This window comes from Melozone crissalis, unplaced genomic scaffold (assembly GCF_028551555.1).
Source record: "Melozone crissalis strain CALT ecotype California unplaced genomic scaffold, PUWL_Pcris_2 ptg000061l_1, whole genome shotgun sequence".
NCBI lineage: Eukaryota > Metazoa > Chordata > Aves > Passeriformes > Passerellidae > Melozone > Melozone crissalis.
In genome coordinates, this window is record NW_026535839.1 from 8,811,036 (window position 1) to 8,862,362 (window position 51,327).

General features: G+C 46.8%; 1 protein-coding gene across 1 annotated transcript; it reads right to left on the bottom strand.

Moving 5' to 3' along the window:
- Positions 1-13,886: 13,886 nt before the first annotated feature.
- Positions 13,887-35,116, bottom strand: TGFBI (transforming growth factor beta induced). The gene is made up of 17 exons (XM_054288179.1): positions 35,007-35,116; positions 30,758-30,856; positions 24,427-24,491; positions 23,278-23,435; positions 22,165-22,329; positions 21,313-21,459; positions 20,474-20,615; positions 19,699-19,911; positions 19,424-19,561; positions 19,039-19,184; positions 18,746-18,882; positions 18,105-18,235; positions 16,093-16,217; positions 15,083-15,185; positions 14,805-14,884; positions 14,125-14,149; positions 13,887-13,959 (listed from the first exon to the last, which is right to left on the bottom strand). The coding sequence occupies exons 1-17, from the start codon at positions 35,114-35,116 to the stop codon at positions 13,904-13,906; spliced, it is 2,040 nt and encodes a 679-aa protein (XP_054144154.1). The 3' UTR covers positions 13,887-13,903.
- Positions 35,117-51,327: the final 16,211 nt, after the last annotated feature.

The following is a 51,327-nucleotide window of genomic DNA, read 5'->3' on the forward strand; positions in this document are numbered from 1 at the left end:
CTCATTAAAATCCAGCAGATGAAACACAGAACAAATTCCAGAGTCTTTGCCAGATTGAGCTAGCAGCAATTGCAGCCACTGGAGAACAAGCTCTAGAGATGTCTGCATCCCATCAGCACATGGATGCAGAAGGATGGGGAATCATTGCCAAAGAGCTCTTGTGCCATGCTTTGAAAGGTCACACTGATGTGAACATGCCCTGTGTACATGGAGGGAACTACCAGAGGCAGCAGTGGCATTACAGTACTGAATTATATACAGGTTGTGTGTCTATTATCTGGACACAGATTCTGTGTCTGTTTATTCAAAGTTTATTTGAGTGGAGAAGCAGATTGCCCAGGGAAGCTGTGGATGCCCCATCCCTGGAGGCATTCGAGGGCAGGTTGGACAGGCTGCGAGCAGCCTGCTATAGTGGAAGATGCCCAGGGGAGTTGCATCCTGGTGATCTTTAGGATCTCTTCCAGCCCCAACCATTCTGTGATTTGCTGGTCTGACAGCAGCAGCCAAAGCACTTCCAGGGCTGAGCTGCAGCAGCACAGGGCTTGCACTAGGTGATGTTCAAAGGTCCCTTCCAACCCAGGATCTTCTGTGATCCTCCCAGCACCATGGGAGCAGGGAGAGGCCAAACCAGGAGCTGTCCCACAGCCACATAAGGCAGGCAGGTGTTGGGCCACCACAGAAAGGGCTGGGAGCTGGTGCTGCACCATCACACATTTAAATCCTGGACATGGTAGAAAATAACAAGGGTAACAGAAGGTTTCCAGAAAGGTGTGGGCTGAAGGAGATAACTCAAGGGTACATCTATGAATAGATTCCTGGTGGGTGAAGCTGTTTCAGAGCACTAACACAACTCTTTGCTTTTGGATCAGTGTGTGGCACACACCAGTCACCAAAGGGTGGGACTGTAAGGGGCAAGCCAGCCCAACAAGAGACATGTGCTCCAGTCCGTGGGGTGAACAAGCCCAGAGTTGCTCAGAGGTGGCTGCCCAGGCTGCTGGGCACTGTGCTCTTGTCTCTGAGCCTGGCACAGTGCTACAGCCTGAGCTCTGTGTTGTTGCATTCATGTGAGTAGGTTCAACCACAGCTTCCAATACAGCAGAGCCTCAGAGCCTCAGTACTCCTAAGAGATCCAGTTTTAAGGGATTTAATGGAAATTTTGAAGTTATAGTCATTGTTTTTGTGATGAAGAACCAGAAGCAGGCTATAAACAGGCAAGGTGAATTTTAGTCCATGGGAGGATTTAATCAAGCTGTTCCACTATTGCAGCCAGGAAAAGTCAAAACCTGATTAAACCTGACAAGTTAATTCTCTACATTGTGGAGCCAAGAATAGATGTGAGCTGCCTCCTAAATCCCCAGCAAGTTCTGTGTGCTCAAGGGATGCCTCATGAACGGCCCATGGAGCGCTGGGTGGCAGCTTAGGGTACATCCTCTCCTCCAGAAACCTCCTGGAGCTTTGTGAGAAGCCAGCTCAGCTCAGCTCACCCTCTCCTCCAGACTCCAGAAACCTCCTGGAGCTTTGTGAGGAGCCAGCCAGCTCAGGAACTGCCCAACATGAGTTCACTGCCCTGCCTGAGTCTCTCCAGAGCCTTGTGTGATCTCCTGGATGTCTCAGGTGGGGAAAAGCACCAAGCTGCACCTGAGGGATGGGAGAGTTTCCCCTTGCCTAAATCCAGCCCAAAATACCAGCCTCAGTTCCTCCAGTCCGAGTGTGAGCTTGGTGTGATTGTCTCTTTCTCTTACCAAAGGTCCCACCCAGGTTAGAACAAGAAAGATTTATTTCATTGTGCCGAAGTTTTACATTCAGTGAATCAACAATTCCCAGCAAAGAAGGATTTCACTGGAAAACTCCTAAACCAGAACAAATTTGCTCCTAAATGCAATAAAAATTCCAGACCAGATCCTCAAGTGATGCAGCTCCAGTGCCCCGGGCAAGGAGGAATGATGCCACCTCAGCAGTGACCTGGCACACTTTGTGCTTTGGCCAGCAGTTTTCCTTTTGCTCTTCAGGGACTTCCCAGTTTACCTTAAATAACCCAGTTTGCAGTGGGCAGCTGCAGTTAGATCTGTAACTTGCTCCTTTTCCCCTGTCCTGCTGTTCCAGCTGTTAGTGCTCCCTGGCTCTGAGCTCTCTGGAATGCTGGTTTTGGTTGTGGCTGGTGCAGACCAATGTGCTCATGATTCAGTGCTTGCCTTGGTCTGCAGTGAGTCAGCCCTGCCTTGCAGGACATGGCATTCTGCTCCCACGTGGTGCTCTCCACAAAACCCCACCAAACCCCACCTTGGCATTGCTCTGGTCCTGCCATTCCCTATGGATCCATGGAGTCTGGGAGAGGAATGGCAGAATAGAAGCTTTGTTCTTATTTATGTTAAAATAGAATTACAAAAAATGGGTAGGAGTCGGGTAATCAGGAATCAGGTAATGCCCATCCAAGCTAATGGGCACAGACTGAGAAGTAACTACAGCCCAAAGTCCCAGAGCACCCTGTTCTGGGAAAAGTAAAGTCCTTTCTAAATCAGGTTCTTATTTAGAGCTTAGTGGTAGGTAGCCAGAGTTTTCTCATCAGTTATGAGAATTAAATGAGAATGTTATATATTAAAATATGAGAATTAAATGAGAATGTTAAAATTGAATTACAAAAAGTAGGTAGGAATCATGTAATGCCCATCCAAGCTAATGGGCACAGATTGAGAAGTAACTACAGCCCAAAGCCACTGAGCTTACCCTGTCCTGGGAAGAGTAAAGTTCTTTCTGAGCCAGGTTCTTATTTAGAGCTTAGTGGTAGGTAGCCAGAGTTATCTCATCAATTATGCAGAAAATTCATTTAATTGCTGACCTTTCCAAACTGGAATTGCAAATTGAGTTCCTTGTCACAGCCATAGCATTTAAGCACAGTTCAGTTACTTTGTCCTGTATCTGTGTGTTTGGGATGTGCTGAATCCCTGTGGCCACAGGAAGGCACTGACCATGGAGAACCTGAGCAGGAGTCACAGGGCAGCAGACAGGAGCTGCTGTCAGAGCACGAGTCACAGGTCACAGGCAGGGGCTGGGGCTGTTCCAGCAGTGCTGATGCCCAACAGCTCAGAGCCAAGCTCAGGGCTGAGTTTGGAGCTTCCTTGTTTTTGTATGCAAGCTCCACATCAAGGCTTTGACCAGCCCTTGAGTAAAGCCATTGGGCAGGATGATGAAAAGCCAGACCTGGAGGGAAGGTGGCTGTGAAAGAGCAGCAGATGAGTGCCCAGACTGACACTGTGAGATCTGTAGCAGTGCATCAAAGGGCTCAGGGATTTACAACTGACCCAAGGGCAGGGAAATGCCTTAACTGCTTTTCCAAGCCTCACTTGGTGACACTTGGGGCTCCTGGTTTCTTTGGGGGCTCCTAATGCTTAACTCCCAGTTAATTCCTGGTTAAGTATTAACTAGGAAAGAGACAAAACATTTCCCTTTGCTAAGAGATGCCCCTCCTGACTGCCTACACATCTGCAGAGGCTCAAAGCCACATTTCTTTTGCACTGTCTGGTTTGAATTAGACTCAGGAACTTGTTCCCAAAGGCAAAACATGGAGAACTCGTGACTCATGCTCCACCATGCCTGTCCTGGCCCTGGGGAGCCTGGTCCCTCCTGTTGAGGAGGGAAAGGAAGACCCAGTGACACTTTAAAGGGTGCTGCACATACAGGGAGCTGCTGAGGAATCTGTGCATGGTGTGAGCACTCAGGCAGGATTTGAGAGCAGAAGTCAAGCCCCTGCTGCCAGTGATTCAAGGTCTGAGATGGATCCATTCCACAGCAGGACCAACAATTCCTGAGGGAAAAGTCTCTCAGGCATGACAGACTATAGCTTGGCAAGCCTGTGCACTGAGAGAGATGCAGCATTCAAGGGAGCTTGAGGGTGGACTCTGTGGTGACAAAGAACTAGCAAGGTGTCCTGTTAAAAAACCTTATATCTGAGAACATTTATGGAGATAAAATCCGAAAGTCCCTACTTCTCCTGCTGGTGAAAAATTCCACTTTGTTTTCTACATAGTATCTGGAGTGACAGTGTTTAAAAGTAATGGCAATGTGAAGTTTTCTGTCATGCATGGGGTGAGAACAGACAGGATTTCTGCCAGTATCCCCTCTCTGGAAGGACGGAGACCGAGCCCTTCCTTTGGCCCCATGTGCATCTCCCAGGGTGTTTGGGTGCCAAGTGAGATACACCAAACCTAAAAGCTGAAAATGGGATTTTAGAGATGAAATCCTTCAGTTTTCCCACCCCATGAATTTCTGGATAGTGAGCTGGCAGTGTAGCACACCACATTGCCAAGGGAGCTGGCAGGGACCTCTGAGCCCCTGCAGTGCCTCTGAGTGCCCACCAGCATCACTCCATCCCTCATCCCTCACCAGGCTGAGACCCTGTGTCAGGGACTTTCAGTATCTGAGTGCCCACCAGCATCACTCCCTTCATCCCACATCAGGCTGAGACCCTCCTTTATCAGTTTCACAATAAACTCAGCTACTCACAGGGCTGCCCCCTGGGTGCTTTATTTCCCACCCAGAATTAAAACAGATCCATTCAAGTAGAAAAGCTATGAATAAATTTCCTGCTGAACTCCACACTTTAAACTGCAATAAAAGCTTCCTGAGATCTTGCTACCATTAGTCTCTAAAATTTAAAAGATTTCTCAAAACTTCATTTCCTTGGACAATCTTTTTGCCTCTTAAGATGGATTCTGCTCATCAAAACCCACCCAGAGGGTGCAATGCAATTCAGTCTATGCACTCTACAGCTCACCGTGCACCATTGACCTGCTTCAAAGAAAATTAACTCACAAAGAGAAAGTGGATAAGGATTTGCTACCAACAGCCACAAGTTAATACCAAACAAGCAAATTCTCACCATCAGGGAATTCTTCTCTTCCCAATAAGGTACTGTAGAGAGCAGAGTTTAATTGTAAAAAAGAGATGAAAAATATCTGTATATGGAGGCAATTGTGGGAATGGTATCAACTGAGTTATTTTGATAATTTATTCTTCAAAAGACTCAAAGTTTTTGATCTGCACCTCATTTTGAAGACACTCAAAGAATACAATTTCAGATTTTATAAGTGTACTGAGGATCTTTGCTTTCTTCCATCTCTATTTCAATATCATTGACTAAGAAATGACATGAATCATTTTTTAAAAGCCCAATAATGCTTTTTAGCCTGAAGTTGTGTTTAATGAATTCATGAATGGCAGAAGTTGTTTAAAATAGCTAATTCCAGGAAGATTTAGTGTTACATTTTTTCCATGTTTTAGTGCTCAAAAATATTGTTCCAATACCAAGTACTGAATGAGCAGGAATAAGAAAGTCCTAGAAAAGAATTTGAGAGGGGGGGAAAGAGGGGAAAGCACAAAACATGAAGTGCAAAATAAAACAGGGCTCCATTCCCTCAGGTGGCCACTGCCCCACCAGCCTGATCCCTGCTCCATTGGTTTCCTTTTAAATTGTGTATTCATTTTTTTCCCCTTGAAATTACATTAACCATGTCTGTGTTGAGATATAACCTAATTTTCTTCTTTAAAGCCACCTCCTATATCACTGTGCAGACGCACACTGCTTATATGCAGATACAAAATGGTCTGGCTGAAAGAACCAAGACTTCAAGAAACCATGAACGTCCCTCAGGATATGGAACACTGGAAGCCTGTTGCTATTTAGACTTTTTTTTTGGTTTTTTGTTTTGTTTTTTTTTTAATACTGATCTTAGCTACAGTTTACTTTCCCCACTTAGAAACGTGGAAAAGTTTGTTCAGCTTAAAATTTCCTGTTTGGCATCAGCAGCTGCTGGCTATAATATTTATAAATATTTCAGCAGACATTTCTAGGGAGATCTGGTTGCAATTAAGCAGTGAGCGATGGGGCTGTGCAGCCCCCCAGCCACAGCAGCACCGAGGTGACCCTGGGGGAGAGGGGCTGCTGCTGGGTGAGCTGTGAGCTCTGCAAGGAGGGTGTTGGCAGCCAGCAGCCCCACTTCAGGGGGGCTGTTTTCCAACAGCAGAGTGAAATCACTCGCCTGTGCTGTCCAAATATAGTAGCTCAGGAGGAACATTTGGTCAGCAGGCCTGGGACCACCTACTCTGAGCACTGCTCACTGTGCTTCCCTCCCCCAGTGCCCTCAGGTTTCCCCAGCTTGGGCAGCGCAGAAACTTCTCCGAGCAAAGCAGCCCTCCCAGCCTGGCAGCTCCTGACATCCCAGAGTGTCATCCTGTCCCTGGTATGTCAACCTGGTGTCATCCTCCTCTGGTACAGCAACTTGGTACCATCCTCTCCCTTTACACCACCCTGGTACCATCCTCTCCCTGGCACACCACCCTGGTACCATCCTCTCCCTTGCAAACCACCCTGGTGTCATCCTCTCCCTGCTACACCAGCCTGGTGTCATCCTCTCCCTTTACATCACCCTGGTGTCATCCTCTCCTGGTACACCACCCTGGTGCCATCCTCTCCCTGCTACACCAACCTGGTGTCATCCTCTCCCTTTACACCAGCTTGGTGCCATCCTCTCCTGGTACACCACCCTGGTGCCATCCTCTCCCTTTACACCAGCTTGGTGCCATCCTCTCCTGGTACACCACCCTGGTGCCATGCTCTCCTGGTACACCACCCTGGTGCCATCCTCTCCTGGTACACCAACCTGGTGTCACCCTCTCCCTTTACACCAGCTTGGTGCCATTCTCTGCCTGCTACTAGCCTGGTGTCCTCTTCTGCCTGGTGTATCAACCTGGTGTCATCCTTTCCCTGGCACAGCAACCTGGTGTCATCCTCTGCCTGCTACACCAGCCTGGTGTCATCCTCTCCCTGTTATATCAACCTGCTGTCATCCTCTCCCTGCGATGCCTTTTGCCTGTCTTTTTTACCATTTTCTCTGAACCCTCTAATTTTATAGATCCCAAGAGACACCAACCTCAGTTTCCCCCAGTTTTCATTAATATGAGCTAAAGCTCAGCAAGTCAGGGTGAAGGGCAGAAGGAAGAGCCTAGATGAAGACAAGCCTTTGATTTCCCTGGCAGGTCTGTCCACAGCTTTGTGAAGCATTCAGCTCTGCAGAACCAAAGGCAGGTTACTGCCCCTCAGGTAGCCAGCACCTCCCTTCAGGGCTTCCCAGGGCAAATTTAATAGCATCTTTTTTAAATAGCCTCCAATATGATCTGATCTGGTCCTTAACAAAATAAAGCCTCCAAACACCTCAACATATCCTTGGACTCAGAAAGAATTTTTTTGTGCAATTGATGCACATCCTCCTGCATGGACACTTTTAACCCTGCTACCCCAGTGCTCTGTGCTGGGCAGAGGGAGAACGTGGCTCCCCCGTGAGCCAGCTCACCCTGAGGAGTCAGCAAACCCAAAAAACAGTCAGTGGTGTTCCCTCAGAAACCACTAACCCGAAAGAGCAGCTCCCTTTTTACTGCAAAGGGGCTGAGCACGGGGGAGATTGCTCAGAGGAGAGGACACACGTGCCAGTGAGTTCTTTCCCCTGTGCTCTGGTTGTTGCCTCCCTGCTGCTACACACACAGCAGGGTGTACAGGCCAGCCCAGAGCCTCTGCACTGTGTCCCAGTGACACCAGTCACACAGCCAGGGCCAGCTGGGGACTCGTGGCAGCAGAGTTTCCCGTGGCCAAGCCCAGGCAGTCAGGTGTGAATGAGCATCATTCCTGCCCTGTCTGCACTCCTGGAGGAGGGCATCTCCCAGCTCTGCCCCAGGAGCTGTGCAGCACAGGAGGTGCTCCAGGCCATCCCAGTGTGGCTCACAGCTCAGTGCTGATCCTGCTCACTGTCCCACCTTTTGGGTCCTTAACTCAAAGCCTCTGTAGCTTCAGAAAACTTTAGAGCACATTTCATTTTATTACAGTTTATCCAGCTTATTTCAGGAATGTAAGGTAGAGGCAGCCCTGAAGAAGAAACTCCATAAAATAATTCTGCAGTAAAAAAACTTTTATGGGAGAAGTGATTTTAAGTTCCTCATTTGCTGGTGTTACGTAAAAAGAGGCAAAATGTGCTGAGCAAATAAAAGCAGAGTGGCACAGCCTCACCCCCAGCCTGTTTCCTGTCCTACACAGCAGCACCAGAGCTCCCTGAAGAGCAGCATTTCCTGAGCCTCAAGTGCTCCAGATGCTCTGTCCTGGAGCCCTTTCTGCTGATGCTCCTCAGTTCCCCTTGCCTTGCGTGACTGCCCTGCGGCTTGGCTTTGTTTATTGCACTTTTCCTGCTCTTCAGTTACGAGCTGCAGAAAGGAACCAGCCACTTTTGCTGCCTCACTGCCTCCGTGGTGCCAGGGCACGTCCGCGGGCAGCGGCGGGTGTGTCCCTGCCATCCACATGAGCCACATTGCAAAATCAGCTCCCCTCAGCTTCCAGGGCAGCAATCTCACAGTCACACACACAATGGGTTGGGTTGGAAAGGACCTGAAAGATCGTGTGGTTCCAAACCCCCTGCCATGGGCAAGGAGACCTCCCAGCAGACCATGATGGATCTAGCATCACCAGGGACAAGCCTGTCAATATTTCTGTCAATATTTCTATCTGAAAATTTGTGTTCTGGGTGATAAGAAGGGTGAGGGTCTGTTGCCTGGCTATGAGGAGGACCAGGTGTAGCCAGGCTTGGTCCAGCCACACATCCTGAACTTTGAGATGCCAGCTCCAAGCTGGAAGCCACATCACCTGAGCCAAACACATTGGCAGAGGAACACACACTTGTGCTGAGCATGGGATTAGGATGCCAGAGTTTACAGCAAATGGATGTATCTTCAGGCCATTGTTATAAAACCAGCCTTAATTATAAATTCATGACCAGCCTTAATTATAAATTCATGGTCATCATGATACTTGACCTTCCTTCAGAGCAATCCTTTGGCTCTTCCCTTGTGGAGGTTGGTAACTTCCCAACTGCTACATGTACAAAGATAGTATTTTAATACTTGGGGATTATCTGGGATCTCCACCTAAAGGTTCCTAAATATCCCAATTGCAAACTCTGAAACAAAGGTAGAAAGCTAGAAGACTACACAGCAGCACTGGTAGAAATCCTGAAATCCAGGAATTTATCCTCCTGCCTCTGCAAAATTTAACAAATGCCCTGAGACAGCCTTCAGCTTCTGCACAATTATTTTCCAAACAGGAGAATTTGATTCTCCTCCCCAAAGGAGCAATTAAAATAGAATGAGTTTTGCATTTGCCGGCTAATAGGGCTTGATACACAAGCTGCATCCTGTGAAAGAAATGTGTGACTTCCAAATTCAGATGGAAATGCTGAACAGAGAAAGAACAGACAGGTTAAAAGCCAGAGGCAGCCAAACCCTCTGAAAAGCTGCAGAAAAGTCAAGGGTAAGTGTAGCAGGACAGATGTGCATGGGTCAGCCCATGGCAATTCTGTAAAGTGCTTTTCAGTACCATGAATGGCATCATCCAGCAAACCAACCCTTCCTGCCACCTTCCTTTCCAGGAGGTGAAAACAAATCCTTAGAATATTCTGCCTTAGCAGGAGATGCCTCCACGTGGCACAGTGTGTGGCTCACCAGGCACTGCTACCCTCTGACTTCTGCTAGGAGAAGTGCTGAGCTTTTGCAAAGTGATCATAAAAATCTTACAAAACAGTAAGGGATCATTCACTGTTGGAAAGAAAGTCCCCCTAAATATTTTTCTGAAAGGTTTCTGAAAAATCTCTCAAATGTGTCTCCAAAAAAGACTCCAAAGAAAAACAAAATAAAGCAAGAGTTGCCTGAATGCCTCTGATCCCAACTGCTCCTTTGAGCTTGTCTTTCAGCGTTGTTTTTTCTCTTTGCTCCTCCTGGGACACCAGCTAACTTTCCAATAAATCACATGTAGAAGCAACAATTTATTTCCCCACAGCACAAAAGCAGGAGTAGAGTTTTCCAGTGACAGCCTATGGGTGGCTTCCCCTGTCTCCAGGTGACCCTTTCCAGGGGTCAGCACATCTGGCTGAGCTGCCTTGGCTTCACTCAGGCCTCTGCCTGGCCTTTGACACAGGCAAAGGCTTTTCCTTTCCAGGGCTCCCCCAGTGAGGCACAGAGCTGCCTTTGCCCACCCTGCAGCCCTCCCAGCCCGGCTCCCCCACAGCTCTCAGGGCAGGTCAGCTCCAAGCTCCCTCATCAGCCCGGCACACACAGCTCCCAGATCCCCTGACACTGCAGCAACACGTGTTTTCCACTGCAGCCCTGCGTGTGAGATCCCCCTGGAACAAAGCTCGGCGATGCTTTTCCTCTTGCCTTAAACATCTTTGCAGAAGGCTGCCAGACAGCAAAAAAGTTTTCTAGAAGAAAAACACCTCTGGTTCATATCTCAAGATGAAAATGAGCAAAACCACATCATGGAGCTTCTCAAAACACAGCATTTTGCAGTCAACATTGCTTTTCCAGCCCTTCAAAGGCACCACTTTCTGTTCACTGCCCCAACCCTGGAGGGCACTGGGGCTCCTCTGGCACAGGAGTGACCCACGAGCAGCAGCCTGGCCATACTGGCATCATTCTGGGACATAGAACACATTTAAAAGCTGTACTTTCCCTAAATGGATTTCTGCATGCATTTAATTACTTTGCTTAACTGGAACTGCTGCAAATGAAGGAATCGTTATTGTAAAAAATAAACAAGGGCAGCTGCACATCCCTGCAAATTTTCATTTGAAAAACACTCTTGACTCTTAAGGAGGGGAAATCAAAAATCCCCTCCAAAACACTCTTACTTGGTCTCAGTTTACTGGTTTTGCCCCGGTCCTGAAGGGAGTTCCCATGGAGCACAGACGTGGCTCCAGGTCACGGTGACGTTCACACAGGCTGGGTTTCATGAGGAAATGCTCTGACAACACTGAGAATCCAAACCCCTGGTGCAGAATGGCTCTGTGCTGGAGACCCAGTGCTGTTTGTCACTGAAGGCCAATCCCAAATGCTGCTCATCCCAAGGCCACCCTGAGCAGCTTCTGAATGGGGCTTTGCTTCTCCCCTTCCTGAGTGCTGTTATCTGAATATTCCTGCAGCTCTGGGAGGGGATGGGTACCCAGGGGAGTTCCAGCTCCTCCATCACACCACAGCCCTTGGCTGGGACATCCCTCAGCTTCCCACACCCAGCTGTGCCCATGGGAGCTCTCTGCCCCTTGGCCAGCACTTCCCCAGGGAGGTTTTGTTCTGCCTCAGCACCAGCAACTTCCTTCTTCCTTTCACTTCCACCTTTCATCATACTTAAAAAATATTAAAAAGATTTCTCTAGAAAATGACAGATAAGTTTTTATTCCCATCATTTCAGCACTCCTCATTTCCCCATCTTTCAGCTGCTGTCCTCTTGCTTCATCCCTGGGCACCCCTTGAAGGCTGAGGCATTAACATCTCGCTCCCCTTGGTGGAATCATTGGCAGCACTCACCCTCACATCACTGGGTAAGGCACAGTGACAAATCCATGGGGAAAACATCCCCAAAGTGTCACTGAATCAAAGCAAGGGTTACAGTCCCTACTGATCAACTGAGACAGCTCAGCCACTGATCAAATCCATCTGTGTATCCCTCCCTGAACACAGAGGGGTGAGAAATGAATTTGGAGCAGAGTGAGCATTAAGAACTCACAAGAGTTTCCACCATGAGCTGTAATCTGGAGACACCAAAGTCCTGGGGAGCTGCCCAGCAGCCTGTGGGAAGGCACCCTGAGATGGCTCCCCAGGTTGTAGGATCCAGGGAAATGATAGATCCAACACAACAGGGAGAGCAGCTCCCACCCACAGCGCTTGGGGGCTGCTGCTGGCACCCACAGCAGCTCAGAGCATGGAACAGGCAGCAGGAGGGAGGCAGGGAGTGCTGCCAAAGCACCAGGGAGAATAAGCAACAGGAGAGGGCAAGAAGGGAATTGGATTGAAAGGAGAATGCACCTCTATCTACTGGAAACTGCTGGGACTCATAAACCTCCAAAAGCAAGCCTAGCAAAGCCAGGCCACACAAAAAGCACAAAGGAGACCATCCCCCCATCACCACACATCCCAACACCTGCCCAGGAGCCATGGAGTGAAAAGCCAGGGCTGTATTTCCAGGAGATGAAAACTGTTGTCTCAGCAGATGGGGCTGCTCGTGGTTGTTAAGCTCATCTAAGCAGTTTTCCCTATTCCTGTCTACTCAAGTGACTTCATTTTGCAATGAAACAATTAGTCACCAAGCCAGATGCCAAAAGCTGTAAACCAGGGGCACTCACCTAGATGAGGAGCAGACCTACTTTCCACCCTTCCAAGTTGTGAGGACTTTGTATCTCTCAATTATGAAGCATCAAGGAAGAGAAAATAAACCAGAGCAGGTTTGACATGGCTTTCGCTCTTTCTCAGGCTTTGGAAGGAACATTCATTAGTTTAACAGGAAGAAGCTGAGCCTCCCCCAAAATCCAATGTCTTGATACAACTGTTCTGCCTTGGGCTGCTGGGATTAGGAGGCTGGAAGTGTTCCTCCTCAGCCTGAAATACCAGGGCTGCATCATGCCAGAAAATAACAAAGAAAAATGAGGGGACGTGGGGCAAGGGGTGGTGAGGAAGAGAAATAAAAGAAGAGCTAAAAGAGGAGCTGGGTATTTTTCACACATTTGAGTTATGCAGATGACTCTGAGCAGGTGAGATTTCAGTTTGGGCTTTTAATAGAAGGAGAACTGTCAGGGTATTTCTCTGCCAGAGCAAGCAAAACAATCTTGAGTGGTTTGTGTTCTGCGCTTGACACCCTCTTTCTCTTTTCTCTTTTTTGGGTTTCATGTGGATTTCACCAAGGTACCAATGACCAGGGAGTGAATATGAAGCCAGATGGGGAGTGAATGTGGCACTGAGCTCCAGCTGCCAGCAAAGGTGGCTGGGAGGATGTGCATGGCTAAGGAAAACTATAACAACTATAACTATAACTATAACTATAACTATAACTATAACTATAATTATAACTATAACTATAACTATAACCATAACTAACTATAACTATAACTATAACTATAACTATAACTATAACTATAACTGTCCCTGTGCTCCTTGGAGAGTGACAGTGAGTGCTTATGAGAACACCAGCAAAAAATGATGCCAGGCCAGGATCAGAGAGGAGAAATGCAGAAATGCTCTGCCATTCCACTCAAGTAACTATTAGGCCTATCAATATTGATCCAGCCAAATGTGATTCCCCTCCTCCCCAGTGCCCAGGTTTGATCACCTGCTGCCATCAGGCAATTCAAACCAAGCAAAAACCCAACCAAGCACTGTCATCACTTTTTATATTTATATTTTTGATTTTATTTTTAATTTTTATTAAAAAACAACCATTATTAAAAATGAATCCTTTACTGGAAGGCTTCAGCCAGGGAGAACTCTCATTTCAAATCTCATGAACAAAATGCAGCACAGTTATAACCATAGGCACAAAAAAGACTCCAGTTAAAAAAAAAAAAAAAAGAGAATACTTCAAACCATAGCTTATAACTATGCAATTGTCTCAATGTCAATAGAGAGAATTTTGTTAAAAGCCTGCAGATCAGAATTTCATGGAAGACTTTTAAAATCCAAGGGAAGAAGGAAGGACATGCTTGTTTAAAAAAATAAAAGGTCCTTGGATGTACCTATCAAGCCCAAAAAATTGAAAGTTGGTGAATAATTTTATTTTAAAAAGAAACAAAACAAAAATGAAACAAAACAAACAAAAACCCTTAAAACATTTCCTTGTTCTGGGAACTTCAAAGTCAAAACCAAATAAAAATGGTCTTAAAATATATACATATATATGGCTTTTCGTTTTTCCTATCTGTTTCTTTGCAAACAAAAATAAATTTAAGGGTGGTATTTGGTTTTTAAAAACGGTTCTGTGTCCTTCTCCTCAGCTGTCAGCTGGAGTGGATGGGATGGAGGCACTGACTGGTGGCTGCTCACGACGGGCTCAGAATGCCCCTGAGTTCTCCTTCATCCTGGCCAGTATCCGGGAGTACACAGGGGCTGCAGGGAGAAAAGCAGGCTGGGTGGGTGGCACAGAGCATCCCCCTGCCCCTCTCCCCCCAGCCATGCCACATCTTGCTCAGAGCAAGAGAAGAGGAGAAACCTCTCTCTAAGGGATGGGGGGACACAATGGAAATTAGAGAGGAGCTGGAGGAGTTGGTTTACCTAGTCGAGGATTCCTCTGAGAAACCTGCATGGAGAGAAAATAGAGGGTTTGCATAAATTCAACACATCTCCAACAGCCATAAGAACAGTTTGTGTGTCAATATAGTTATCCTTGGTCCCCAACACCTATGGATGGATGGCTCTTCATTATTGGAAACTGATATATAATAGTATCATGCCAAAGTTACATTCTCAATGTGCTGCAAACTGAAGCTTTGTGTTGCAAAATTATTATTATTTTTATAATTATTTATATATAATATAATTAAAATTATACACAATATTATATGTATTATATAATTATATAATATATAATGTATAATATATAATATATAATATATAATATATAATATATAATATATACTATATACTATATAATATATAATATATAATATATAATATATAATATATATTATATAATATATAATATATAGTATATAGTATATAATATATAGTGTAGAATATATAATATATAATTAGCATTATATTAAAATTAATTTTTTTTTATTATATCTTATAATTTCTTACTAAATCATGCAAGAAGAGAGGATGGATCATTCCATGGAACATATACACTCACTTTCCTTGGAAGTCAGCATATGAATGTGACATGATCTTCCAATAATTATTACCAAAATGCAATTTCAGCAGTTTCACAGTGAGAGGTTTTTCCCTTTTACCTTGGATAATGCAGATGCCTGTTTGAAGATTTCTAGTGCAGGATCTGCAGGCTCGTCACCTCTTTCTTGTGGCCTTGAAGCTAAGGGTGGGACATTGAAAGCATTGAAATACTTGTCAGAGCATGCAGGCTGCTTCCTTCCACTATCTTCTGCTGAAAATCCCACTACAGACTAATCTCTCCTCACCAAACTGAAGCAATTGCCCCATGTCCCCAGTCCCTCCCAAAGCAGTTTTGCTCCAACAAGGTTTCTCTGGACATTTGTCACCATGGACCTACCCTGTGGCTGTAAGACAGAATTCACAGCATAAATGACACCATTTGTGGCCATGATATCACTTTCAGCAACAGGTTCCTTGTTGATATGTATTACGTTGTTCTTCTATTCAGTAAAAGAAAGAAATAAAAATGTAGAAGATGAGAATATGCTGTCATTTCCAATGTTATTTTAAAAAATCACTTTACTTTGCATTCATTCATTTACTGGATGGTTGAAGGCATTTTCATTCCTCTTGCCAATTAAGGAGAATATAAGGACAAATTATAGCCTGAGCACTTTGTCCTGGAATGGCTGGCAGACTTTGGACTTCCTCAGTGCAGCTGGCGGGGAATGCTGTCCCGTGGCAGCAGAGCACATCCACCAGCACCCTGCCAGGGGATGGCTGTGGGGATGGGATCAGGACAGGGCAGAGCAGGACTGGACATGGGAGAAGCCCAGGGTGCACGTTGGCCAGTTCAATGCACCTGGAAACACAGTCCCTTCCATTTTATTTTTTTTTCCTTTGTGGTGTTTTCTTATGCATAGAGTGAGCCATGATTGCATATTTTCTGAAATTATTTTTTTCCTCAATAGAGAATTCAACATTCCCTAATGTAGTGTAGAGTTTTTGAAATGAAATTATATATCTAAATAAACTCTGCTGCGCTAAGGGAGCCCATGCAGAGATCATTTTCATTACACAAAAAGATATGTTAGCTGAACAAGCTATTCATCTCTTTTATTTATGTTTTCCCCCCATGACTCAGGGTTAAATTTACACAGCTCCTGGAAATCATTTACAACTGGTCTTCGGGGGAGAAAGCTGAAGCAAACCACATTTCATTCTTCCAGCTTGTGGAATTGAACAATGGCAACAGTCCCTCCAGTACAGCCCAGAAAACATTGGTGGGACCATGGAGATGCTCCCACAGAATCCAAGTGAGCACAGACATGAGCTGTGGTCCATGACATGGATAACCAAACCCTGGACAGCCCTGCTGAGCACAGAATGCCATCTGGGGTGACTCACCATGCTGACTTCCAGCTTGTCTCCCTGCATGGATTTCAGCCTCACCAGGGCAGTGACCGCGCCGCTCACCAGGATCTCGTCAGCCACGTGGAACTTGAGGATGTTGGCAAGCTCCTTGGCATTACCTGGGGGAAGAAAACCTTTACAGCTGCAAACCAGCATCACTACTTGCTTCCCATGTTTCACGTGCTGGAATGGAATTACTTGGAAAACACCATAATTTCCTGGAAGTGTGAAGAAACAATGTAAAGTTGTTTCTTCAAACAATTCACACCAAACCCAAAAAGCAGGCAGAAGGACCTGATTAGAGCACTGAGGCCATTCCTGCCTGGGCAGGTCAGGTTCCCAAATCCAGAAGGACACTCTCCCAATGTCCTTGGTACCTACCAAGCCTGCCCTACACATGAATTCTCTCTCTCTTGGGTTTTCATCCCTCATTCTCTCACTGTGCCAAGTGAGAACCTGCTTCTCGGAATGAACCTGCTTCTCTTGCTGCTTTCACTTCCCAAGGAAGTCTGGGATGGGGTGGGGAAAGACCCATGTGAAATAAGGAAGCAGATAGGGCATTCTGGTATTTTCAAATGTCACCAAGACCAAGTGTCACTTGGCAACAATCCTCACAGCTGGGTAGGAAGGGGAAAAGTGCAGGAGAAGTGACATTAATGTCTCATGGACTGATACCACCCCACTGAGTCTCATAGAGCTGTGCTTGGAAACAGATTTGGGGAAGATGAGGTGCTTTCCCAGCACCATCTATTTTCCAGAAGAGGTGGTGACATGCTCAGCTTGGGCCAGTGGCAATTCTTCATCTTCTCATTCAGAGGACACAGGGTCACTGGCAAGCCCCACAGACAGACAGACAGACAGACAGAGTCATGGTCAGCTAGTCACTGTCAGCTACAGACAACTAGTGCAAAGGTGGCCTCCAGTCACAGCTTCCTCAGCAAGGGGGATTTTTTTTCTTTCAATTCTTTCAAAGATTGTATGCAAGCTTTTTTCCATTATGGTTTTCCTTAGGGTGGCCACAGTTCACTCTGCACACCCTCACCAGCACCATCCACCTCTTCATCAGAGGCATAAGCTAAACATTTGTGTGAGAAAAGAACATCTCAAGTGTCTGCATCTGGGAATCTTCATTCCTGCAGCCATTTACAATGGCTGCAAAACACCTCTGAAATATTTATATGTTAAGCATAAGGCTAGACTGATATTACAGGTTCCTCATCCCTGCACTTAAAAGGATAACCAGCTACCATGGGTAGATGCTTCCCAAATTATGATGTCAATGTTTGGCTGGGTTTTAATGACAAGACATTACATTCAAATACCTGACATTGTTTCCAGCCACAACCAGTTTTCAACATGAACAAAATAAAAGATCATGCTGCTTATCCAGAAGGGAGCTATTAAACATACCCGTACTTTTTTCCACACCCAGCCTGCATGCCTTTGCTTTTCAGGATACTGGTCTTTGTCTGAGCTAGAATGGTTCATTGTTGGTTTCCCAGGATTAGACAGGACCTCCTGCTTTGTCCATGTACATGGAGGAGAAACAGCCTCAGCCCTTTATTACTTAAATTTCATACAGTGTAACTTGAGGCTGTATGTGGATTATGTCTTCTCTTTGCAAAACTTACTGCAGACACCCTGATCCTGTGTTGTCAAGAGTCACATTCTCATTCTTTCATCCTTGAAAAAGGCAGAGGGTCTTTTAGAAATATCTGAGAGTTATCTCACTTACATCACCAGTACAGCCAAATTAAGTCACAGTGAGTTTGTGACACACACTACAAACATGTTTTCCAAGAACGCAGGCAGTATAAACCCCACTTGGGGAATTCAGTGCCAACTCTCTGCATCCTCAGCTTCTGCTCATACAACTCCATTGGGTAGGAAGCTCATCCTTCCAACAGACAAAGAATGAGATATAACAGAGAAACTTGGCCATTCCTCCTGGTATCACAGCAGTCCCACCCAGCAGCTCATCACCCAAATGTTGTGGAGATGCTCACCCAGCAGTTTGTTGAGCTCCCCCTGGGGCATGGCTTGGAAAGCTTCGTTTGTGGGAGCGAACACTGTGAAGGTTCCCGGCCTGTTGAGGTTCTCTGTCAGCCCTGCAGACTGGATTGCAGCCACCAAGGTACTGCAAAGCAAACAGGCATCAAATGCTTCACTGCACAACACTTCACTGCTCAGCTGTGTGCTGGGCTCAGGAGAGAGCTGGGGAGTTACAATGTGAAATCCTGCAGGGGTGCAGCAAATCTAATGGCCACAACGGTGATTAGGGAGGAAATGAGCCTATGGGGACCAACCAGAACATCTGAGAAAGGCAAATCAACCTGAGAGTGCTGACTCCATGGGGACCAGATGCTTTGGGGAGTCAGAGAAGTCTGGCTACAGTGGATCTGATGGGCAGAGATGGCTTCAGAGCCAGATTCTTGTGGTATTAAGGGAACCACTTACTCTTGGCTCACAGTTGACTGAGGGTTATTTGAAGTTTCACCCCCTATAATTTAGAGAGACCATGGTTTTGGATGATCTTTCTATGCCAGAAAAACATATACATTGTCATGACTACCACCCATAATAAATAGAAACTGCTTTGGCAGCTGTTCTGATTCTAAGTGGCACTTGGGAAGAGCAGAAAGGTCACCTGAAGCGATGGTCTGCCTTGAGAACATCCATCACTGAGCCAGTTGGAGGAGTCAACATTTTGTCCACACTAAAGAGCGTCCCAAACCTCCCCCTCTTGTCATGGGCAGCAATGCAGGCATTTTCAATGCAAAGGTTCTGCAAACACAGAAAAGAAGGCTCCATTAGAATGCTTCCAAAGAGAGATGTTGGTGCTTTCCACAATGCTCATTTCCCCTTTTTACCCAATTGCTGTAGCATCAGACCCTGAGCATCCCCCAGCCCCGAGGAGCTCAGCACACAGCAGGGACTCACATTGCGGTACACAAAAACCCTCAGCTCCTTGTCCCCCAGAGTCTGCAGCTTCTGTCCATGATACAGATATTTAGAGGAGAGCTGGTCTTTAACAATGTGGTTCAGGAGCAAGTTTCTCATGTTGCTGTCAATAACGGGGAGTCCATCTGCAGCAAAAACAGTGGAAAGAACCAGTGATTCACTTAAAATGGATATAGAGCCACTAAAAACCGCTCAAATACAGAGCATTATCCACATCAGTTTTAAATTGTAAACCTGGATGCCACTGCCTCGAGGCATTGGAGAGAGGATTTGCATACTTGTGCACTGAAATCTGGCTGAAAGCTGTTTGAAGAAGATCTGTGGCCCAAAGTGATGGAAGAAAGGGATTTAATCCCTGCTTTACCTTTGAACACATTATTCACTGGGGCAAGGAGGGTCACTTGCTCACTGCCAGTTAGATGAGAACTGAGCCCAGCTTGTCTGAAAAGGTCTGTAGACTTGGAAACTTCAGATTCTTGTGCCAACTCAAACACAGTCTTAGCTGAAAAGAAAAGCAACACATAGTAACCTTGCATTAAAGGTTATCCACTCATCACTGTGCCCCCTAAATCCAGGATTTCCTTGGCAAAATAGACAAAAGAAAGGCAGCAGAAAGAACGCTGCAGAGAGGCAGCATACCTGAGTCTGGGATCAGCAGCTCATTTACAAAATGCACCACGCCGTTGGTTGCCAGGACATCCTTGTTGGCAATGATGGGCTTCCCGTTGAGGGTCAGCTCCTCCCCACTGCAGCCCACGTCCAGGGTGGCTCCTTCCAGGGTCTCCATGGTCAGGCCAGCAATGATGGCCTCAGCACACATGGCTGACTTCAGGATGTGATGGTTCAGCAGGTCTGTGAGAGAGGAGAGCGCCTGAGTGAGCTGCAAAAACCAGCTATGAAAGTGCTGCAGCTTTCAGGGATCCTGTTCCATGGCCAGGGTGTACTCCATAAAATGCAGTCATTTTAAATTGAGCTGATTTCAATTCCACAGCCTGTGAAGTAAAATGCCTAAAAAGAGTCACTTTTTATACATTTTTGCCAATTTCAAAAGGCTTCATGTGGGTATTTGACTCACTTGTCGGGGGAAGTTACATTGATTAGATTTTATTTTTCTTGCATCTTGCTGGATCAATAGAAATCACCACTGCAAAAAGAGCTAAAAGAAAACTCAGAAAAGGGACTGCTTCAGCTCCCTCATCCATATCTGGATGCCACTCCTGCTATGTCTACACACATCTACAACCAAAGGGAGCTGGGCTGTCCAGTTAAAAAAGATGAACTCTGTCACATCTGCTTACTGCAGTGTTGTCAGAGTGAATCAAGGAGCTGTTGACTTGTCCTTGAGAAAAAAAAATTTAGAAGAACTGAAGAACACTCTTGAGGCTCTCAATGGCCCCAGTGAACAAGCACTCACCCCTCAGGGCCTCGGGGTCTCCCAGGATCCTGTTCAGAGTTTCTCGTGGGATCTTCTCAAAGGCCTCGTTGGTGGGAGCCAGCAGTGTGTACTGCCCTTCGCTCTCCAGCAGGCTGCTGAGGTCAGATGCAGCCACAGCAGTCTTCACAGGAACAGGGAGAGAGGGAAAAACACATTCAGACAGAGTACAGAGGTCAGAAACTTTTTCCAGGCACACACTAAGGGCCAGACTTATTAAGGCTTTTATAATTTCAGAGGACTTACAAAAAAATCCTGAATAGCTTCATTCAGCACTTTGGTCCCTTTAAAAATTTGACCCAGCCCCATGGTTCTCTGGTGTTCCAGAAATTTGAGTACAAGAGCCCTTTTTTTTTTGGCAAGACTGAGAGCGAGTCTGAATACCCAGATATGCCTGGAAAGGCTCACAGTGCTTCCAGTGAATAATTCCAATCAGAACCCACATCTGGCTAACTGCAAATCCCCTGTGCATCTTCCTTAATTTGGCAAACACCAAGGCAAATAAAGCAGGACACATCAAATTGGAACAGTTAATATCTCCTAAGGCTGAGACTCCTCTACAAGAGTGAGGAGACAGACTCAGTCTCTGCTTTCTGAGCAGCCATAGAAGGGTGACATTTATTGCCATAAACCCTATTTGCTCTGATAGCAAAGGATCTCTTCCTAAATCAAAAGGATTTGTACAAAATCCTTGTACATTGGTACAAGGAATTCATCAGCAGCTCCAGGGTCACAGCCCAAGACACTGGCAAAGCTCTTCAGGACAATTTTTTGGGGGAGGGCTGCCTGAGCATCTTTAAGGAGAGCTGCAGTTGACTGACCCGGAGGGTTTCCAGGCTGTCCTCAGTCTCAATGATCTGCTGGATGGTGTTGGTGGTGGTGGCGATGACCTTGTCGATGACATGAACCACCCCGTTGGTGGCATGGTGGTCAGCTTTCAGCAGCCTGGCACAGTTCACTGTCACAATCTGCACAGGGAGAGATCCACGGGTGTTACAGGCAATAAAACCACTAAAACCAGAAGATAAAGTGCTGCTTTTCTATTTCTATTTCAAATGCAGCGAGCACTTTATTGAGTCGGCAAGAGCAGGAGCTGTATTTCCTTAAAATATTCTACTTTATTTTCCTTAAATTTTCTGTAAAATTTTCCACCAAAATTGAGAATGTTCTATCATGAATGTTTGAAGTATTTCAAGTTTAAAGAGCTTTGAAAATCATCAGTGGTTTTATCTACACTCAAGACTAAGAAAATAAGCCAGAACTAATACCTGGGCAAGCAGAGTTACACAGCAGCGCGGGCTGCAACAGCATTGAGGAAAGCATCTGTTTAAAAATATCATTTTCAAACTCCTTCTTAGTATGTATCTTAAATCAATAGCTGTCAGCCTCAGCATTACAGAGTCCTGGAGGTCCCAGGACAGTGTAGGAGCTGCAAGGCAGCTGGAAAGCAAGCCTGCTGGGAGTAGGTTCAATATGAGGAAGAACTTCACTGCAGGTGAGCATGCACTGAAACATGTTGTCCTGAGGTGTCCCTCACTGGGAATATCCAGGACCATGTGGACACAATCTTGTGCCATGTGCTCTGGGCTGACCCTGCCTGGGCAGGGAGGCTGGGCCAGGTGAGCTCTGTGGTCCCTTCAGCCCGAGCCAGTGTGAGCCTGTGAACACCTTACCCCGTTGGGATAGTGGTGGATCTGGATGGGCAGGTTCTGGTACATGGAGTTGAGGGTGGTGCCGTGTTTCAGATCATCTGTGAGCACCCGCTTGTCCACCATGTGGTAGCGGAGGGCATTGAGCAGCTCAATGTTAACGTTGCTCACCAAGGAGTCCAGGGTCTCCTGAAAATCAGAAAAATCAATTTTTCAGTACTGAGTGCAATTAGGCAGCTGCTAGAGAGCACCAGGAGGTCTGGCTGCTCCCAAGGGGCTCCCAAGGTGGGGGTGTGGGCATGAATATTAAGTGATTCATTCAGCCTCATGCCATTTGTGTAAATGAAGAGCTCAGCTTTCTAAAATCTTTATCTTTTGCCTTACAATAGCAATCAAGAGCTCTGACACCCAGTCCTTGGCACACAAAGGGATGATTGCAGTCCAGAGTGGGATCATTGCATTGAAATGAGCGGTAAAGCAAAAGGGCCACTGACAAATACACTAAAAGACCTTTCCCAACAGCATCATCCCTGCAAGGGGCTCTGCTGGGGAATTTGGGACAGAGTCTTGGCAGTGGAGAGACGCATAAATATCCCCTCTCCCTGCCCTAGTAGTTGTTCTTGTTCACAGGGATGCTCGATGGGGTGGGAGCAGCAGCAGGACAGCAGTGACCACTTCAGGAGTGGAAATATCACAAGGCACGGAAGGAGAAAATCAAAATGAATGTAAAGGAAATGTATATCTAATTGAGCATGGGACACAGTCATGTGGGAATTACTGAGGCTCCAGCTGGGACTGGCTATTTGTACAAATTAAGAACAACCAGAATGGCAATGCAAGGGTCAACAAGAAAACTGGTAAGGGATGGGAAGTTTCTTGCTGCAGGTCTCAGTTCAGTCTCTAATGGTAACAGGCAGGAAAAACTGAATGAGGGGATTTCTACATCCACATCTCTCTGGTGATGGGATCCTTCAGAAGCAAAGCTCTGGAGCTGATGGACCAGTACAATGAAAACCCTCCTGGAAATCCACAGCCCTCCCTCTATCAGTACTATGCCTATCCTGCCAGACCCCTGCAGAGCTGCATCTCCACTAGGGAAAACCAGAGGAAGAGGAGGAAGCAGAGGGATTATCTTACAGCAGACAAGGATGCCCAGGCCTCATTACTGGGAGCAAAAATTGTGAAACTTCCAGGCCCTTCGATCTCTGGCCTCAGGTTGGAGCGGTCGGAGTAGAGCTGTGTGGTGGCAGAGCCAACCACTCCCAGGGTTTCATAGATGTTGGAAAGCGGCAGAGCTGAAAGAAGAGAAGGTAAAGTTCCCAAAAACATCATTCCACCTTCTGGGAGAATAAAAACATTGCTGGTGAGAATGCTGGGAAGTGAAGCACACCAGGGGATTGGGGTCTGTTCAATAATTAGATAATAAATAATCATAGCCTGACAGCTTCACCCTCAATTACAGCAGTGTAATCCAGGATCTACTGTATTCTTGGAAGTTTGAATGGACTTATTCTGGGTTTATACAAATGTGATTTAGGCAAGCAAAGATATTGATTGCTTTCACCCAATCCTGTTTGTATTCAGGCTTTTGGGATGTGGTGTTGGACACTGCTGGTCTCAGTGTCCACTGACCACGTGCACCAGCCCATGTGGTTAACTTGGAGCCATCAGACTTTTATGGAAGGAAGTATTCTGAAAGCAAAAGCAGAATATGGCTTTCTTCAATAAACTCAGTTTATCCCCCTCGCAATATCAACTGTATTTTCTCCTAAATAAAACTTTGCTAACCCCATGCTAGCCAAAATGTTCAAGGCCAGGTTGGATGGGGCTTGGAGTAACCTGGTCTGGTGGAAGGTGTCCCTGCCCATGGCAGGGGTTGGAACCAGATAAACTCTAAGGTTCCTTCCAGTATAAACCCCTCTATGCATCTATGAAAATGAAAAGGAGCAGAGATTGGCAGAGCTGTCTCTTACTCTTTCATTCCCCTGAATTGAATTTCCAGTACAGATATATGACTTGCTGGAATAAGTAGGTCCCTATGGCCTCCCCATGCTCGATTAAGTTCAATTACATCCAAGGTTCTGAGTTGTCTGGAACATTTAGCATGCTTTGGAGCTGATCTGACTCTTGGCTGGTGCTCCACCAAGCCCATTTTGGACTTGTTCATGGCAATATCGTGCAGAAATTGCAAAAATCGAATCCACTTTGAGCAATTTTCTAACATTTCCCTTTACTAGGCAGCTGTATAATTTTAAGAAGTCTAAAAAATGTCAAACATGTTTTTACCAGCTGGGCAGCCTTTTTCTCCAGGAACTTTTTCATATCCAGGACAGCACTCATAACTGATTACTCTGCAATAAGAGATGGATACAGCAGATTAACCAGCAGTGTCTCACAGCTTTTTCTCTATTTTATATAATTCTGGGTCCAGCTGTATTGGGGATGTTTCCAAGCAGACTCTTCATCAGAAATACAGACTTCAACAAAAGACTAACCACACTTTTATCTCCTTCAGAGCTGCATGCTGCCAATTTCTCCACAGAACAAAAGAAGGCACATTTCTTTTCAAAAATACACTTTCCAGGAGACTTTATACAAGCAGTGGATGGAAATTGATCCCACAGCCTCACCAGGACTGCCAGTGCTGGTTCATCTGGGCACATTTCCCATGGGATTTGGGATCTCCTCAGCTGACTGCTGCTGTCACATCTCATCACTGCTCCACCGTGGCTGTTCGACCAAACCAGCCAAGCATTTCCCTCTCATTTCACCCTCTTTCTGTCCACCACCACAAATTATTTGCTTACTTATAGGCAAAACACACAATACCAACCTGGAGGGAAAGGAGAACCCTGTTCTCAGATACGTGCATTGGCATGAGGACTTGGGAAAAGCCCCACAAGGAGAAATTCCACCTTGGAAATTCCACCCTGAAGTGGTGAAATGTGCATGCACAGGCAGCCTGGGCTGCACCACAGCTCAGCTGTGTCCCTGTGAGCAGCCTCAGAGCAGCATTTCCTTCTGCCTGGCAGCACTTTCCCCCTGTAAAACCCAAGGGGTCAGAGGCACCACCCCGGGCTGTCCTGCTGATTTCAGACCCTAAACAAGCAAGATCTCCCTGAAGACTGCATCCATCATCTGCAGCTCAATGGGAAACAATCATCTGATTCTCAAAAGTGGCCATTTGAGGGAACGTGGCTTGATATTAAGAGGGAGAAGAAAAAAAAGAAAAAATGAAAAGTGGGGAAAAAAAATCAATCCAGAAGTTGCCTGCTCATTTTCCCCAGGGGATTCTTTCACCTACTGCTCTGTGCTTGGTGTGAAAGTAACAAGGCCAGCTGATTGATGGGCTGAGAGAGCCAGGGCATAGGTGTTCCTCCCAAGCACAAGCATTTCCTCTGTGCTCCCAGCTGAATTTGAGACAAGTAGGATGCTGTGCTGCTGAGGGTCAGCACACTCTCTCAAAGAGAGAGGAAAATCCTCCAGCTTCAGATATTTGTCATCATTTTAACAACCAGTAGAAATGCCTGAGGTTTAATAGGGAATTCTTCAGGGTAATTAAGAGCCAGAAAGTGAAACAAATACCTGCTTTTGTGTGACAGAAGCAAATAAATTCTGTGTCACGGTTTCCTAAGAGAATTACAAACCAAACCCAGACTGATTGTCTAGACATTATATATTCCATGTGGGAAAGAGTTTGCCTAAAGCAATCCCTTCCTTTGACTACTGGAGATCTTAACACCCTGCTGCTCTGCTTTCCCAGCCCCCCTGTCTCGTGTTCATTGGAAACACACACTTTCTTCCCCCACCACTTCCCTCCCCTACCTCCAATTTTCCTTTTTTTCACCCTAGAAACTAAATCCAGTCTAGACAGTTCCCTTGGTTCAGACCTGTAATCAAAGATGAAGAGCTGATTAAAGAGAAATCATTCCAAAGTGCTGACGAAGGCTTTAAAAGCTTTACTTACAGATCAATTGGAGATTAATGAGCTGCTCCAAAGGGGCAGGACATGGATGCACAGCCTGTGGCACAGTGGCTCAGAGTGCCAGGAGGGGAGGGCACTGGCAAGGGATGCAGATACCTGGTCAAATGTCCCTGCCTATGGTAGGGGGTGGAACTGGATGGCGCTTGAAGCCCCTTCCCAGCCAAACCATTCTGTGATTTCATGACTGCACCTCCTGCTTTTCACTGGGCTTGTGGGCATCTCCAGCAGCAAGGGAAGCTCATGGCAAGAAGCACCAGGGCAGAAACGGGACCAGCTGCACCTGGGCAGGGCCTCCCTCAAGTCCCCTGTCTCACTCTCCCACTGAAGGTGGCCCTCAGCATCCCCTGGTTTGTGTCTGGCACCCTCAGCATCCCCTGGTGTGTGCTTGGCACCCTCAGCATCCCCTGGTGTGTGCCTGGCACCCTCAGCATCCCCTGGTTTGTGTCTGGCTCATCACCATCCTGAGCTCTGGCAAACCTCTGCAAGGGCCCAGGTGAACACAGAGGAGCTCAGCCAAGGGCTGGCACCTACAAGGAGCCAGAGATGAGGGTTATAAAACAGCTTCAGCTTCAGGCATTTGGCATTGGAGCCAGAGATGAGGGTTATAAAACAGCTTTGGCTTCAGGCATTTGGCCTCCCATGGCTGGTGGAGCAGGTGGAAACAAAAGCCCACGCAGCCTAGCCATGGGCACCACTGAAGGGGTTGTTCAGGGCGACCCCAGGGCATGTCCCCAGCTGGTCCTGCAGCCGCCTCCAGCCCCCAGAGAGGAGCAGCAGGGCCTGGCTGAAGGATGCTCTGCATCTCAGTGCTGCCTTCCCCCACACATCCATGGGGCAGGGAGGCTGCTCTTGGCACATCCTGCTCCAACTGGGTCAGAGCCTCATTCTGCTGCCCAGGGAGGAGACCTTCCCTTGAGCACCTCCAGCCACTGCTGCACACTGTGGGCTCTGCACAAAACCCTTTGGAACTGCCCAGTCCATCCCTGTTCCTGCTGCCTGCTCCGTGGGCTCCATTGGCACTGCCCTCACACATTTGTCAACCCCTCTGCAACGCCTCAACCACAATTTCCTGACCTCCTCAATGAGTAATTCAAAGTCAAATCTATAGTTTTTTAGCCTCTGGCTTTGAAACACTATTTCTTTAATGTCTATTTGTGTCTGCCTGCAGAAGAAAGCTCCTTCAGTTTAGGCTTTTATTAGTCATTGTTCCACTGCTGTCTCATTCTTAGGAGGTGAAATTAAATTTAAAGTGCATTTTTCAAGGTAATAAAAATAAGCTTAGGCATATATTAGTGAAAAAAGATCCATTTGTAATAATTTCCTGTAATAAAGCCCATATGTTTTGTTTTTGTAAAATAAGTGCCAGTATTTTTTTTTCTAAACTGAGGTTGTCTTCATTCTCAAGACAAAACAGTGTGTGGGGATGTGTTCCATTGCAACCCCAATTCTGGAAGAACGAGTCCAGTGCACAAGGGAAGGAGAAAAATATAAAATACAAAGGCAAAATTATGACAATATAATCTGAATGCTGCTGTCTTTGACTTTGGAATAACCAGCAGTGGAAAGTTACCTAATTACCAAAACACTTTTGTCTCAGCGCTCCTTGAAATCAAAGCAGTGTCAGACTTCTTGCCAACTATCTTATCTCCCTTCATCGGCAAAGATAAAAACTCTACATAAATCTTCTACCTAATTTCCCTGTAACTATGTGAGCCAATACTTCAGCAGAGAAAAATAAACTAAAAAAAAAAAAAAAAAAAAAAAAAAAGAAAAAAAAAAAAAAGAGGTAGAACTCTTCATCTGTGTTTTCCAGGCTGGGTCTCCTTGCTGCTCCAGTCACTCTGAGCCTCCCAGTGCAGGATGTGGTCCTTGCACAGGAGTGAAGCTGTGCTGCAGGAGTGCAGAACTGCTCTGCCTTCCTTGCTGAGGGATGGGTTTCTCTGCTCAGAGCCAGCTCTGCAGGAGCTCAGCTTTGCTGCCCAGCAGCTCCTGCTCTCTCACTGAGCTCCCTCCCACCCCCTGTGTGAAAAGGTGCTCAGAGCAGGAAAAGGAAAGAAACCAGAGCAGTCAAACCCATCATCCTAGAGGCAGGCATTTTCACCTGGAACACACAAACAGCTTGCGGCACCAGTGACTCTTTGAGCAATTACAGAGGAAAACAGCAGAGTGAAATGTGAAGTTGATGAGATGGCTCAAGTGTCTCCTCCCCAGGACTGCTGCTCTCAGGTGGGAAAAACCTTTCAGGAGGAGGAGAAAATGACCATGCTGACCATGCTCATGCAGCTCCACCATCGCCCAGGGCTGATTAGGGATCCCCCTGCCTGTGAGAGGAGCACCCACACAGCTTTAGGAGGAGACTGCTGACCACAGATCCCACGCAAAGGCTGGATCCACCCAGTTATCATAAATGTGCCAAATCCTGATTTTTTTCCTAGGATTTCAGGGTATGCTCAAAACATGTCATGGACCAGCTCAGCCCAACAGGAGGGGCCAGTTTGGAGGTTCATACTGAGCACCATCAGCTTGCCCATCTGATCTCCTGGGCTCTGACACCTGAACATGGCACAGCATCAAACTCTTGACACTGCTGTAGGAATTTGACTGCTACAGCACAATGCATCCTGTCCTTTACAGCCCCAATGACTCCTGATTGCTTCCATATGCCAGGCACACCACGTCCAGTGGGAGCCATCACATGCAAACATTTGTAATCAGAGCTGTCCCAGGGTCCCCTGGAAACTCTGAGTCAAGGCACGTGTCTTTTGTTCTGCACCAGCCCTGCTGAAGGAGAGAGCAGGGCCCAGGCTCAGGAGTGATTGGGAGGAGGGAAGACAATAACACCCATTGTGGGGATGATGTAAAGCAAAGAATAGTGAGCAAATTCTGGGGATAATGGAAAGATTACCTCATAGGTTAACAGGCAGGTTAATGGTCTGTGTGTTTTTCTCTCAGTGATGCATCACTGGGTGAGACACTTGGGTAAAAGCAGAGAAAATGAGGTAGAAGAGTTCACCCCAAATGAAAGAGTTCTCCTCAAGTGAAATCATGAAATGCTGCCAGATGCCAGTTACTCCACCTCCTCCTGGAGATAAGTGGATGAGTTTGTCTGTGCCAAACACAGCTGCACTCTTGGTTTATATAAGGTTAGCTTCTCACTTGCTTCAGAGCTAAAGAAATCCATGGCTGGACTGCTTTGCCTTTCAGTGACCAGAGCAGCAAAGCTCTCCCACATCCACAGCTGAGTTGTGTTTTCTTTGGAGACACACTGAGCTGCTCTGTTATCAGAAAAGGCAATGATGAGACCATATTGCTGTGCCATAACCTTGTCCACGTCATGTCGAGAAGCACCATTATTCAGCCAAGATGACAGCCTGAACTCTGATCACCCAAGCTAAGCCTTCCCAAAATTCTGTTTGTAGAATTGAGGGGAGGGGATCTGGTTGCTTATTTTTACAATATTGCCTCTCCTTTTTTTTTATTCTGAAAAGACAACTGGACATAAGGAAAACAATGGTACATGCACACTACATGGTACAGGCAGCAATACATCCTCCTGAAGTACAGAATTCTCCTCCTTAGGGCAAATTCGTGTGAAGTACAATGAAAGGCCAAAAGCTGTGCACAGCCATGACTCCAGGTTTGCTTCCTTCCTCACCACACCAACAGCACACATGCATCCTGACACCCAGGTGTCACAAACCAATGATGGCAACACAAATCTGCAGTGAAGAACAGCATGTTGCTACAGATCTAATCACCATTTACACTGAGCCAGAAGGGAAACAAATGAGATGATTTTGTCCTCTCTGTTCTTGACCCTGCAGATCCAGGATGAGACTGGCCCAGAGTCTGATCCCACAGCCAGGACTGCTCAGGGAATCTCTGCACTGGCCCTGGGTGTTGGGATGGTCCATGCTGTGGGCCAGCAAGGGACTCCAAAAGCCCAGCCTGGACTACAGCAAGGAAAAAGATTCTCTGCTCCTGCTCTGCTGCCTGGCAGATAGTCAAGCATGCATAGCCTTAATTATCTGCTGACTGCATCTTCCAAAAGAATGTCCCAAGGCTGCTCACACAGATTCTTCATGCAACAGCTACTTGAATATTATTGTTTGCAATGTTAGACGTGGAATTGGCCTGCAAGTCTGATTAACTTTCCTGGTGGAGTCAGAGAGTGCTGGCTAAAGCTGACACCTCTTTCCTTTTATTTGTTTTCCCTTCCAAAGCAAACAGACGGAGATGAATTTTACATTCTCTCCAATATCCATCAGCTCTGGGCTACGTTTTTTCCCCCTTTTTTATTTCTCAAATCTAGGCAGCATTGAGCCTATCATGGAGACAGTACTAGAAAACATCTGGCCCACACTTCATTACAGCACAGAGAGCTATATAAGTATATATAGAAATGCAATTAGAATAAACCATCAGGGTTCATGTTTACATGGCACTTTTCATGCTTAACATCAAAGTGTTTTAGAAAAACAAATATTTCTTAGGGGGTAAAAAGCTCACACAATTTTTAAACCGGACACAACGTGACACGCACACCAGGGCTCTGACATCCCAAATCTGCCATCTGCTTCTGCCACGCAGCTCCCACCTCCACAAGGGGGTCTTTGGCACCCAGGGACTTACGTGGACTTCCCACAGATCTTCCTCTGGTACCACTGCTTGCAGTTGGTGAAATATTTCCTGTTGGTGCCGATCAGCTTCTGCACCGCGCACACGTTGGGGCTGCAGGGAACAGAGAGAACAGGGTCCTGTCAGCCTCCCCCTGCCAGTGCTGACCCCCAGCACGGAGCCAGAGCCCACCTGACAGAGCCTGAAAAGCCCTGCTGGGATGGCAGGGGAGGAAACCTCAGGAGGTGCAAGTCAGCTTGCTCGATTCAGCCCTACAATGACTGTCATGAAGTGGAGGAAGCAGAGAAAGAGATCTCCCCTGACTCTGCCAGAGCATCTCTTTCTTCACTGAGTACAAATTCTTGACTTTTTTCCGTGTTCCACCTCTCACCAAAATATAAAGAAATCAAGTGAAAATCCTTTGGTCAGAATTTCCGTGGTGTACAGCTACTTAAAATTCAAAACTCAGCTAAAACCCGGGAAATTATGCAATAATACAAATCCTTGCAAAAGAAGCCATTATTTTATTATCTAGGACATTAAAAAAAAACAATAGCAATAAAAAAAAAAAAACAGATATTTATCAGCCTACAGACCTGCATCTAACCCAGAACTTTGGCTGTATGATAGACTCAGCAAATTGTGGACATGAGGGTAAAAGGAGCTGGATGAGGGGAAAAGGAGCAGTGGCACTGCCCTCCCCTGCTTCAACACACCAGATATGACAGCACAGATCAAGAGGGGCCGTACCAGCCCATAAGGTACCAAGAGCTCCTGCTCAGCCAGAAAACCTGCTGGTTGGTGTTCCATGTGTGAGTAACCCTGCTGAGAGCTGCCTGCAGCCCTGCAGCTTTCTAAGAAGTGGTATCACCGTGAGCAGAGATGTGGTCAGGCTGGAGCTGGGAGTTCCTTTGCTGCTGGTTTGGCCAGCACAGCATTTCCCTGCTCTGCCTGGCCAAACCAGCCTTGTGGTTTGTGGCCAGCAGCTCTGGCCACGTGTGTAGGCAGAACATGGTCAGCACAAAAGATATGATTTATGGATCTGGGTTGCAAAGCCATCAGCTGCCTCTGGGCTTGACCAGAGTGTAGCAAATGCTCCAGCAAGCTGAGGATGCTTAGCTCAGCTGAGGCTGGATTCCCAACACCACCACCATGTCCCAGTTGCAGCAGCATCACTACAAGTATGCACAGTATTGGCTGCCAAGCAGATGAAGGGAAAACAAATAATTAAGCAAAACACATAAATCATCACTTCAGCCTGTCAGAAGCGCTCTGTGCTGTCCAAGGCAGATTTTTCATTTGCACAAGCGAAACTCCCAATGGGGTCTGGAGATGCTCTTGTGAAGCTCCTGTTGCTGTGCTGAGGAGAACAGGCAGCAGCCTGTGTCCTGCTGTGTCTGACCGAGGCGCTGCCCCCCAGAATGAACAAAGGCAGAGTCTGCAGCCCAACCACCAAGTCCTCCTGCGGCCGTGCTTGCTTTTCAGCGGCATCCCAGAGGGGCCAGGCTGCCATCATTAGCATGAATTAACCTGAGGGTCTCCTGGCTGCAGTGCCAGCCTCCGCGGGAGCCTGGCGTGCCTTCAATGAGCCTTTGTTGCTGCAGGGCCCTGCGGAGGCAGCATCCGACCCTGCGTGTCCCAGCACCTTCATCCTGCCCCGAGGGCAAAGAGAGGGACCTGGGGACACTCAGCTCATCGCTCCCTCACTGCTGCCACATCCAGGAATGCTGGTTTGTTTCTTCATGAAAGGATTTCATTCAGTTTCTGTATATGAGGCAGGGAACAAGAAGCGAGAACCTACTGAAAAAAAGTTAGAAATCACAAAACCAATCTTTCAGCTGGTGCAAACTGGCCCAGAGTCAGCGACTTCCAAGCCAAATCATCGCTTAGAGAGACGTCTGTGCTCTCTGACTCAGCCCACCTTGGCCACCCGGCCCTGCCGTGCCGAAATATGGTTCCAATTACATCGAAATTCCAAACCTTGCCTCGATTTTAGCATCTGGCTGACGGCAGTGGACAATCCCTCTAATATTCATCTTGACAAGCCTGGCTACTGAAGGACTTGTTTGATCACTTCCCCCACATCCCCAGGAGCAGCCTGCCAAGAAAACCCTTGTGCCTCCAGGACAGTTCTTCACTGCCTTGCTCCCAGCTCTGTGGGGCTGCTCCTCCCTCCCTGACTTAGAGGGGGAAATTTCTTTCCAGTTTTTGCTCAGTGTGGAAAAACCCCCGCTCGGGGCTGTGTTATCAATGATTCCTGCAGGCACGCTGTAGTAGCGGCTCCCTGCATTGCATGTCCTGGTTCCTTGCCCAGTCTGGCTTAAAATGAATTTGTCAACACTCTTCCCTCTCCTCGTTGGAGTTCATCACCTCTGCCATGCCGTTCCCAGCCAGCCACGCTGACTCCAGGATAAGACTGCCTATTGTTCCCCTTCAGCCAAAGCCTTTTGCTTGGCAGCAGCAGCTGGGAGCTGCTGGGACAGGGGCAGCCCTTGGGAAGAGGCTGAGAAAAGCAGGACTTGATGCACAGATACCTGCAATGGCTGTGGCCATGGTGCTCCCCAGCATCACCTTGTGCCCACAGAGCTGGCTGGCTTTGGGAAGAGCACTGCTACATTTTCATTTTCAAATGTTAACGTTACTTGTGCACTTTTCAGCTCCTCTCACTGACTTGAGCTGGTTCGTTTTAAAAAAAGTTAATTAAGACGTACAAGTTTTGCTGCGGAGCCAAGCTCTGCCTCCCAGCTCGCTCTGGGCTCAATGGGGGCATTGATGGTGTGGGGGATGCCCACAGCAAAGGGTGGCAGTCCTGCTTGCACATCCCTCTGGGGCTGGCTCCTGCAGGCAACACAACACACCCCACATCCAGCATGTTTTTGGCTGGCTTTGTGCTGCTGTATCTCTCTGGCACGTCATTAATCAACGCTCAAAATTCCGAGTATGTTCAAGAGTTAGCTTGGTAAAAATCACCCTCTCCATCACAATGGGAACAGTGAGCAAGGAGCTGTGGGCAGCTACACTGTGTTTATCTCAACTTAGATGGAAGTTCTGGCATTCCATTGTGTCTTTCAAGGCACCAGAGTGGGCCAGAGTCACATCTTACTCAGTGGCTCTGGTAATTGTGCAGAGTAAAAGCTTCTCCCTGCAGAGATGAGCGCTCTGATTTACACCAGGACTGCCCTAACTCATTCAGCCTCAGCAAACTTCAATCTCAGGGCTATCAGCAGAACTATTTACCTAGTTTCATATCACACAGACATGGTGAACAAGATTCACTGTATTTCTACTTAAATCACAGCAATTCTGGCATTATTGACCTATTACAAATAAATATCAGCTCAGCATTTGCCTGTTGGATTGTGTCCCTGGTTAGGCATACAAACAGCACATCTCTTGTCATAAATCCTGACCTAGATCCCTGCCAGAGAATGTATCAAATTGCAAAATTTAAATCTTGGGAGGTTTTTTATTTAAAGCATTTCATGACCCTGCTTCCAGCAACGCACTTAAACAGAAGCTTCAACTCAATCACTGTCACCATCCCGAGAGATGGAAGCCAGCTGAAAAGTCTTTCATCCTTTCACCATTCCCAATTCTTAATAAACTTTAAAAACAGTGGGAATAACTATTAACATTGGGTTAGTTTTCTGCCTATTAATGAACATCCAAAGTACTCACTCTATAACAGACTGTGTATCAAGCAAGAGAGGTCTATATGCATTTTTCCATAGGCCTTATCTTGTAAGGTTTGTGGATAAATTAGTGATTATTTTTGTCAGGAAAACTTCCAAGACTAACTGAGTTTTCCAGTCAAAGAATAAGTTGGGGCTGACTCCACAGAGTCATTGAAGGGGTTTTTTTCTTACAAATACACAAAACTGAAAATTCCTTCTACAAAATCTTTAATGGTTCAAAATCTAGGGACTTTTACACTCTTTTTCCTTAACAGGGATAAACTGATAAAGAAGCATTGGAAGTTCCGAACTGACATCTGCAACACTAAGTTTGGTGATGGAAAGGGGGGAAAGTTACCGAAAGAGAAAAGGTTACCAGGGGATGAAAGAGAAGGAAATGAGAAAGAGTTACCTCTTCTCTTCCTATTATAAGAGAAAGAGAAAGGAAGCCGTGGTTACCGAGAGAGCTCCGCACGGTGCCCGCACAAAGCCCCGGGGCGAGCCCGCACCAGGCGCATCCCCTGCGGGCCGGGCAAACACGGGGGGAAAAAGGGTTTAACAGAGATTCCCCCCTCCCTGGCTCCCCTTACCCGTGCTGCCGGCCGCGGAGCCGGCTGTGCTGCAGGACCTGCTGGTACGGGGACTTGGCGGCGGCGGCGAGCCCGAGCGCCAGCAGCAGCAGCGGCAGCGGGCGCGCCATGGCCGGGAGCGCGACGGGTCCGGACCGGACCAGCTCGGCTCGGCTCGGCTCGGCTCGGCTCGGCTCAGCTCAGCACGGCTCGGCTGGGCTAGGCTCGGCTCAGCTCAGCACGGCACGGCTCGGCACGGCTCAGCACGGCACGGCTGGGCACGGCTCAGCACGGCACGGCTCGGCACGGCAGCAGCGAGCTCCGTTAAATGCGGCGGCGGAGCGGGGGCGGGAGCGGCCCCGCGGGGGGAGCGGAGCCGCCCGGCCCGGCCCGGCCCGGCGGGAGGGGAGGGGAGAGGGGCCGCCCCCCGGCGGGGGCATCCATCCGTCCCTCCGTCCGCCCGCACTTCCATCCTCCGTCCGCCCTTCCATCCTCCGTCTGCCCGCACTTCGCTCCCTCCGTGCCCCGCAGACGGGGGGAAGCAGACAGGGGTGTTTTATATCCCCCTTCCCAGAGCAGCGTTTCATTTTCAATTCCTTCTGCATCCGGACTTTCGCCTCCATCCTGCCCCAAGCGGGATTCAGAGCGGGTGGTGCTCTGCCCCCTCCGGGATCCCCCTGCTCTCCGGCTTTCAGCCCAGCCCTGCCCACCGCGGCAATGTCACCCGTGCTGCTCCCCAGGTCCCCTCAGTGCCTCCTGGTGTCACCCACTCCCAGCCACTTCCAGGGATTGGCAAGAGTTTCTTGTTCCTTTTGTACCAAACCAAATGAAAGCAGGAGCTCTTAGGTCGAGGAAGTTGGGGGTGCTCAGTTTGGAAAAGAGAAGCTTCAGGGAGATCTTAGAGACTAACAGTACCTAAATGAGGCTTGCAAAAAGGAAAGAGAGCAACTGTTTGTATGGGTAGATAGTGTTAGAACAAAGGAGAATGGTTTTAAACTAAAAGGAGAGAGATTTAGATTTGATATTAGGAAGAAATTATTCTCTGTGAGGTTGTCCAGAGAAGCTGTGGCTGCCCCTGGATCCCTGGAAGTGTCCAAGGCCAGGTTGGACTGGACTTGGAGCACCCTGGGACAGTGGAAGGCATCCCTGTCCAAGGCAGGGGGTTGGAACAAGATGAGCTTGTAAGTTCTTTCCAAACCAAACCTTTGTGTGATTCTATGATTCACTGCAGCATCCCAGTGTTTGTAAAGGATTTGCTCTGATTGGACTGACATCAAAGTCAAAGGGTTCTTTCCTCCCTAAAGCTGCCTGGGAAGCAAAAGGGGTCCTTTGGGGCCACTTGCCCTAAGGGACAGATCTGTGCAAAATGCTCCTGTGGCTTTGCAGACTGGGCAGTGGCCAGCAATGGCAGCTGCTCAGCAAAGGATGGGAATTGAAATGTGTCCAACAAGCAGCCACTGAGCCAAAGAGAAAAAGTCTTTAGCAATATCAAGCACTTTAAATTTATAAAGATTTTTTTTCCCCTCCACAGTAAATAAATCTGATCTGCATAAAACCTATTAATTGCTTCTTGGAAAAAATTCATTAAACTGTTCCTCAGTCAGGTTTCCTCTCCCGGGGAGTGTTTCATTACTTCCTCCATCTAAGTAGGTAAATAATGAAATCTTACCTGCAAAGACTCATGACTCCAGCATAAAAGATAAGAAACAGAGGTCTCAGGTCTTTCTGAGGAAAAGGTGATGTTTTAAACCCTCTTGAGCATTGCCTGAGAGCCTCAGCTGCACCTCTATAAAATGGAGGCAATTTTATGAGCCTCCAGTTTTCTGTTTGAAAGAGAGCAGTGATCTCTGCTCTGCCCAGAAAGGGTGACTTGGTTCCCTGGCTCTGGGCAAAGATTTTCAGCTGTGAAGCCCAATCTGATGGTTGTGCATTTCCCAGGTCAGAGTTAGACCCCTTTGCTCTAACTCCTCCTCCACAAGCCATTGCATTATTTTTCTGCCAGGGGAAGGCTTAAAACTCTTGAAAACAGAATGACAAGCGGAGGGAAATCAAGCAAAGGCATTGCCAACTGCTGAGGCCTATGAAAACAGCAGCCAATTGCAATTTTTCTGAAGAAAAACATCAAAGATCCCACATGGTGGCAGAGCCAAGCCATGGGTGTAGGCTCCTGCCTTGCCCCCACGTGCTAGACTGTGATTTGGGAATCACAAGGTCCCTTTCACTCACAAAGCTGGTTTGTAGATGTATGAGCTCCTCTCCCAGACACCCCAAGGAGCAGGAGCCCTCAGAAGAGCATCTTTCCCCAGGAGCACAGGGCTGCCTGTCCTGGGATGAGCCACCAGGACCCCCTGTTCCTATAACACCCTTCCAGGACAAGGGGTGATGTCCTTGGGACACCAAACCCCGCACTGTACCCACCTGAAGTTTGTTGAACCCAAAATGTTGGGAATTAAAGTGACAAAGATTTTTCCCAGTGAAATGTTTCCCTGGAGATTAAACCAACAGGGAGAGAGTGAGGAGGGAGAGGTGAGTGAGGGGTCAGGGTGGGTGTGGGGAGGGATGGGACAGCCCCACTGCCACACTGTGCCAGCACTGACAGCTTCTGGCTCCCCCCAGTCACATGCAGGCCAATCCACTGGCAAATCCACTGGTTTTATCTTCCTCCCCATGCCTCCCTCCCAGCCCAGCTGCCTCCTCGTTCTTCTTCAGTGCATCTTTATTCACTATTCCTCTCCAACAGGACTTTCTGTACTGACTAAGCTTCCAATTAGCTTCTAGAATCTGTTTGAGAGCAGTTCAAGTGTTGCAAAGAAATATTCAAATCTACTGGGCTATCAGACTGTGACAAAGCTATTTGTGAGTAACCAGTGCTTTGATTTGCACTTGTTTTAACCTCTGCCTCCAGACGGATGTTTAGTTTGAAATGAAATCCACGGGCAGTGGACTCTCTGCACACTCATACAAATACTCCAAAATCAATCATGTAGAAAATTGCACTTACACAAATAGACCCTTCTGTACACATTTCAGACATAACAGCTGTTCCACCAAAAGGGAGGAACCCAAAGACATACCCCAAGCCAAAGGAAGAAATCTTCAGCAATAATAAACATCTATTATTTAAAAAGCTTTTCCTGTATAAACAGAACTGAAGGTTGAAATTACTGAATCATTAAGACTATAAATATTTTTCATGTTGTTCTGTGAGCTGCACAGAAAGGCCAGAAGGAGAGATTTTGGAGAAAAAACCACCTTTCCACCTCTCTAGTAATAGTTTCAAGGTAAATAATCAACTGCATAAAATTAAAATTGGTATCTTTGGGTTCATGTGCCATATTAAATTTCTGTTATCCTCAGAAAAATCTCTAATTCCCAAAATAAAAAGTCATAGTGATGTTTGGTAACCCTCACATTCCTGCAACAGGCAGAATCTCCATTTCATTCAGAGCTCAACTTAATGGTGATTTCTAATTCTAAATCTCTAATTCCCAAAATAAAAAGTCATAGTGATGTTTGGTAGCCCTCATATTCCTGCAACAGGCTGAATCTCCATTTCATTCAAAGCTCAACTTAGTGGTGATTTCAGGTTGAATTTCTTTTCCCCCAGAGTAGCCTCTGCTCCTGTTTTCACAATGAGAAAAACCACTGAAAAAATAGCTCTGAGCATCTTTGCTGTGCTTTTGTTTGAAACTGGGCAGAATTTATTTGGAAGGATAAGAAGGTGAGGTTCATTCCATTCCCTCCTGTGTGTTTCTGGAATTCCAGGAAGAGATTCCCTCCAATATTCATCTTGACAATCCTGGCTATTGAAGGACTTGTTTGATCACTTCCCCCACGTCCCCAGGAGCAGCCTGCCAAGAAAACCCTTGTGCTTCCAGGACAGTCCTGCACGGGACACAGCAGGATCAGAGCAGCTCCAGCCCCATTTGTGCTGCAGCAAACACCAAATGGTCCAGAGGGGAGATTCAGAATATCACAGAGCAACATTCCCTGGTGTCAGCCAGTGGCTCCTGCCTGCCTCGGGCTGGGAGTTCAGTCAGTAACTGGTGGGAAATGACAGTAACCACAAACCATCGATACATTGGAGTGAAATACTTCCCATCTCATCCCACATCCTCGCTTTGTTCCCTGCTTTCACTATCCATACTGACATCAGAGGAATATATTTCCCTTCTGTGTCTTTCTGGTTCTTTTAGAACAACTTCTTCACCCCGAATGCTCCCGCATTTGCCTTTTGGGGCTGCTTTCCATGTCCAAAGTGTTAACGATGTGGCAGATGGTCCTTCACACGCGCTCCTGCTTTCACACATCAGTCTTTTAAAAAGATCCTGATAAAGATCACAGAATTCTCTTCGTTTCCCTTCGCAGACAGCTCCATTTGATGTGTCCAGAGCGTGCTGGAAAAGGAAGAGAGCTAATCCCACTTGCCTCTACCACACACGGCAGGGAATTAATGGGATTTATGTTCCAGCTCCACTCCAAACTGTGTCCAAAAGGCCCTCTGTATATTTGAAGTGTTATTATTATGTACAGTAACTTACTAATAAAATAGAGATAAATGCAATATATGGCCCATGTGATGAATGCAATATTGGTCCCATCCAACCTGGCCCTGCCAACAGCCACTGGCAAACCATGCCAGGGCCTCACTGCCCCCACATGGAAGAATTTCTCCCAAATATCCCATCCAACCCTGCCCTCTGCCAGTTTAAAAACACTCCCCTCTGTCCTGTCACTACATGCCCATGTGCAGGTACTGTTTGTTTGTCTCTCTTCTCTGATTAAAAGTGAAGATACTGTTGTAGGTCTTGTTAGGTCTGGCCCAATTAATCTGCACTGAGCAGTGCTGAAGTGCCTCCCCCAAGCATTTAAGCAGGGTTGTTGCCCTGAGCTGGATGGGACAGGCACCCCTTGTCCTGTCCTCAGGGGCCTTGGGAGTGCTGGCCAAAAAGGCAATTACACACAATAGTATGCTTCCTTTTAATATATCATTATGATGGATGGAAAAATGTGCTTTATCTTCCCTTGTATAAACAAAACAATTCTCTTACTTCATCGAATAAGCTTGCGAGTATCTTCCCACATTAAATACTTTGAGAAAAGTATTTTTCTCTCTGTTGCTGCTGGTCTGTCATTTGCTGACAAGCACACACACAAAACAAACCCACTGAATCTCAGGAGTGGAGCTATGGGCCAAGCTGGTATCTCATCACCTGTTTTCCATTTTCCCCTCCTTCCCATTGCCCAATATTGTAGATATATGATACAGTAGATTTACAGAGCAGGAAGTCACAAGAAGTAGCAATTCAACTTTCAAGGAATAATTCAGTGTCACTTATTCGTATCATCCATGTATATGAAAAATAAAAAAGATAGATAGAAAACCTCTATCACAAGGCATTTCCAGCTCTTGCATATTCTCATTTTATTCCTTATCCTGCAATTTATCTTCTTATTTTCATCAAGCCAGCAATGATGTAGAAAACCCCCAAGAAATCTTATTCTGACATATCTTTCTGGGGAATATTCCTTTCCATGCATAGCTGCATAAGCCATGGAGAAGTCTGTGGCATCACTGGAGAGCAAACCACTTGACAAGCAGAGTCTGCAGCCCTTAAAATGGATAAAAGCAAGTTTTTTCTGGCCTGCTCCATCTGATTGAAAGGCCTGATAGACGCCCAGCATCAGCACAGTAATCTGCTGAGGTTGGCCCCAGGCCACGTTGTAATGCAGGAAGAGAGCAAACGTTGGAGCATCCTGAGCCAAATTACAACTGACTGTTATTTTGGGATGCTAAGCTTTGAAATCTGAATTCATTTCGTTTATTATGATATATTGGAACTTCCTTAAAAAAAAAAAAGAAAAGAAAGGAAAAAACCAAACAAAACCCAAGGTAGTCATTAATTCTGGTTAAATAGAACAGGCAGAAGAAGGCATTGCCTGCCAAAAAGATACACAAACCCCATTATGTCAATAGACCATCTCATAACCAGAGCTGTGCAGACAGAAGACTGCTCCTGTTGGCCTGCAGACCCTGGATGAAGTTCAGCTCCCTGAAAACATGACAAAACTCTGCCTTCAAGGCCAGCCTCAGAAACTGCCTATGTGGCTCAGAACAATAATTTCAGATTTTCACATTTTACTGTGCTACACCCAACATGGCAAGGTGGGCATTGCTCACAGAGCATGAGGTCTCTGCACAGGAATCTCTCCATGCATTTCAAATGTTATGGAAGAGAAGAAAAAGAGCCTTAAAGCACAAAAGTGCCAGCATGTTCCCTACTGTACATTTTCCAGCATATTATCCATACTTCTGAAGTAATCCCAAAGGTTTATCCAAACCCTGTGGGTTCTCAGAGTTAGGAGCACATTAAAAATATTTAGAATCTTTAAGTTATGGGAAGGTAAGAAACTGGAGAACAGCAGAGTGTTTCTCAGGGCTGCCTTGCCTTGTTTGAGTCACACCTTAAGAAGAGATGCTGCATCTAAGAGAAGAAATAGGGTTTGAAATAATAATGAATATTAAAAAATGATTGATATCTGTTACATGTAGTATTTGCACACCCCTGATGTGCAAATTCTGGAGAGTTGTACAAGTGTTCAAGAAATGTGTTGATGTGGCCCTGTGACACTTAGGGACATGGTTTAGTGGTGGGCTTGGCAGTGCTGGGTTAATATTTGGAAGTGATGATCTTAAAGATCTTTTCCAGCCTTAATGATTCTGTTTGATACAGATCTGACACTGGAGAGGACCTGCCCAGCTGGGTGGGAGAAAACTGACAGATGTCTGCTCTTGGTTTCTGTAACAGCTTGGAAAGATGTCACTGGATGCCACCTCCTCATTGATCCCCACAGGGCTGGACTGTGTGGGTACAGGAGCCAGACAACCTCATGTGCTCTCCTGCCTGGCACCACACCATGGGCAGCAAAACATCTCCCCAGGCTTTCCTTCAGCTTTGACATCACACTCTGAAGGTGATTCTGTCCTTCACCAGCTCCTTCATGTCTGCATTTCACCTTTTCCTTCTGCTTCCTCAGAGTGAGACACACCATTCACCCCCGTCTGCTTTGGGGCTGCATGCCCAAAAAGCAGTGCTTTCCCCCAGTCCATGGTGCACATGCACCTAGAAACCCCAAAACCACAGGGACACACACTTCCCAATGAGATATTGCAGTTCCATCATCACCATGAGGAATTCTGGGGGACTTACACCTTAATTGAGTTGCAGTGGTTTTCTCGTTACAGCTGAGCAGATAACATGACAAGGCCAGTGATTGCTTCTAGGAGGGGATGATTTAATAAAATAATCTGCAGTGCTTGCAGAGGCTCCTTGATAAAGGGCCAGGCAGAGCTGGAGGGGTTTGGATCCATTTCCTCACCACTGCTGAGAACCAGCATTGCAATATGTGTCAGGAGGACTGAATGGAAAATAATTGCCTTCATTGTGCAAGTTCAATGTACAGACATATGTTCCTGGATAAAACACTTTTACAGCTAGCCAGGGCCATGCCGTTTATTTTCCATAAAATATGAGGAGCAGCATTTTCTACAGGTTTCAGTCAAGTATTTGAAGCAGGCACACTCTGGTTTGTCCTGTAAGGCACACTCACACATTTCTGAGCTCACATGCACGTAGGTTTATGGCTTTTTACAAGAGATGCATGTGTGGGAATAGGTCTTGTGGAGGATGTCTGAACATGCACCAGGGCTTTGGCATAGCCAAGGCAGTGAGAAACTGGAGACATGGATTTTATAGGAGACATAGCACGTTGTAAAGCAAGACATCTTGGGCTAAAATCCAGTTCCTCTTCTTTAGATAAACTGAGCTCTTGATTTTGGTGGGGCTCCTCACTCAGAAAGAGTCAACAAACTGAGCTTTGGGCACTGACGGGAAGAATCAGAGAAGTGATTTCTTTGGTGTGATGCAATAGGAGTTTGTATTCCTATTAGCCCCAAGAGCCTGGAAATCTGGAATTCAAATGAAGCAAAACCTCACTACAAATAAAGATTTTCTTAAAGCCAAAGTAGTTTCCACCACTACTTTTAAAAAGCAGAGCTGCCAGCTACTGAGAAAGTGAGTAAGTGATGCTCTGGCCTGGGACGATTCCAGCAGGATTAGTCTGGCAGTCCTAACACAACCAAGACGGACTAATTTCTTCATTATTAGTTTTTGATTCTTCTAAGTCTGCTTTTCACAATGGTTTGGCACTGTCCACACTCATCACTCTCCAGCTCTGGAGCTGGCAAGTGGACACATTTGCTTCTTTTACTGCAGCCCAGGGAGGGGCTGATGTACACCAGGAGCCCTCAGAGTGCAGGCAGAGCCAGGAGGAGCAGGAGGACAGCGTTCCCTCCTCCAGCTGCTGCAGCAGAGATGCTTCATCCATGAGCAGGAACAAATATTTATCAGATGGGCTTTCCAGTCATATGGTCCTAATCCTTGAAGTAATGTGAAACTCCCTGGATGAGGTCATGCTTGCTGAATCCCAGACTCTCCTGTTTTTTCTAGAGGCCGGGTCAGGTAGGTGGGAGATGGAGCACACTTCTCCCTGCCTGGGGCTGGCCAGGAATAAACCACAGGGGTTTAGGGACACGATGTGCAAATACACACCTATGAACACGCACAAGGACTTGCTCCAGAGCACATCAGGGCTGCCAACACTGAATTTCCAGCACCAGCTCTGGGCACCTGCTGCTCCAACTTTCCAGAACTTGGCAAAATCCAATTGTCAAACTCCCCAAAAGCTCTTTTAAGCACAAATTCTTCTCAAAAGTGAAGAGTATGGTAAAACATTTTTTTAAGGTCATTTAAAGGCTCTCTGAGCTGATTACTGTTGGGAATATTTGTTTAGCTGGCTAAAGTGTCTTTGACTTGCTAAGTAGCTTTCACTGGCCTTTGGTGATTTACACTTTAAACTGAAGAACCAGGGAATTCCCTGACCATTTTCCTCCAGTGACTGTTTAAATCCAAAATTGTCCAAATTAGGAATTGTATGTGAATCCTACTGAGGTCTGAGCTCATGGGTCCTGGACAGACCCTTATTATTTTAGCCCAGATGGTACTAAAAAAAGACCATCTCAAAACCATGAGACATCCAATGGTATATTTTTGGAATGCCATGCTTAAGATAATCGTCCAAATAATGTGTCATACTCCTAGAAACAACTTCAAATATGTTGCTCATCAGTACACAATGTATAGCAGCACCATGTCTAGGCATGAGGTTATCTTGAGCAGCACTGAACCGAGGGAAAGAGCACAACCAACTTATTGTGAGTGACATTCGCAGCTGGAAGCTTTCCCAAACCTCAGTCAAGATGAAATTTGAGTCACTCAGAAGAACCTGACAACCAGGTAGTCAAGGAGATTGAAAAGGTAGATCATGTCCCTTGTTTTGAACCAGACTTTAGCTGCGCATTTTTCTGTAAGACTGGGTGATTTCTGAGCATGACTAACCCAGAGCAGCCCCTTTACCTGCAGCCAAGCCCAGGTCTCCCACAGATGAGGTCTGTCCCAACCACCAGCCCCCAGATTGGACTTTGGGAAATCTCTCTGCCAGTTTTTGCCATAACTCTTCTTTCTTACATCACAGGAAGATGAAGCCAACAGTTAAAACCTCTGGGTCCCATTGTCTCTCCCCCAGGTCTGCAGCAGTGGGAGGACTCCCACGTTTGTCTCAGGTCAGCCATGGGGTCTGCTGGGGTCATGCTGCACAAAGGCTGAGCCTCAGAAGTGCCCACAAAATCTGGGTGAGAGTTTGTAGCAGGAGGTGGTATAGGGAATAGTTCAAGTTCTGCTCACCAGCTCTGTGGGGAAACATCACTGTGGGGAAGCATCACTGTGGGGAAGCATCACTGATGGTGAAACATCACCGTCTCTTCACCTCTGTGGGGAAACATCACTGAGCCCCAAACACTCCATCCAAGAGGGGAAGGTGGCTGGGAAGTCAGAGACAGGACAGTCCCTGAGCGCCACCACCCTGCAGAAACCCAAACCCTGTGGGTCTGAGTGTAGTTTTGCTTTTGGCACACGGTAGTTAACGCCAGCAATAAACGGGAGGATGGAAAAGCAAGAGAAAGTGGTTGATGCAGCAGGATGCTGTTGTTTACCCTCTTCCCTGAGCAGGTCCTTTATTTATTTCACATGTGGGAAGAATCAGCCCTTGGATGTTCAGTTTTCTCCTTCTACCTCATTCCCTTCAATCCATCAGCCAGGGAGATTAGCAGTGTCACAGGATCCAGACCTTTCTGCTAAATCCCTTCCAGATGTCCAGAGCCACAAACATGTCAGTCACTGACAAGAGCCTAATGACAAGTGGCTCCCTGTTCATTAGGGGTGGCTACTGTTTCCTGGAAGAAGAGTTTTTTGGAGGTTTTTTTTGCCTCCAAAAGCAGAGAGGGGTTTGCAGGAGGGCTTTTTCTTCCTTCCCTAGAAACAGGGCTGCTGTCTGGTGGGTCATGAGGAGATCCCCATCCCAGATGGTCTTGAGACCAGCCCTGGAGCTGCTGCTGGCACAGAGCGCCACATTGCACAGCATTTTAGGATCTGTAGAGAGGAAACAAGCAGCAGATCTGTCTCCACCAGTGGGGTTTGACAGCCCCAGACTGTGAGGTTCTCCAAAGGTTTGGTGGCCTGATTTCTGTGTTGGCAATGCCAGCCCCAGGCAGCCAGGCTGGAACTCAAGCAGGCGCTGAGGTCAGGGTGGCTTTGGAGAAGAGGAGCAGGTGGGAGGGCTGGCTGGGAGCAGTTCAGGATGGAAGAGAGGGAATTCTTCTGACTGTTCCTTCCACACAAGCAGGAGAGCCCTGTGGTGGGGTTCTTGTCCTGCTCCTGGAGAAGGCTGTGACTCTGTGACCAGGAGCTCTCTCAGGCACAGAACACAGCAGGATTTTGGTTCCAAGCCTGCTGCCAGGTCCTTCTCTTTGCCCAAAGACATGTCACGGTTTTCTTGACCTGCTGCAATACATCAAATTTCATCCCTTCCTTCAATTGCATTTTGATCATTTTGTGATTGCTGTGTTGGATTTGTCTCCTACCTCCATCTCCACACAAGCTCAAGAGGTCTCTGAGCTCTGTCAAGCTAAATTATCCTCAAAAAAAAATAATCAATACTATCCATTGTGGAGATTTCTGAAGGTTCTATTTCCCCTCCTTCCATTGCAGTTAATGGATAGAATTTTTGAAGTACGGCTGGACAGGAAAGACCCTTTCTTCCATGGAAAGTGCCAGTCTCCTCTCTGGGATGGGCAGGCAGGACTGATGCAACATCCTTTGCCATGCTCCCAACCACAGCACCACAAGGAAATGTAATTCAGCAGCCCAGCCCACCTTGGCACAGGCACTGCAGAGAGGTGCCAAGCCAGAACTTGGGCTGAAGCCTCTGAGAACTGTTCCTTCAGTGCAGCTGCTTATTAACATGACCCTACTTGGGGAGATTTCTTCCTTTATCCTTTGAATTACAAAAACCATTCCAAAACTTGATCCCCATGAAGGCTGGGCATTGTGTCAACTCTAAGAAGCTGAAAATAGTGATGGGTTCTTTGCAGTGAACAGAAAAACCCACTTGGAGTCTGTCATTTAGATTTATGGATATGAAGTCTGCTCTTTTGACATAATCTTCTTGATTTAAGTTTGTGGTTTCTGCACACAGTTTCCATTAAAATTAATGTAAGTCATCTGAGCAAATCTCTCCCAGGTTGACAGGATGAAATGCTCAACTCCTGGAGATTTATTCCTTGTCCAGGGGCTTCAGCACTGACCTGTGCAGGACCCAGCCCACAGCTCCCTGTGTTGGAGCTCAACAGGACCTCAGTGATGGGTACAAGGTGCCCAGAGGGGACACACAAAGCACCAGAGAAGGCTGGCAAACACCTCTGAGTGTGTGACACTGAGTGCAGCCTCAGGACAAGCACCAGACATTTGCTAGATAAACCAACAAGTCAGGCCTTGCTCATCTCTGTGCTGTAGAGGTGCCATGGGTTGAGATGTTCTGCCTGGTATGACACCAGCTTTGCCACCAGCATCCCTTCCACAGCAGTGTACCACAGATGGGTGAAGCAGAAAACAGAGCAACTCAGCAAAAATCCCAAACAACGAGGTTTGGTTGCAAAACAGCACAACCATGTGCTGTGAAAGAGCACAGATACCTCCTCAGAGACATTAGTGCCTCACTTTAACTCAAATCCACTAATTTTGCAGAGGATAGCTCACATCACATCCATTTGAAAAGCAGCTGGAGGCTGAGCCCTTCCCAGACTCACATCGGCCAGGGGAGCCCAGCATGGCCAGCACTGCTGGAACCAATCCTGCAGATTTCCTGACATAAAACCGCCAGAAGATGTGTCTGTGTGACACGGAGCCCACAAGTGCTGACTCAGCTCTCTGCCTCTCACACAGTTCCCAGGGATGATTTATTTCCTTTTTCCTCCACTGCTATCAGATCCCTGGCCCTAGGAGAGCACCACTGGCTCTCTCCAATACAAGATCTCACAAGTTGGGTGCTTCAGGTTTTCCCTGAGGAAATTTGGGGAAGCCCATCTCCCAGAGCCCTGTCCCTCTGGAAGGTGGGTTTGTTTTCCATCCCCTCACCCTTTCCCTTCTCCCTGCTCCCTTCCCCAATGCCCTGGGGAGTTTCTTCATAGAAATTGCTCCTTAAAGTAAATGGAAATAAAGGAAGTCTCACCAAAATCCCAGAAACTTGCAAAATTGGGGTCTCATGTGCTAATATAAGAGCATGCCTCCTTTCCCTGGAGCCCTGTGCATCCCCAAGACTGCGCACAGCAGACCTGACAGCCACTGCCTCCCAGCACCTCCCTCCTGCCCACCTCAGGCTGCCTCCACCTCCTCCCACAGCTCATCTTAGGGATGGAGACCTTGGAGCTGAGTGCAACTCTCCTGAGGAGCAGACAGTATGGTGGAAGGCACATGTGTCACCTTATTCCTCCCCCATGAAGGACAAAACCATTCAATTATCTTCCAGTGAGTGACAGGGTTGCTGCAGAACACCCAGGAACCCCCAGGTACTGGCTCCAGCAAGGTGGGATGGAAACAGAGACCTTGAGGGAAAAAGGAGATGGGTGAAAGTGGGAGCAATGCAAATGTTTGGTTCTGACACTTGTAACAGTGGTTATTCATTTTCCAGTAAGTCCATACTGCTCTCACTGCAAAAAAATGGCGTTATGTGCCCTGGAGGATTTGTGTGAAGTGTTTATGGCAGAGCACTCATGTGTGGAGTGTCCTGCAGTGGCTGTGATTGCTGCATGGCCCCGGGGACAGCCTGAAAATGGGGACACTGCCACCAGGAACGGGGGGAGCAGCCCTGGGGGGAGCCTGACCACACCCCCCTGATTGGCACCACACCTCCACTCTGAAAACAGGGCTGGTAACCTCCACCAGCAAAGGTGAGGATTGCTTGGTTGGGGTAAGAAAGCCTGATATTCCTATATGTCCTGATCAGTGGATTAATGAACACCTGCAAGAAATTATTATTTCTTAACAATGAAACACTGGGGAAACACTGATTTTAATCAGAGGATAGGTTCAATGCTATCTAAGTACTGAATTTAAACCAAAAATCAGAGAAGGAAGCAGGCTCCATTCCTGTTTAGTTCTCATTGCTCTGTTTTCCCTGCTGTCCTTCACTCCCTTGGCTTTTACTGAGCACACACTGCACTATTGTCCCACAAAAGCTTTAGCTCAGCAAATGAGGAATGGGTTGCAGAGTCTGACATTATCACAGGCCATGATCCACCCCATCCTGTAGCTGTCTGTGGAAGGCTCCTCACTGCCATTGAGGCTCCTTTGCTGCCAGCAGAGGGGACCTGGGGTTACCTGTGGGAGGATGAACTCGTGAGCAGGAGCAGTGAGAGGAGCCAATGGAAAACAGCACAGCTGCTCATTGCTGTGCCACATCTGGAATTAACCTGTCACATCAAGCAGTCACCTGCAAGCCCTGAGCTCTCTGTGCTCCCCAGACTGTAAATCCTGGTGTAATCCCAGCACCAAGGAGCCAGGGATGTCTCACTGCTGCTCACAGATCCACACTAATGACAGCTGAGTACCTGGCCCCTGCACTGCATTAAGCCCTTGGGCATCTTCACCAAGAGTTTTTCATATTTTTCAGGTTAGAATTTGACTTTCCTGTTCTGTCTGCCCACAGGGAAGTGTCTGGCACTGACGTTAGTCCCCAGTGCTATTGCCTCATGTTGTGCTCAGTCTGTAAAAAGCAGAAAAGAAGGAAGAAAGGGTCCTTCCCATTTAAAGAAAAAAAAAAAAAAGAAAGGCAGAGTGGGAAGAAGAAAACATAAAAGCATTGAAATAGTGAAATCTAGTCTGTAAAAAAGTCATCAAGAAAATTTCCTGCCAAGTCATAGCTCCAATTTCTGTTTATCTAGGAAATAAAACCCTGTTTCTCTTCCTTCCAAAGGCTGTCACATTTTTTCAGAATAAAAAGCAAATAAAGAGCCTAATGTGAGGAATCTGAGTTAATGTTATAAACCCTGTAAGCAGTTAAATAATTAGAGACCTTCACTGGTATTACATGAAGATAAATGATTCCATACAGCCCAAAGCTGAACCAAACTCCTGCTAAGTACCTTCCTATATTCCTTAACTGCAGGAATATAGGAATACCATATATAAATCCCTCCATCATCTTTTCATGTGGAAAAATGAAGTGCAGTTGGTTTTGAAGATCAATGGAGTTGCTGTTTTCATTTTACTTTATTATGCAAGCATGCTACGTGGGAATTTTGGCAGCAAGTGATCCGAGAAGCCTAAAAATACATTTGTTGGCATTAGAGTAGTAAGCAGGATTTTTGATCAGTGATAAGGTATTATTTGTTCATATATACACACGCATGCATCTGCACATTCAATTTCAGCATGTTGCCATAAATCGTGTGAGAACACAGAGCAGATGTGGCGCTGTGCTCGTGGGGCTGCCGTGCCTTGGTTGTGCTTTCCTGGGAGCTGACCCACAGCAGGCTCAGCAGAACATGTCTGGGGGATAAAGTCATGGTGCTACTGAAAAAGAACATTTATCCATGGAGCTAGCCTGGTTTTTAAACAGGAGAGCTGCCTCTCTGCTCTGCCAGCTCCTGGATGAGTCAGGCTGTGCGCAGATGGTTTCGTTAGAGGAGCAGTTTCCAGTAAGTGGTCATTTGTCATGGTCTGTACATCCAGGTTTCCTCAGACATTTCCTGGCCCAGGCAGGGGCATGCAGCAAAGCATGGTTGTGTTTGAAACACTGCTGGACCCAAAACATGAGCAACCAGAACAGAAAGAGTTAAAAGTGACTGGTCAGAAAAACTGTTTACAGATTGAGGTTTCCATCTTTCCTTCTCATGGGGAGCTGCACATGGGGTGGAAACTGGTTGTATTTATCCCCACTGTGCCCAAGCCAAAGGATTTGTGTATCCACATCCCAAATATGCAGCCTGAGGCAAGATCTAAATAACTGTTATTTCTGAATAAACTGTTTAAATTCTGCTTGGCTCACTGCCCATGTTTCTAAGGGCAGCACAGTGACTGCTGCAGAGATACACTGCTCTGCCATCCCTGTTTCCCTACACCAGAGGTTGTAGGGACTAAAATAATAATTCTCTCTATAGATGCATAGCAGTTCATTAGAAACTGAGGATTAATGCAGCAAAATCCTCAGCAGCAGCAAATAAAATACAGAAACAAATGCACCTTTGAGCAGCATCAGAAGGACTGTAGCACAAAGCAATTCCAGAAGTATAGATATCTTATAATACACATTTCTTAGATTTTTCCAGGCTAATCTGACAACACAGCTTCCATGTTTGAAAAACCTTTATCAAAAAAACCACCATAACTGGGTTTTTGTATCAAAAAACCACCATAACTGGGTATTTGTGTGGAACTGGGCGCAACAAGAGACCAACAGGTCCAATACAAAGATTTACGTATGGAAAGAGAGGTGATGGGCGAATGAATGGATGACACAGGGCCAGCTTGGCTCTTGGCAACGTTTCCAGCAGCGTTTCCCACATATCTGGGGACCTTCCCTCAGCACATGGCACTCTGGGAATGTCAAGAGCACATTCCTGCAGGGTGCAGGGGCAGAGGGACACCTCACCCCAGTGGCACTCAGGGAGAGGCCAACCCAGCAAGGTGAGGCAGGACCACAAAAGAAATGTTGAATTTGCAATGTCCCTGCAAGTACTTTCCACTTCTCAGAGCAGGGAGTCAGCAGTGAATGAAAAATCAGAAACCCAAACCCACCAGTTTCTCTGCTGTGCTTTGCAAGGGGCCGCTCTAATTCATCCCCTTGGCCACCTCTGTGGGATTTTCCTCTCTACAATCTGGGATTTCCA

Excerpts from the sequence above, each read along its gene's own strand:
- TGFBI (XM_054288179.1), bottom strand. The coding sequence starts at position 35,116 with ATGGCGCGCCCGCTGCCGCTGCTGCTGCTGGCGCTCGGGCTCGCCGCC. Across the intron at positions 24,492-30,757 it reads AAGATCTGTGGGAAGTCCAC|AGTAATCAGTTATGAGTGCT; the intron begins GTAAGTCCCTGG and ends CTCTTATTGCAG. Across the intron at positions 14,885-15,082 it reads TTCTGTCTTACAGCCACAGG|CTTCAAGGCCACAAGAAAGA; the intron begins GTAGGTCCATGG and ends TCCCACCCTTAG.